The 62,219-nt window shown below is 43.9% G+C and overlaps 1 protein-coding gene across 1 annotated transcript; it reads right to left on the reverse strand.

Moving 5' to 3' along the window:
- Positions 1–25,564: 25,564 nt before the first annotated feature.
- Positions 25,565–60,274, reverse strand: CDK15 (cyclin dependent kinase 15). The gene is made up of 12 exons (XM_009958206.1): positions 60,209–60,274; positions 59,962–60,056; positions 59,333–59,412; positions 55,657–55,751; positions 54,800–54,862; positions 52,689–52,812; positions 51,967–52,087; positions 45,592–45,685; positions 40,699–40,762; positions 33,633–33,681; positions 30,863–31,002; positions 25,565–25,674 (listed from the first exon to the last, which is right to left on the reverse strand). Exons 1-12 carry the CDS (start codon positions 60,272–60,274, stop codon positions 25,565–25,567), a joined length of 1,101 nt encoding a protein of 366 aa, XP_009956508.1.
- Between the last annotated feature and the right edge of the window lie 1,945 nt (positions 60,275–62,219).

A 62,219-nucleotide genomic window follows, 5' to 3' on the forward strand; every position in this document is an offset into this window, starting at 1 on the left:
ATACTGTGTTCAGTTCTGGGCTGTATCACAACAGAAAGGTATGGGTAAATCTGAGAGGATTCAGAGAGAGGCATCAAGATGTACTGTAGGACTGGAGAGGCTGAGTGGTGAGGAAAGAAAAAAATAAATAAATGCAACATAGATAACAAGGAGCCTGAGAAAACAAGATTACATGGGTCCGTCTGCTTGCCAGGTGTGAGTTCCACAAGGGAGGGGAGTAATTCAAATGGCTGTAACAGGCTATAACCAGGAATAATAAGATAAAATTATAAAACAGGATTGACACTAATATTAGGTCATTCCTCCCCAGAGTACCCCACAGTCTCCTCTGGGGAAAGGGAGAGGGAAGTGCTTTCGCATGGCATACCCAGCTGGAGAAAACATCCTTGGCCCTGATCCCTTCCATGGTAAGGTTTTGGGTTTCCCTGCTCTGTTTTTCACCTCTCTGTTATGATAGATATTGATAGCCTTGCCCAGACCACTTCTTTTCTCCTTGTTCCACTTAGATCCTTAATGTACAAGTTCAGGCTGTGTTGGGAAGGCTCTTGCTTCAGCTGATCTCTCTCCCTCTATTGAGAAGCAGTGGTGCTGGAAAAGGTTAGCAATGGAGGGGAATGTGGGTAGGTGACTGCCATTAGCAGTCTGTTGGGAGAAAGTTGCCAGCAGTAGGGAAATAATGGTGTGTTGTGCATGTGATCCTTTGCCCTTTTGGCTGATGAAGGAGCCTCAATCAGTCCTGCCCCTCTGGGTAGTGGATGGGAGTGTACACTAGGCCCTCTGTTAATAGCTGGGAAGAAATTCAAGCAGTCAGCACCACCTCCAACACAGGCAGCTCCTCAGTCCGTGGAATTAGGCGTGAGTTTCTCTACTGTAATGAGCTTGTTTTTCCATGATATTGCTGTAACAAGCTGTAATGAACAAAGAGCTGCAGGATACAGAGTGAGTGGGTGATAGAATGGCAGATGAAATTCCATGTTGATAAACATAGAAGTAATGTGGGGAAAAACAATGATAAGTGGAAGTATACATACGTTAGCTATTACCACCCAGAAGGGAGATTTGGAGCCAACCTGGGGAGGAAAACTGTGCAGCATCAGTCAAACTGGAGGTGGGGGGAGGGAATGGTTGGGAAAGCAACTGGCAGCAAAACAGAAAACATCATTATACTGCTGTATAAATCCATGGTGCATATGTGTCTTGAATGCTGCATGCAGTCTTGGTCCCCCAGAGAGGATGTAGTGGAATGAGAAAAATTGCAACAGTGCTGGCAGGAGTCCTGCGTGACAGGGGGCTGTGGCTCGGAGTGAGAGGCAGGGACAGAGCTGGGAGCAGCCACAGGGTGAGATTTTGAAGAGCCATGGGTCAGGAGTGACAAACATAGAGGCAACAGGTGTGAAATGACTCCCTTACAAAGGAAGACTAACCAAGCTCTTCAGCTTGGAAAGGTGACAGCTTAGGGGGTTACGCTAGAGATCCATCAAGTCATGATGTGCACAGAGACTTGAGTAAAGAATGATTATTCACTATTTATCACAGCGTAGGAGCTAGTGGGCAGGAAACAAAGTTATCAGGCCAAAGTTTTAAAGGAACATGAAAAGAAATGCTTTTTCATCAGTACACAGCCAAACGTGGAACTCATTGCCACAGGGCATAAGTCAGTGACATGATTACAGATGAGTTCAAGGGTTTGGAAAAGGCATGAAAGTAAAGTCTAAAAAGGGATGCTAAACTCAGGGATGCAGATGCAACCTTCAGCTCAGGAAATTTCTATGCTCCAGATTGCAGGAAATTGGGAGCATCTCCATCCTGTTCCTCTCCTGTGTTTTGCTCTAAGCCACCACATTGGCTACTGCCAGATAGGATGCAGAAGATGGGCTTTAAGTCCAAAACAGGCATGGCAGAGGCTGCATTACAGGCCTAGCTGTGGCTAGATCAGTGCAGATTCCATGTCCTCCAGGACAAAAGGCCACACTTAGCAATTAATGTACTCGTTCTTGTGACTGATGCTTTTTTATCACAGTCCTACTCCAGGGAACAGTTAGCTGTTCAGAAGCATGTGAGATTAATTCCTAACAAGAATTGTCCAACCATTTCCTTTATGGGAGCAGCCACAAGAAGACAGACCTTTGTTCTGCATCACTGACTGCTTTAGGTCATCCCCAGAGATGGATTTAAAGCAAAACCTCTTGAACCCTCTTGAACTTTAAGGAATCTCATTCCTGGATTTTCCATCTGGCTCAAAAGTTCCACAAGGGGCTGAGATTCAAACACCTCTGAACTGAGGGGAAGTCCGGAGCCAGATCCACAGCTGTAGCTTGAGGCCATCATGAGCTTTTCATGTCAGCTTTCTTTGAGAGTACCGTCTCCATTCTGCACAGTGCAGATGGGCCACAGGCCATGCGGCAGATAGAGCAAGAGGGATTCCTCTCACACACCACTCACACAGAAAATTTACCTTCAGGTAAACTACGTTAAGAAGACTTCATTATATCAGACAGCTGTTTACTCTGCTGAAGAGTGTGAGGCCTTCTTTTCTGCTTTTCCAGGACTTTCATCTTCCCTCTCTTTCAGGAAGAGTAAGTGTAATAAGATTTAATGCTCTGCTATGTAATTGTCATGAAGTTTATATCCCATGATTCCTGTTTGTGAGCAGAAATAAATTAAGCACCTGGATAAGCCCTCTCTCTCTCCCCTCTCCGGAGCACCCAATGTGATGAGAAAACTGCTGAGAAACAACCGCAATTAATGATGGGGTCATATTTAGTTCAGCACTATCGGCTGGTTAATTGGCTGATTCCATTACAATTCCCCTTATCTGTGTGCCAACATAGCTTCTAACAAGCTGCTTGCTGGGTAATTAATCCTGTCCAGGGTTTAGATCCTGAAGCTGGGTCTGCTTTAAGGGAGTGTGCCATTACAAAGTGCTTCCTCTGCTAGCAGGGCTGCTTCTCTCAGAGCTCCTTGCAGAGCCCTACTGTGGATCTATCTGGCAGAGGGGACACGCAGAGACATTGCTTTCCTGGAGAAAAGCCGGTCTTTGGTTTTGTGACAAGAATCTCTATCCTATACTGGGTTTCCTCCTTGTGCTTGATGCTGCTTGACAGATAAGTAGTGAGGCAGTGCCTTAAGAAGTTGACTGTACCCCTCCCCATGCAGATCATTTTAAGATATAATGATCTCTGCTTAAAAATTTAAATAATAAGTTTAGAAAGGAGCAAACAGACATCTGATCAACAGAAAGAAAGAGCAAGAGGAAAATGAAGATGGAGAATCATTCTCCAGCTGGACACTGGCTTGGTGGGAAGGGTTCATGCACAGGGAAGAGTAGACACTAGCAGAGTCAGCAAACAAGCAGCTGTCAGGGAGGTCTGTCACTTCTGTCACTGTTGTGCCTCCTGCCATAGGCTATCCAGGTGGGCTTTTGGGGGTGAGGTGTACCCTTGTTTGTCCTGGTGAATGGACAAGATGGAAGCGCAGATTTTGTGTACTCTGATCTAAAAAAAGTCCTTTCAGGTGTCTCAGATAAGCTGTAACTGAGGAAGCATTCACCTCAGCCTTCCCCAGGCGGTGATGTGCTGGGATGTGTGCCAGACAGCCAACAGGAGATATTCACAAGGTGTTTAAGGCAAGAAAATTGAAACGTGGTGGAAGTGAATGTGTGGAAACATTCAGTTGTGTAGTCTCTATCTACTGATTTCTCATGTAAATACTTATAAATGAGCATATGGAAAGTAGGTTACTTTGGAATAACATCCTTAGGAGCAGAGATGTTGGAGATGCACATGGGGAAGGCATAATGTCAGGATTAGCAGGGATGCATCAGGGGTGTAAGCAATTGGATGCTTTGAGCTGCGGAAAAAGGGGAGAAGTGCTTGTATTTTTAGCACCCATTCTCAATCTGCTCTCATTTTTAAGAGGAAATCGGTTACCTCCAGCTTTCCTCATGGAAAACTTTCTTGTATCAGGTGCTCTCAGTCCTTGCGTTAACTTGCATCAGTCAGATGTGAATGTAGCCCTGCAGTTGTTAACAGTCACCCCAATAAATGTTTTTTACATCTGAAAGTTGGAAAAGAAAGATGGTCTCAGAGCTAGCAAGATCTAAATCAAATAGTCCTTAATGAGATTAATCTTGAGGTATTATAACCTCAGAGCCCATTTGCAGCTTGGCCAGTGCAGGAACACCATGCTCCTCATGAGCTCAGCGAACTCTGATGTGAGTTCTCTCAGCTGAGCTGGGTTTTGCTTCAGCCAACAGCCTGGTGGGCTTGAAATGTGCAGGGCAGGTACCTGGTCTGAAGCAGACTTCAGAGCAGAAAGAAAAGACACCTACCTCCTAGCCAAACAGGACATGAAAGTCTTTGTGAGTCGGGTTACCTGGACCACCAGGAGACAGTAGGGACCTGACACAACGTCGTAATTGTGGAAGTCTGTTGTACTGTACATCCATACACAAAAATCCTCATTATCAATCGTTTCATAAATCAAATTTCGGTGTTGGTTTGCAAACTTTTCTGCACCTATCAATTCAGGTAGATGAAACAAACACACAAGAGACGTGATAAAGGAGAGATATTGGTGATGAGAAGGGATTGCCTTAAAAAGTGGTAAAAGAGTGGTTCCTCTGGAGGAGCTGGGGAAGGCTTTGTGGCTTGAAAGTGGGTGACTGTGCTGAGGTGGGGAGATCAGCATGATAAAGACAGAAGAGCTGAAAGGACACAAAGGGAGCTAGGGAGCAGGAAAGGGAAAACACTGTACAGGGGCATGGGGTCAGCAGTTGAAGTATTGAACAGGAAGGACAGATGGAGGGGAGAGAGGGAAGCTGTGACACTTGTAATAAAGCAGAGGAAGGCAACTTTACTAGTGAGGTTTGGGTGAACCAGAAAGTGGGGAGAGATGAGATTACATGGCTTTAGTGAAAGGAAGAGGTGGACATGCCTGTTCAGTTCATTCTGCTCACAATCAGTAGCTGAGAAATCACTATTCCTTAACAGCATAAGCAACCCTTCATTAAGAGAGCAAGAGTTGTGAAGGAAAGAGGATGCCTTCAGACACTTGTGATCAAGAGAAGTAGTGCCTACTGCACTACTTCTTCCTATGGGGCTACCGGGAGGCAGGACAGTTGATCAAAGAGTTAGATGTTTTTTTCTCTGTAGTCGTCGGTGTCAGAAAGGAAAGGTGTTAGAAATTTCATAGCCCACACTCTGCCAGCGTAGGTTATCATTTTGTTTCTGGTTCCTGACTGACAAGCAGGAATGCCGGAATGTGACACACTGTCTACCTTTGAAAAGTGTGCCCATTTGACAAGTCTGCTTTTGGCCTGGAGAGCTGCTCCCTCGTTTTCCTGTCCTGCTGCAGTTTAGCTAACCAGCTCTCAGCACACCTTCCTCTTTTGGTGACAGAGAGCTCTGGACACCCACAGCTGTCTGAGGCAGCCCAACCCCACAGCGTGAGGCTCCCAACCCCACAGCAAGGAGGGACTGTCCCACTAGAACTTTGCCAGGTTGCTGCACCTTCATTTGTGCTGGCTAACAGTGCCTGCACATTGATTTTCACCAGTAATAGTGCATTAAGGGGATTCTTGCATTTCTGGCTGTACAGCTATGCCACTTGGCAGATTCAGTTATAGCTGCATTGAGGATATTCCCATTTCATATAGCTTTGAAACTCAGAATTTGTGGGGGCTGAACACTTTTGAAGCAAATTTTCTGAGGAAGTCAAGAGGCACTTCAACATGTCAAAGAACAGACTGGGACTATTGATGTATTTGGTGCCATGTTTTCAAACTGCTGCCTGCTAGGAGCCACATCCATCTGTCTTCTGTTTTTTCTTCCTCCAGAAGTACATACTAAGTACTATCTGATTTACTTAGAAAGAATGAAACAACCACTGTTCAAAGGAAAATCTAATGCAATTCAGGTCATCCTAACTTCAGTGGGTAAGACACCTGAAGGCTTTGACATTATTATGGAAAATATTAGAATTGGTGAAGCTTTAAACACAGCATTTAGAACCTTGGGAAGTTGTTCAGCCTGAGTGGGAATAGGGTTGATGCAGGAAAATCCTGAGAGTATCAAGACAGATGTTAGGAGGTGGTGGTTGTTGTTGTTGTTATTATTATTATTATTAAAACCAGGATGCCTTCACAAAGGTACCAATGAGAAATCATGTTGGTTTTCCTGTACAACTGCATTGCCCACAAGCATCTTGAATATCAAATGCAATCTGTCGAAATCTATAGTCCTGATGTCCTGCCAAAAGGGAATATATGTATATCCTACACAATTTATTTTTTTTTTCTTCAGGACCCCAGTGTTGGCCAATGCGATTCTCCTTGAGAGGCAAGAATTTTAAAGGGACAGGCCCACATATTTCTGATACCATCCATGGAAACAACGATTTCTAACAGACCAGCGCTCAAATCTATTATTTGTATCTGTGAATACATTGTGGCTTCTGTTTGTTTGTTAGGGTTTTTTTTTGTTTGTTTTTTAGTGAACTTAGCTAACAAGCAGTTTCTGTTGATCTGCTTATGCTGTGGAAGGTCTGACTTCTGTAGTGTTGCCTGTACATTGTAAATGATGTGCACACTTTTTAACCAATTACTGTGCTGCCTTGTGAGAGTCTGAGAAATTCCTGACTATCTCAGATGGGATCATTCGTTCTGTGGAGTGCAGCACATAAGTCCTGTCAGCAGGAAGATGCATCAGACCTCTTCTGCTTGCCTTTTTCCATGGGTTTGCTCTGTGCATCTCTTTTGAGACAGTCTAAGTATGCTGTTTATGGATGTGATTTTTTGCTACCGAAACAGTAACGCTGTCACTAGTCCTACTTAGATATGCTGATACTAATAAGCCTTGCATTGGTAAAACCATATTTTCCTCCAATAAGGAAGGTTTTGTCAAAATTAGGGTGCTTTTTAACAGTTTTCAGGCAAGGAAGGAGGAAGGGATGGAAGAGATGTTGCTTTAGCTACACTGGTCTAGTTAAAGTAGCACCATTTTTGTGTGTAGACAAGAGCATAGGAAATGTGCAGGTCTTAGTCTGGGGGACAGGACTTTAAAGCAGTCATTGAAGTCTAGTGTCAGTTTTCAAGGCTGAAGAATATTATTTTATTTAGGCTTCCAAACCAGCCATGCTCCAGGAATGCACTTAGGTTGTTTTTAAAGCAAACATGAAATCAATAGCCTGGTGTTCTGCTCTGCTATTTCTTGCCAGAGCCTAAGGACCACACATGGGTTTTCCCTCCTCTTCGTCACACTGCCAGGCATGTTCTTGGATAACGGCGGGCAGTTCTTGTGGATGAATGCAGAGAGGTTCCAAATGGCCAAACACTCATCGGACATCTGGGCAGTTTTTGCTGCAAAGTATTTTCCATCAGGCTTCCCTCCAGATATTGCTGTGAAAGGACCAACTCACACCAGCCTGTCACATTTTATCCAGCCTCTGACTTCAGTGGGAGTTCTATCTGAGTAAAGCTCAAGTAGGAGCCTGTCAGCTTACCTCACCATTTATAATGTTCCTGGTGGAACTGAGGGCTGTGGTTTTCATTTTGTCCCTGGCAAATACCAGCCCAGAGAGCAATGGAACACTGTGCCTTCCTGCATATCACTGCAGTGGTGGGTCTGAGCTCACACTTGCCTGGACCAGGTGCAAGAAAATAACTTACTTGCCCCCATCCTGTGCTGGTAACATGGGCTTCACCTAGAGTAGCAGATTCTGAAAGCTCGTCCATGAAGGATCCACTGCAGCTGGGTACCCACTCATGACTCGAAGCAGCCGCCATCCTCAAAAGGTAAATAACAACCTCTGGCCAGCTACTGACCTCTCTTGAACCAGTGACCCGGAGGCAAATGCTCCTTCGGCTGTTGGCAGCTCCCTAGAGCCAGGCTAGCTCCTCTCCTGCAGGGCTTGAAGCTGAACGGTGTGGTACGAAGGCAGGTCTCCAGTTAAAAGTGAAAACACACATTAGCAAAGAGGAGAGAAACAGGCTGAAATTGGAAGTGACCGTTTAGTGTTTGATGTTATTCAGAGGAGCCTGTTCTTCATTTAGGACATTAATAGTTGTAACAGAAGCTGTAATATTTCAACAACAGTGGTGATTAGGAGCAAAGAGGCAGCTAATCTCCATCTAAAAAGAGCTAACTAGCCCGTCCTTTAGCCCCCACCATACTGTTACATTTAAATACCATGAATATTCACTGCTTGGCACCCAGCTGGCAGCTGAGCTGTTTTGACACAAAAACCTTCAAACTCAAAGAGTTTTTAATCAGTCTGCAAGAGAGAGAAGAAGAAAGTGAGAGAAAGAAATAGGAACAGAGAAAATGAATCAATGATTTCACCAGCGAGGGAGGTACCCAATCCAGTTAACCCCTTCCCTTCTCTGCAGCCACAAGTGCTGTCTCTCTGCAGCTCTGCAGCCCTCTCCCAGGCTGCAGGGGATGGAGAAGGGGCATCCCATCCCTCCTGGGTGCTGCATCCCACCCTGGAGCCCCATACCCCCAGGCATTACCTTCTGCCTGAGTGCCCATTCCCTCTGGCTGCCCCGTTTCCTCTGGCAGCCCCATTCATCCTGGCTGCCCCAGCCCACCCCGATGCAGATTGCATCCAGTCTACTGCAATGCTTTGACATGTAAAAATGACTTGTTTAAATTTTATAAATGTGTTTAAATTGGTGGAGTGATTTTATGCTGGATCCATGCATCATGTTGTATGGCTGTGGCATTTTTCATCTAATACTGGGAACCACAAAGTCAGATTTATTTTATAATCAAACTGCAGCCTAAGTCTCGAAACTTTGTGGCCCAGACTGCAGACCTTAATCACATGTGGGGAATCTATATTCGCACCTCAGCTGACTGCGTGTTCAGGCCACAGCAGGGACTTTTCTAACCTACTGTGTCTTCAGTGAGTCTGTTGTGGGCTTAAACTACACATAAGGTTGTCTCATCTGCCTTCAGGGTCTTTAAAACTGAGATGCACCTCAAAAGCCAATGTCCTGGTTCCCTTAAGGAAAACCCATGGAGAAGCCTGGGACTAATTTAGGCAGATTATTATGGTCACTGGAAAGGATATTGGTATCCAGGAGGGGTTTAAATGATGTGGTATTGTGCAGACCTTGAGAGGCAGGCCAGCTCTGCAGATGGAAATCAGAAGGTAGTTGCCGGAAATGCAGGCCAGTGAGCAAAAGAAGTAGTTAGCACTGGAGGAGCAAAGTGGGTAGCTGCATCCTATTGGCAGTGTAACAGAAAATCTGGTGGGTGAATAAAAAAGAGCAGGGTTAGAGAGGAGCTTGAAGTCCCTACTACAAGAGCTTGAAGGCCCTGCTACAAGGTGTCATGGAAAAGGTGCCACAGGGGGGAGACTGAGAGAGAGCAATGTGGCAGCAGTGCTGTGGGAGTCAGATCTGCACTACTCTGATCTCTGGACTGGAGGTGGAGCATTATGGATGTCAGAGAAAGACCACAAGGAGAAATTAATGTAACCAAAATGGGAGATGAGAGTTTGGGAGCAGGTTTTTCCTGTGTGGGTTCCCCAAATCCGAAGCTAGCCTAAGATTTATTAGGAGTTACTGAAGCTGTGGTGACTTTTACTGAATACAGTCTAGGACTCCTTTGGGAGAAAGAAGTAGAGAGATTTGAGTTCCATATTTCATTAGTGCTCTCAAGATCCTCTGATGCTCTCCAGACTCAAGAGATCTCACCTAGCACTTTAAAATTTACAGGCATGCACACAATAGCCAAATGTGCATTGTAATCTATTCCCAGGCAGCAGCCAAAGTGGGTTTTGCATAGATAGGTACTTACTCTATTCAAGTTGATAATTATTTTGAATGGAATACTCCCCATGAAGTATGCCTGGAACGGCATCAAACCCTATGGGCTGTGGGAGGCACATCTGTCAGCTATACTCCGGGATGTATTCTGGAAAGGCTCACAGCTGGATAGGAGGATCCATTTTCCTATATACTTAAATGAGAAAATAGCATGCACTTTTCTTCAGTCTCTTCTTGTCAACATCTGGCCACTACTTACAATGAATTTGCACAGTTGCTATGAACTATATCTGGGCATGTTTCCTTCACCTGTGGACAACTGTGGGAATCTAATCATCCAGTACAAAAACAAGGTATTCCAGCTAATATGTGTCTCAGAGACACTGAGGACATGGATTTAGAATGTTTTAGAGGAGGTGGGTCAAAAGTATTTTACTCAACATTCACCTACATCTTTGTGTTGCCTGACTCCGTTATATTTACATATAGTTAACACGTTCTGTATTAGGTAAGGAAAATCTAGGCTAAGCAGCAGATACCAGAGGTGTGGAACCACCAACACTAACTCACCTGAGTCTGCTCTCTCCCTGGTATGTTGCAAGGGGAGCATGGTCCTGCTGTAGTGGTGCTTTGGGGGTGGGAGTCTCAGATTAGACATAAACCAGAAGTTGTGGCCATTTGTGGTCATTAAAATTCCATGACACCTTTTGGTACTGAAGCAATTGGTGCTAAAACTAGCCCACTTTCAATACAAGGCAGACAAGCCTCATGCAGCCCAGTGAGAGGCTGCCTCGTGAGGTTTGCCAGTGTGTTTTCAGCCTGGGGTGGAGCATGGGGCAGAGCCCTACGCTGTCTGCCCAAAAGTCACTAATCCCAGAGCCAGGAGCAGAGTAGCTACATCCCTGCGACCAGAAAACATGCTGAGAAGGAAAGAGCTAAGTATGGAGTGTGCAGCATGCTAATCACACAGTTCTGTTGTTCCTGTGACTGGATTTACTCTCACTCAATGGTGCTGGATGGTAGCACATACATAGACAAGTCTATTTGCAGGAGATAGAATCATAGAATAGTTTGTGTTGGAAGGAACCTTTAAAAGTTATCTAAATTTAAATTTTTGGGGATCTTGAGGATCCTTGGAGCAAGCTGCACTGTGAGATGTAGACTGACACTCCAAGGCTATTCTGTGGGGTCTCAAGCTCTTGTTGTAGGTTGGATCACATCTCTGTGGAGAAATCTGAACTTGGGGTGAAAGTAAAGGCCCTACAGAAAATGAAGTCTAAACTACCATGTAGAGGGATAGAAAGGGGTTGTGGTGGTGGGGACTTTTACTGACCGACAGCTTACACACCCTGGTCCTTGCTCTCATCCCTGAGTCACCCTGCTGTGCAGTGACCCAGAGCAGGAACCAATCCAGCTGAAAAATAAACTTTTTTTTTTTTCCTCAGGTTGTTTTTTATCTGGATCAGTTCTCTGGTCTCATTTGCCATGTGCTACACAGACAGCATGCTGGCATAGCTGATTGTGCAGGGGATGGGCAAGGAAGCAGTGGGGAGTGGAAATGGAGCAGGATTGTTTAAACTGATGTAAGCAACGTTGTTGTCAAAAATGCAACCATAGCCTGATACCAGAGCTTGCCCAGAGTGCTCTCCTTGGTGTCAGGGCTGGCCTGAAGTTTGCACAGAAGGGAGTAGGAGGACAAATGCCTTTCTCAAAAAAGCTGCAGTAGTTCTCGAGTAATCAGGGCAAATCATCCCAAAATGATGCTACTGGGGCTCAGCAGTTGATGCATAAGGATGCTGGAACCTTGTGAAACTTACTGGTGTGGCATCCTGATACTGAAAAACAACAGTGGCACTTTATGTCTTGGTTCCTTCCTGTCTATCCTAACCCTCTTGCAGAATTGTTTTTTCTCTATCTTTCTCTGAGAGCATAAAAAAAAATCTAGCAATTCCCTTTGCTCCTTCCTTGGCACATCCTGTGTGCCAGGGAGCTTGCTCAATACTCCTGATATTGCTCTCTGTTAGGAAGCTGTCTGTCTGCACCCTAAGGGAAGAGCTGCTTGGTCTGTTGTCTTCAGTGGAATCCCCACAGCACTGTCCTGCACCAGCCATTGCCCAGGGAGCGAGAGCAGCCACCCTGGATGCTGCACACCCTTTCTGTCAATGGCTGCTGTATTTCATCTCTGTGCTGCTGCTTCCCAGGCAGCATGTGATCCTCTGCGGTATGCTCTGGCTTCTATAGGGAATGGGTTAACACTATAAAATGGTCTTTTTATGGAACCTCTTGGCAACGCAGAAAACTTTCCCATTGCCAGAGTGTTCTTTTTATTCAACAATTTGTTCCCAGAACAACCCATTTAACCAGATTTTCTCTATTAAGGGGCTTCAGCCGCATTTGTTGTTTTTTGAGCTTATTCGATGTGCTGTAAACTGCAAAAATGTCCTACAATAGATTTGTCTGAGGGAACTGAAGTGTGTACTGCTGTGACTCTGCCTGCTGTGGGAGCTCCTTGAAAGCCAGATGTCACATTCAAAGAGTAATCTGTGTTTACAAACACATGGCCACACATACTCAACACTTTCAGCAGCCACCAAAATAAATTCAAATCTTGCAGTTTTGCTTCTCTACCCACCTGCCCTGCACCCCGCCAGAGCAAGAGAAGAAAGTTGCCAGAACTTGGACAGGATCACCTCTTTTATTTAGATGAGGAAAAAACCCCACTACTGTTTGCAGAGGGCTGAATTTAACTTCCCAACTGGGGCCTCTCATCTGTAAGTTCTTGCAGACAGAAAAACACCAACTGCTAGCAAGATAATCCAATTTCCCTTCTCTCGCACTCTGAGGAAGACTGCCTACCCCCCACGCCATGCTGGGTTTCAGTCTGGCAGAACTTCTCCCAACCACTGTACTCCCGGCAAGATCCATATCAAAGCTTCAGCCCCCCAGGGTTCATTAGAAGGCATTTATTTCTGCATATTCCGGGGGGGGGACGGGACGGGACGGGGGCGGAGTGGAGGAGGCAGATAACTTTATTCACAATGCAAATAGGCTGCCCTTACTTTCAACCCTTCCTTCAAACCGGGAGACATTAAAAAAACATGAGCTCTTCTAAAATAATAAATACATTAATTCTGCTGGACGTTATATTGCTGGTGCCTCCAGAAAAGTGCCCTGGCACAATTTGATAGGAAAAGCCAGTGCAATCTGTTAACTATGCTCTTTTGCTTGCTCCCTGAAATGCATTTAAAAGTTCAGTCGAGTGGGCTGAACCAGTATTAGAGCAGTTGGCTCGTTTAAGACAGATTGTTAGCAGGTAGTTTTGCACAACAAGACTAAGATGCTTCAAGGAATGAGGGAAAGTCAACCCAATTCTCTCTGCAAATTTGAAGCGCTAGTCTGTGATTTACTAATGGGGAGCAGTGAGTGATTAAGTTCATCACAACACAGCATCCTGCTCCCCTAGTCCAGAGGGAACCAGCTATTAATAAATCAGAACCCAGTGCTAAGCTACAGGGATAAAAGGATCTACATTAATATGAAAAATATTAATATCTGGAAGAGCAGATTATCATCTAAATGGGTTAGAGTGAGATAGCACCATTGTTTAGAAGAAATGCCTTGCTTCAAATCTCATTAGAGCTGTAATCACACTAGCAATGGAAGATATCTTCAGACCCTTGAAACCATTTCAGATGCTTGGTAAATGTGGTGATCATGCTGGGGGGTTCAAACATCTGCCCAAGGCTTGCCTTTCCTTGCAGTGTCAGATGGAGGATCCGCCTGAAGGAAGCAGAGACCCCAGGTACAACTGAAGAGGATGTTACAGCTGTTCCTTCTGAAGGGTGCGTGGCTTGCAGAAGCACTCCACTCCTCACTGAAACAGGCATTGCCCAGACACCCACGACTGGAGATGAGCTTCTCTGCTCCACTTCCCTCCTAAACTTCAGCCAGAGCCACAAAGGAAGTGGGTGGAAGTCTGTGAGATGAGGCTATATACTCCCTTGCTCCCTCTCTCCCTCCCTCGTGAAAACTGAAGGGAACTCTGCATAGCAGTGCCTGCTGTGAAGGGGCAGAACAAGAGGGGATCATATTCAGGGGATGTTTCCTCCGAGGCCAGGGCCCCAGGGTAGCTCCTTCGGGGACATCTCCACAGTTGCCTCAGGCACTTTCTGGCATGGAGTATCCAGCTCTCACTGCTCACAGCACACTTCCCCCCGGGCCTGGCCGTTTTTTCCTCACTTGCGCTAAATCGAGCAGAATCTGCCCCAGCAGGGGCTGTGGCGCAGTCTGGCACATACAGGTAGCTCCCTGTGAAAACACCGGACAGCTAGCGACCTGTATGCCTTCCTTCATCACACACAGATGATAACGGTCCTTTCTCTCCTGGCTGGACGGCTGCTTTGCTGGGTTTCTCTCTGTCACCTTCAACGGTTTATGGTTCTCAGATTGCCTCCTCACTCAGCCCCTGAGGCAGCCTCGCTTTTCTGCTGGCAGGAGCCTCAAGCGTGGTGCCAAGCTTGGGGCCTCACAGCTATCTCCAAGCTTGCCTCCCAGCTCTTTCTGCACAAGATCCACAGTGGGATACTCAGCATCCCTGCTCCCAGGTCTCTTGCAGACAGCCTTCTTTCAACTGAATTAAATCTTTCAGGTCTGTCCATCTGAATGGCTTCTGAGAGGTTTTTGTACAGAACAGACAGCTAATCACAGGAGAAGCCTTCAGCACCTACCCAGCAAAGCATGGTGTGGTTTGTCTTGCAGCTTTCACCAACTGCACAGCTCACCAGCATCAGCATGGTGACTGCTTACTTGCCTAGGAGGACACCTGTGCAACAGCATTGTGTTTAGTTCACAAGAATTGTTCCCAGACTTCATAGTGGGGATGGCAGTACTGTCACATGGTGATAAACTCAAGAGCCTCGTTCAGTGGCGTAAAAGCTTTTCATCCTTTTTATTTGAAATCCAGTCAAAATGTCAAATGGCCTGAGATTTCAGTAGCAGAGAAGGTTCTGCAAAGAAAATGCAACAACCATTCCTGATGAGAACGTCAAAGCCAAAGTCAGACTGTGTTGCTCAGAGCAGTTATTTTTCTTTGGCACCTGTGGCACTTCCAGCCTTAGTCACCAAACTAAACTTTTCAGCACATCCTTCAGGGAGGCGTCCAGTTAGGCCAGCGGTCTAGCTCATGCTTGCTTCATCACAAACCCAGAAAGACCTGTATATCATAACTAGAGACGTTACAAACAAACTATGGCCCAACTGCCTAGGGGAGGCTGGCGAGTAGAGTCTAATCTACTCAAGATAAGAAGGACCTTTCGTAACACATGGTTGTGATTTTCACAAATATTGAGACTATTCTTGCATTAATGATAAAGTGGATTAAACGTGCCCCATTTTCCTAGATAATGCCCTTCTGGAGTTTCACTGGGACCAAAGTGGATCTGGCATTTAAACGAAAGAAATCCCTGTTTAGTGTGTGGGAGTCTCTGGAGAGGCCACAGATCTGCATTGCAGCTGTGAAATACAGCATCTCCTCTGTTGCTTATCAGAGATCTATGCTTCTCCTGGGAAAATTTTGCCCAAAGGATTCAGCCCTTGCCAAATTTTCAACTGGATTTTGTTTGTTTATTTTAAATTTCTTTTTAAACATCTGAAACCAACAAACTTAAAAAATGCTCTGAATCTATCAGCTTGAGTTAATCCCTTAAAATAAAATAATAAAAAAATTAATTCCTCCAGGCTGCTAACTTTTATTTGTAAGACTTAGTCTAAAATGGATTTAAATGACTGAAATTCTAAGCCCTGAAAAAACGGAGTTTAAATTAGAAGAATCAGTATTTTTCTTCTCTCTTGTGGTATTGTACCTGTTCATGGCATCTGATCCACCTGAATTTTAAAAATTATTTATATCAAACATGCATGTGTGTGAAATGCTGCTCTTCTGACGTTTGTGCTCACTTTGCAATGACAGGGAACGCAGATACCTGAGGAGCGAGTCACCCAGAGCCAGCTCTGCCTCATTGCCTCTGCAGTCAGTCCTCCAGAAGAGCTTTACCCATGTCTGTGCTCTCCTCCTCCTTCATGTCTGTACTCATTTATCATGCAAAACAAAAACAGGGCAGGGATGGAGCCAGATATTTTAGGTCCAGAACAACCTCTAATTTTTTCTGAGGTTTCTACTATGCTGAAAGGCAAAATTTTGATATGATGCTACATGGGCCCTGGAGGTGGTGTCTGGCTACGAATGCAGCTACATCTCTCTCAGCTTCAGGGGTGCTCTAAGCAAGTGAGGGGGCTGGCCTCTATAAATAGTGTGTACTAATCCATACTCCAGTTTATGGAGAGGGATGGTAGAAAACACACAGCTGCAGTCTATTCAGGGAATTTGTTACTCTTATACTCTTGGGGAACAGCTCTGCTTACTTCATAGACATCTGTTTGTTGGAAATATCAGTTCAATAACAACTTTCTCAGCCTCAGTATCTTAGCAGTAGAGGCATTACAGTTGAGGATGATGTGACCTTTCCAGTCCTAATGCAGGGTCGTTCTCCCCAGTACAGAGGTGTAGGTCCACATGTTTTTCTCATAGCTACACAATACATAGACATCTGCAGCACGTGAAACACTTGGGTGTCAACAATCAAAATAAAGCCCCCAAAGTGAAACCTCAAAAAAGTACACTCTCTAAGGACCCCCAGTCCTCTGGATAAGACTCATATTCAATTCTAGAGATGGTAGATGGAGGTCTTCCAGTATATCTCAGCAATAAATATGTTCATTCTGGAAATAGCTTCAACTCCATATTTTGAATGAAATTGTTTTCCTCTGGAGACAGCTAATGGTTAGACATCTGTAGGTATTGGTCCCATGTCATCATCTGGGATCCTGCTGAACGGTGGTAGCGCACAGAGCTGTCCAATGTAATGTATGGCCAAGACTGGAGAATCCCAAGTTTCTGCCTGTTTCTGGTGACTATCCAGGAAATAAGGTGTTCACAGAGGAGGATGGTGAAGGGGAACAACTCTCTAACATAAAGTGGATTCTGATGTTTCTATTTGTATCCAAGCTATTGCAGAGTATACAGTAGCTATTGTCTTTGCTAGCTGTCTCATTACCCTGGAAAAGACTCTGGGGTATTAAATAGAGAACAGTCAATCCCACTATCAGCAAATAGCCCTCTAGGAAACAAATACAGTAAAAGAGTTATACTTGTCTTAGCAGGTGTTGCTTGTTGATATAATCTCAAATTCAGAGGCTATTGCATTTGAAGACCTTTCCTGGAACTATTCAGAGAATATGCATGTGATGGGGTTAAATGGGTGGAATATGATTTGGCTTTAAAAGACCTGGCTCTTTAACAGTACATATCTCTAAAAAAAAATATATTTCATCTTATGACCATCTGGATCAACATCTTGCTATGATACAGCAGCATCACATTACTCTACATCTTGAAGGCAATGCTAAATTCAGACCCTGGCTGACCCTGAAGACTCAGGATGTTGATGTGCTGTTCAGGGCCAGCTTGCTGTAGAGGAAAGCAAAATTCAGGGCTGGATCCAGACCTAGAGTCTCCATTCTCCTGCTGCTGGGAGCACTAGTTTTGCCCTACTTGTTTGACTGGGAATGAATGGGACTGGTCTGTTTTTCTTCCAGACTGTCTTATTATAAACTTCACCATGTACTGTCCTTTCCCCTGCCTTATCTCCCCGTCTCCTTCAAGGGCAATGCTGGAATGCAAGAAGGGTGCTTTTGCTAGGAGCTGTTCTGAGCTGAGAGGACAGGCAAAAATGACCCTTTCTCCTGCTTGGTGTTTCAAACAGCTTCTGCCTGCGGGGAAGGGATGTATTGAGAATGTGTGAGAGAAAACACTGAAAAGGGAGAAAAGGCACAAAAAGGGAGGGAAAAAAATGTACAGCAAGGAAGCTAGAGACAAACTTCAAGTTGTGGATTATTTCTCACCCAGGCTCTAATTAGGAAGCCTCTTATGGGACTGTGAAGCTGTCAGGCTGCCAAATGTCAGCATGTTTATCGGAGATCAGGCAAGTCTCCTGTCTGCAGCAGCTACAGTTTGGTGCCATGATCCTCCTGGGTCCTTCCAGCGTGTGTGACTCACACTCAGCACTGGCACCTCTGGAGGCTTTGAGGCTCAGTGGAGGGCTTTTCATTCCCCTGTAAGAATCCCAAACGAAATCTTTTCCTGGGATTTGTCCTCTTCATTCTGGTTCTGCACAGAGAGGGTTAACCATAGGGTGCAGAGTGGCTTCGGCAATATGTGACTCAGATTCCCAGGGAAATCCCCAGCTTATCTGATGGAGCCTGTTAGTCTGCTAATTGAATAAGCTCCTATTAAAACTGCAATGTTTTTTAATGACTGCTAACAAAGGGCCAGCTTCTGATTTGATCTTTTTGCTTGGGATCATTTTTGCTGATGGTCCAGCCCTGCCCCTAATTGCAGCTGTGTGGGGCAGGAGGCAGGCAGTGGCCTCCCCAGCTCCACCCGCCTCCACAGAGCCCTGCGTCACTCAAGAGTGTGGAGCTGAAACCAAAGCACCAGCTCTAGGTCTTTCCTGGTGCAAATGAGATACCAACTGGGCACTGAAACTTCGATTTAATGAGCCAAGACTTCACGAAGTGTAATAGGCAGGAAGCTTGTAATGGGGATCATTAGGCAGAGGGAGAAGGCTGCAGTGCAGCCAGCAGAGGAAAGTGTTGGTTGGGAGACTACCAAGGACTCCATGAAACATAATTGCTGCAAATATCTAATACACAATCCAAGCCATCCTCTGAGTAATTAACTTTCCAAGTGTTGAAATCAGGTTGATTTGTTGATTCTGCATATAAGATGTTGTCTATGTCTGCATAGGAAAAATGCTGTGTATGCCTCTGCATATGCACATTCAAACCTTAATTTTAATTAAAATTATGTGCATTATATCTGTATCTCTTGTTCTCTATGGGAATTGACTTTGAGAAGGTATTTGCCTAATAGGAAAAGAAAAAAATGTGGTTAGCATTTAGAGTGAACTTATTTGGGTTCCAGGGTACTTCCGAAGGAGACCGTAAGAGCTCTGGTTTCAGCCAGGCCTTAGCCATCCCAGAATGGGCTTGAGTTCTCTGGCATGACCCGGTGACCACATTTGCCTTCCTTGTCTCACCTGAAACTCCCAGTGGGTTCTCCAGGACTATGGGTCATCAGAGCCATGAAAAGTTTTCTAATATAATGATAAGGAGACTTTAAAAATGTTTTTTCTTTTTAGCTGGGAATGAGATCTGGCCACCTTCACACCCACATGTCTCCACACCCACTCAGTTCCTTTGTGTGTCCCTTTTGTTTTTCTGCTAGGAAGGTTTCTATTAAAATGCAGGAGCTTCTTTTAGAAGGTACCATGTATTCACATTGACACTGAGCCACTGCTTTATAAGTTCCATAAACAATCCATAAGTGGTGGGTTTTTTTCCCCACAATAACAATAGCAAAGTGTCAAAAATCTCAAGCTCCTGTTATCAGAGGCAGAGTGTAAAACCCATTTCTCAGCCTGTTTTCTATTCCCCGCTCCTGAGTTGTCAGATGCTGTGACATGGCTCCATCACGCCATGACTAGCGGTCCCAACAAACAGAAAATGACTTCCAACTGGCAAACATGCTGTTTACTTTCCAGAAAAATTGCACTTTCCCATCTGACAGCTGATCAAGGGATCTCCTGCTGCTGTCAGCATGAAGAAGTGTTTAAACACAGGGATGGAAGTTTAAACATTTTCTCATTATCACAGAATAAAAAAAAATTAAAAAATAATAAAAAAATAAAGGCATTGAGACTCTCCGACCACCTGCTGTGCCAGTAATGAAGCAGTGTCACATGACCAGTCGGTGAGGACTTTTATCTTTGCCCCAATATCATTACTGAAGTGACACCTGTCACATGACCCACATCAGGGCTTTCATCTGGGCTCCCCAAATGCAGTTGTGGCTTGTGAAGGGGATTTTTCTGGTGCTTTTTCCTCCCCTTTAAAAAGCATTGCCCGCTTGCGCCATTACAGACAGGGGTCTGCAAGTATGGAAGCCCTTGGATTTTTTCTCGGGGATATGTAATTTGGCCAACAAACTGTCTCTGGGCTGAAGTAAAACAGAAACTTGGCCTGGGAAAGGAGTTACTTAATTTACTTCAAGATGTTTTTAAAGCAAATATTTAAGTCTGCTGTTAAACTCTCTTTACGTAAAAGAGGATGTTAAAAGATTTCTCCAAAATCTCAGATTTGTTTTTAATTTTTTATCAGGTGGTGAGAAAAAACAGTTTGATGACCCTCGAGCACAATGATCTTCATTTACTTCATAAACTCTCATCTGCTTTACCAAGGCGTCCTAGCCCTGCCAAGAGAAAGTTTTCCGGAAAAAAAAGGAAAGGTCAGTCCTGCACCTCTCTGCCAATGTCTGGGATTTTTTGTGAGGTCTTCAACAGCAAACACCTAGATTTGAGACGGGCCCACACACATGACAGCAGTATTGAGCACTTACTTACCAGTACCTATTCAGTTATTACCTCAAAAGAGAACATCAAACATCCAGATGTGACAGGGTATGACCACCCACACGAACTAGATGTGAGCAGGTTGGAGATAGAGAATCGGAACTTCATGAGTTTTTCCTGCTCCTCCTTTCCCACTCCACACTCAGCCATGCATGAAGTTTAGTACTTCTCTGACCCCTTCATAATCTGATGCAGCTCACTAAAGCAATGAAAAACTAACTCAGCAAAAGAGGTAATAGTTTTCCATCTGTTTAGTGAGTTAAATCAGCTCATCAAGGGCTTCGAAAAGTGCCAGAGAGTGAAAGACTGTGAAGTTTGAAGCAGGGAGGGAAATGGGGGAAGCAAGACCGCCTTTTTGGATGGCACTAACTTGGTATATATGAATTCAGATGTGTTTCTTGTTACCTACTCTTCCTGACTCACTACAACACTACATCCGTTTTCCCTGAAAGGTTCTGCAGCTGAGATTGTGCAGGCCAGGGGATGGAAAATCTACTGACATCAGTACTTCTGATGTAAACAATACTCCAGTTAGTTTGGCAGAGGAGTGGTTCTGGGGCAATTTCTCTCTCTGATCTGTTATTTTTAGGGCATTTGGCCTCCAATGTTGAGTTAATGAACAGAAGAGTGCTGGGGTGCACCACATCCTTTTGCCAGGGTCTTCCTGGCTTTCCATCCCTTCAGATACAGAGCTAGAAGGTATCATTTGACCCTTTGGCAATTTAGCATAAGAGCTTTGGCCATTATGGTGTAGCAGCTGTGCAAAAGAGTTGTGCAAAGTCATTCTCTCTGCTGCTCCAGGGCAGAAGAAATTTACAACTGATCTTCTGGATAGACATCATGAGGAAAGTGATTCAGTTCCCATCATTAGATCCCTCACTGCCCATGCATAACAGATCCTTTCATTTAACATATCTTGAGCATTTAGTGGCTGGAATTAGGAGCAGACATCCAGCCATAACCATCCCATGGCAAGCATTAGAGATCCTACTACTTCACTGCTTTTAGTCCAGCCACCTCCAAGAGTGCAAAAGGGGTGCAGAACACCCCTGTCCCAACTTGGGCATCATCTACAGCTGCTCTGAACATGCGTATGACAGTGCAGCATAACTCAGGAGTGGAGAGCTATCTTCTACCTACGCAGCCAGCCATTCACCCTAGAAAAGCTTCTTATTTGTACCAGTTCTTAGAAGCTTTTGCAATGCAACAGCCAGTGCCAGTGTGCTTAAGAACTATTTGTTTTCTCCTAAAAAGATTCCAAGTGCCCTTCTCTCCATAAATAAACCTGCACATGGGAAGCTGACACAGAGGTACATGCCTAAGTAGAACTCTATAGGATACTCTAGTCTGATCTTGCTTATACTGCTGTGAGGTCACTGTAATATTTATTATTCCAGATTCATCGCAGAGCAAATGAAAGGCAGAAGGTCCTAATATTGACAAATTTCTGTTCAGTATTGCAAAGGGATGTCAGGTATTCACACTCACTTTGAGAGTGTGTGCTGTTTGGGGTCCACGTAATCTAGAGGTGGAAACACTTTTGGGACATAGCTTGCCTTTTCATCAAGACAAAGAACTTTAAGGACTGTCACATAGCATAAGGAATACCTCTTGTCCTCTTAACTGAGCAGATAGTCTGCAGATAGTCTGCGCGCTCTTTTATGTAGCTAATCTATACATTCCTGCAGTTATGTCTATAGCAAGGGCAAAGGGGAACATAAACAGTTGTGCTGCTTCCTGCCCAGATCGGCAGTGTTTGGTTAGCAAACAAGGGACTGGGGTAGGGCTGGAGATGCAGCTCCCTTACACTAATATGTAACCTTCCAGCTCTTTCAATAGCTGCCACCCATTTCTCTGGTGTTTCTCCATAGCTCCATGACTGGTTTTGTTCCAATGCCTCAATGCTCTGCATAATTCTTGCTCAGAGAAGTTCTCCCAGTCATGCCAGTGACACTACTCAGATGAATAAGTAGTATTCAAGGTTTGCATGCCTGCACCTTAATGATTTATCTGTCTTCCTTTTCTTCCCAGATCTGCTGTGAGATTACACCAAGGTTTCTGGTTTCTGATGTCCCAGAGCTGAGAAAAGGTATTGCAGATACCTGAAACCAAGTGGACTAGTGCATGAACACAGTAAGTTACTTGCATTACCGAATCTTCCAGGAAGAATTCTATGAGAAATTTCACAGTGACTGTAGTTGGGAAAGAGCTCTCTGATTGCCCCATCTATCCTGATCACCATTCACCTCAGATTAGCTTTCCTTCTCATAGTCTTTCAGCAGCCCTGAGATCACGGAGATTAAAACACCCTGGTAAGTCATTAATGAGCCTGGACTCTCTGCAACAGCTGGACCAAAAATGGCCCGTGTTCGGCTGCATCTTAATTCTTTGCCATCTCCCCTCTGCTCATCAACACCTGCACGAATTTGTGACCCAGTATAAGAAGACCCCTGTATCCAGCTCTAAGCAACCAGCCTGCAATGCGCATGTCTAATGCTCTGCTGGTGTGGAACCAGTATGCTGGTAATCCTGTTAGTAATGGCAGAAGCTCCCTCTAGGAAATTATAACAAATAGTCTTAAACAATTCCTTTTGTTGACAACTTTATCCAAGAAACCATCTTCCCTGGAGACTTCACCCAACTTTTGACTAATCCCCTCCTTCCCTTAGGAGCTCTTTTGTTGAAGGAGATTGTAGGCAAACCCCAGGAATGACAGGTCTCTGTAAGCCTTGGATCAGCCTCTACATTCTTTCAATTGTCAGTCCCCATCTGTCCTGTTTGTACATCGATCTTCTGGTCCAGGGACCTCTCTATTAAGTGACACATGGCTGAGTTTATTCTGCAAGTCCAGTGTCCAGACTGTGCTGTTACATCTTCGTTGCCAAGTCAATCTTTCTGACATTGCTTTCTGAAAAACAAAAGGCAAGACATCTGCACAATTTCATTCTCTTCTACTGAAAGGTGATTTTTTAAAATACATGCACATCCCCTGACCAAACTTTGCCCTTGTTTTATACTCTCAAAGATTTTGCTTCATTACATCAATATCAAGAGTTATTTCAAAGGTCCTTGGTGTAATGGAGGGTAGAATCTGCCTCTGTTGCAAAGGAATTCTGTTAGGATAAAAATCCATGGCCTAAGTCCTGAATCAAAAGGAAAAATAAATCCTAATTACAAATATTTGCGGGGCTAGTGACTTCAGTTACTTTGCTTGTTAACAGTTAGTTTAAAACAAGCTCTAATTTTCCTGTAGATTCAACTACACTTAGCTAGTACAGTAGCATGTAGAGAGGCACCGCATTATTTATCTGCATTTTGAGAGGTAGCATGAGAACAGAAGCAGATTCCAATGATCCATATGTTCCTCCTCAGCAGGTAGAGGGAAAGAGGTGGAATAGGGTAGAAAATGGATGGAGTGCTGGCATGGAGTGTGTATCACCCTGGGATAGACACCTGGCAGTATCTCTCCCTTTCTTGAAACCAGAAGGAGAACAAGGAGGAGCCTGTGATGTTTTATCCCTTACTGCGTCGCTCAGGGCCCATGGATTCATGATTGAGTCTGGTATGTTTAGTTTTTTGGTTCTGTCTATTTTTGTAACTTAACTCAGGTTGGCCAATGAAGGAAGGCTGGCCAGTTTCATTATGTTCCCAGGAAATTCCATTCTCTCATGTGCCAGCATGAGGCTGTTGTGCTTTAGATGCCTATCTATCTCTGATTAGATTTGAAAAAGCATACAGAACCCCCTGCTTTCCATTGGTAGTCTATTAAAATGACAAAAATAATTACTGTTTCATTTTAACCTTGCTTGCATGTCTGAATCCATAGGCCTTTTTTAAAAAGAGTATTAATAATACAAACACCGTCACTTATAGAATGTTTTCCTGTAATGAAGTGCAGAAGAAAACTTGAGTTGACATTTAAGCTTGTTTAGTATATTTTGTAAGCAGCTTAAAAAAAGGGACACAATCACTTCGAGGCCAGGTTAATATTAAAAAAAAAAAAAAAGAGAATGTTTAAAAGTATCTCCTACTATTTTCACGGTTTCACTATTTTAAATTATGTATTTGTTAAATACTCTCAAAATCAGTTAAAACTGGCCAAATCCAAGCTCATTGAACACTGAAGCATGAGTGCCTTCCTCAAGTACGTTGTCCCAGTAGCTTTAGTGGAACTGACAACAGCTTTTTCAGCAGGATTAGTTCCTCGCTGATCACAGAGAGGGAACAGCCACCCTGTCTGCACTTAGCTGAGCAGGTCAGCAGCGAATGCATTCAGGCTGCCTCCAAAATGCAATCTGGTCACAGGGCTGGCAGTGTCAGGTTCTTCTCGAAAGCACTCAAGGCTGTCCTGTCTGCCTGCTGTTGTCTGCATTAACAAGGGCAGATGGGGTAGAGAGAAGCTGTGAGACCAGGCACTGAGTGCTGGGACCTGATCCTGTAGCAGGTACATGCCATCTACATGAATTTGAAAGCACAGACGGGTAGCTGAGGTTTGCCCTGCTATCACAGCTAGGTTGCCTCTTAGCTTGGCAGACAATAAGACGGTCAAACTAATTTGGCCTCAAAATCAGTTTCCAGGTGTGCCTTGCAAGCACAGACTCAGCCAGTGACACCGACTGGACACATGCTGTTAACAAACGCACAAAGTAAAGAAAGAGACAGGATATAATAAAAAGATATTTTTCCAGTAATTTCTTTCAATAGCACTGGTCTTCTGTAACAAAAAGGAGATGAAAAATGTTGATGCTGAAGCATCATTTTGAGGTGTGTCATATTAAAAAATGTGATTGATTAAAACCAAGGATGTTATGAGCTAAGGAGACTTTGCCTAGCTCTGCTCAGGTTCCATTGTGTGTGAAATCAAAACAAGCAAGCTATAAAATGTGAACCCCATCGACAAGGACAAAGGCGAATGAAGCAATTTGGTCAGTTTAAGCAATGGGGAAATGAAGCAATATTTTGACTGGGGAGGCATCAGGGGAAAGGGCATTGTTCTGAGGCTTGGGGATACAACGAAGCAAACCCAAACCTCCCACAGTACCACTGAGCATTGTGCACTGGGGGCCATTGGCTTGCTGATCTCTTCTCTTTGAACATGAGATTCCCCACTTTGTCCTCAGCCCGGATGTGGTCATCCAGCCCTGGGTATCAGTTCTGTTTTCCCACCTTCAATATACAAAGGGATTAATGTGCTAAGGATGATGGCAGCAGCTTTGACAGTGGCAACTACATTCTTACCCAAGAATTAGTCAATCATCCCTGCTTTCTACCAAAACTTGCTTGAACCTCCTGAGAGATGGCCTTTTCGGTAAGAAACAAACAGGTCACAGATTTCAGGTTGCAGTGTCACTCCTGGAACTGTCAGCACTGATTGTCCTGTGGAAGAATCAGGTTAAAGAGAAAGCTGCAAAATGGTCCTTTTCCCTCACTCTGCTACATTCCTAATGCTCTCCTGTGACATGAGCCACAATACAAACTAATTCAGGATCCTATTTCTCACAGCTCCATTCCTTCTGATTTTTTTTGGAAAACTATTTCTTTAATCTAGGCACCCTTCTCTAGAAATCTCATCTACGGTTTCTTTTCTTTTTTCTTTTTCTTGGAGCAACCAGCAAAATACTATTTGGTAGAACAGTGGTAGGAATGCAACCCGCTAATCAAAAGGATTCAAATGGATCTACGCACTGCCAAGCTCTCTCCTTCCCACCCAGTGGAGGAAGAAAAAAAGAAAAAGAAAAAAGAGATAGAGCGAAGGCACGGAGCTTCTCTCCTTCAGCAATCTCACAAATGCAAAACCTTCCACTCCAGTGACTCCTCATTAACTTACCAAATCTGACAGTCTAATTATCGTAGCTGCTTCACGCTTAGAATAAATAAATACTAAAGTGGGTGTTTAAAGAAATTGAGCAGTGAAATTCAGTCATCTAGACAGTCAATAGAGAGAGAGTTTATTTTAAATTTTTATATTCTTATGTATTTATATCATTTTAGGAAAGATAATGAGATAGTTGTCTTTCAGGCTAATTGAGTTCCTAGGCTCGTGGTTGCTTGCTGTCACAATCTCAAACTTAGCTTTAACTTTTGTACCTTAGAAATCTGATCACTACATCCCCATTTGCTCTTTTCTGCTGATAACTGGGTGAAGGCAGAAGTGCACCTGAGGATGGAAAACGACTACATGGGAGTTCCAGTCTGGATGTCTTTCACAGCAAACAAGACAACTAAATGTTCTCAGATTTGCATTTAAGAGTGTTAAAGGGAAAATGGAAGTTAAAGAAACCTCAGATATAACTTACAATTTGGCAAAATAGAGAAAAACATCTGCTAACCTCTGATGCAATAGCGTCTGCCTCCATGAAGGGTATTAACAGCACTCCCCCCCAAGAGCAGTTCAACTCCCTGAACAATAAGACCTTTATAGAGATTCTCTGGCCTGAGATCAATGGGAATCAGAGCATTTGATCCATGTCTGTAGGACTTTGTTTCCACAAGTCATGTGGGCCAAACTTTGTGCCAGTTGTGCTTTTGCAAGAGCATGAGCTGGGGAGGGAGCAAAGGAAACCTTCCTTCTTTTCCTGTCTTCCCCTTCACCCTGTGCTTCTAAGCAAGGCCCAGCACCTGCCAGCATGATGTCTGCTCCAGGCCAGCACCCAGGGAAGGGCTTAAGCAGGGCAACATCTCCAGAGGCCTGTGCCCTTGGCACACATCTGCTGTAATGTTGCAATGGCTTTTTCCTAGGGTGGTGGCTTAATGACAGAATAGAAAACCTCAGTATCCTGTCAGTATTTACACAAGCAGACTTTCCACCACTGTGGAGATTAGGCCAGGTGAAGTGAGGGTGGGAACTTCACTTTCTAGGTGTCAGTATCTGATTTGCAGTGAAGGATATCCATTTGCTGTATACAGAGGTGACAAAGCACAGAGGTAAAAAAATGTGACTGTATAAACCTTTTAGCTATGTAGAAGAACCTAGGGAATCGAGCCAACCCAAACAAGATGTCCATGAAAGCCAGTTCTTCTTTATATGTGCCCTGTGATAACATCTACCAGTGGTGGCTAATCCTAACAGTAAACGGTTTCGGAGGGAATGGCTTGCAGCCTTAACCTCCTCATTGCCTACGCTTGCTTTGCATTAGTTTAGATGCAACAGGCATTAAAATGACAGTGCTCTGTCAACATCAAGCCTCCCTCCTCCTCCTTGTCTCTGAAAAGCTGAATAGTGGGCTGTTGCGGGAGAAACGGTGCAGTGTCATCACCACCTAGCACACTGGTTTTGGATTGCTGGGGGGAGGTAACAACCGGAGACCAGCCATACCCAAAAGGAGCAAGTCCCTCCTAGTCAAAGCCAGGATCACCTCCACACAACATGCAATCCTCCTCACAGAGAACAAATTGGACTTGATGACTAACTTCTATGCTGATGGTATGCCCAGGGTCGAATGTCTCCTGAACTCTGAGAAAGGTCTATACTGAGCCTGGACATCAGTCCCGTGGGGATAGGATCTAAGGTGCCAGCTCAGGCCTCCCTGGCCTGTATGTCTGGGTTGTTTGGCCAGAGCTCTTCTTGCAGTATGTTTTCTTGGGAGCGCACTGGTGCTAATCCCAAATCCCACTGCTTACCCGCCCTGCTTGCGACCCCACGAAGGCAAAAGAGAGGGAAAATAAACTAAATCTATAACTAAGAATAATAAGCTGCAATTGTTACTGTGTCTGGCCTGTCTGACAGCAGAGTGAGATACCTTCTCAGAAGACCCTTTGCACTTCAGGACTGATACTGAGTTGAGATCACAGCTCATGCTTTCTTGATTCAAGGATCTCATCGTTCTTCCAGGAGTGATTAATTGGACAGAAAACATTTTGCTTTAGCAGGTGGCAAAGGGTTAGACTGAAGTTTTATGAGAAATGCGTTAGTGCAGGGCTGCACCTCACAAAGATAATTGTCTCAGGATCGGCTTAGCCCAGAAAAAGGACAGCAAATGCTCCAGTTTTAGAAAAGGTCATCACTGCCACCCCTTAGGCTACTAGCCACAGTGGAAGGAAGCTGGAGAATCCCCTGCTCCTCTCCTCTGTTGCTATATCCAGAGGTGCTGGTGGCATGTGTAGAATGACATGAGCGGGGTTTGAACCTGGGCCTTACCAGCCCTTTCTAGCACTAGAGGTGCAGGAGTGAGCAGCTGTAGGAGAGGCCCATCTGTGGACCAGCCCCTCGCAGGAGACAGAGGGTCTTCCTCTCTTATAGCGTGGGCTACTCTTTTTTTCTAGCACTTTGCATCCAGATAAGTATAAGCAACAGCAACCTGTTCCCCTCTGCAGGAGCTGACCGCCAGGAAGCAGAGAGCCCCGTGCTCTCTCTGCCCCTTCCTATGGGCAGCAGCCATCCTCTAGCCGTTAGCATTCCCCTCAGTAATCAGACACATGCTATTTGGAGGGGTACTTATCGTCGACACACTGATTTCCCCAATTATTTTTTCCCAAGAACTGACCCTTGAAAAACATACTCTAGCTTCCAGCTTGTCATAGCAACTTATAAAAATGACAGTTATGGATACAATTATTTCATAAAAAAAGAAAATAATTTCTTACGGGAACCTTTTATGTTTTCAAATGTTGTTTCCCTCTTACTCTCTCACACACCTTGGGATCAACCCCCTCCTCTTTTCACCTTTCATCTCCACCTCATTCTTTGCCCTTCTGCTTTAACTTTCTCCTTCAGAGGATGGGGACTAATAGCCAGCATCCTCCAGAAGAAAGCGGGAACAGCATATATTTAAAATGTGCACTGTGTTATCATACCAACAAGAATTTTAAAATGATACAGTTAAATTCCAAAATAGTGTGATGCCAAAGTGACACAAGAGAACAAATGTCTTACATGATTATGGCAATAGGGATGGCTACATGGGAAATTATTCAGACTTGCCTACTAATTTTTACAGGCTTAATGAGTCACTCATTAATATGGTCTTGCATGATCATACTGTACTTGTTTCAGCCCTGTGCACTTTGATTCTGTTCCCAACACATTCGTTGCTATGATAACGGCATGCGGTTTCCTGTCCACAAGGTACTTCTCACCGCAATATGGGGGATAATAAATATGGGACAGTGCATAAACTCAGGTGAAATGAATCTATCCCCTCTCTGGCAGCATGTCAGAGAGATTGACACATTATGCCAATCTGTTTTCTCATTCCTTCTATTTCTCCTCACTCTCTCCCTTTCTCTCACACTGTCTGTCTCTGTACCTGTTTTTTTTTCTCTCTCTCTCTCTCTCTGCACTGACACTTTCATCTTCTCCCTTGGGGATTGGAGATGTCACTGCGGGAAGTGCTTGTCCGCCTCTCCGGCAGCAGCAGAGCCCTGTGGCTTTGACAAACCTCATTTAATTGGGAGGAAGCCAGGAGGGTTTGAAAGAGCTGAAACATCCACGAAACTCCTTTTATCAGGCATAATTTAAACTCTGCATGGAAAAAACCCTATATGTATAAAGAAAAGTCAACTTCCCTCCTGCTGTGCATGCTCCCCTCCTACCCCCCCGGCACAGGCAGGCTCCTGCGAGATTCCATCTTTTCATTTTTCTAAAAGTGTCAAAGTAGATTTGTGCTCTGTGGCTGGGTGAACAGAAAAGGAATGCAGATGTCTCTCACTCATGCACATACACACAGAGAGCACCTTCTGAAGGGCAGCGGTTTGGGAGAGATGCTAGCTGGCTGCTCCTTCACTTGGGATGTGTCGCAGGAGCCAGAAATTAGGTTTTCAAATAGCTTGACAACACAGTCCAAGAAGGCTTCTTCTTAATTGCCCCATCTTAAAAAAAAACACCGAACTACACTAGTGTAGTGTAGGTGCCCAGGAGGCAATGGGGAATGCAAGGGCTCTCTGGCCTGTTGCCCAAAATGAGCAAGCTTTTCCTAGTGAGGAACAGAACCTGTAGCTTGAGAGACCCCGTATTTATTGTCAGCTCAGGGCAGGAGAGATAGCTCTGTGTGTATGCAGCTGTGCTCTTAAGAGAAGGGAGCAAGGGAAAAAGAAAATAAAGCAGGTAAAACTGAGGGAGAACTGGTGCAACAGGGTACAAGGAACAGCTGTTTTCTCTGAACATCAAAAGGCAGCAGGAGGAGTGGTCCAAGCGAATTGGGGCTAGCACATCATGCTGAGCAGCTGGGAATTCAGGACATCAGGAGGGACTAGCATGTGAGTTACACTGAATACATAGTGTGAGCCAGGCCGAGGGAAAGCTCCAGGCCTCTGGGGTTACAGACCAAGGGAGAAAACCTGTCAAAGCATATACACCTCCGCTTTGTAAATGTACCATGGTGGCAGCCCACCCAGGTCCCCTTCTAATATTAACGCTGTGGTCAAGCGGAAGAAAACAGAAAAACAAGCTATCAAATTTGCAATGGGATGTAAACTTTGAGCATACGGGAGTGGGGAGGGAGGGAGGGCAGGCAGAAAAGACATGTTTGGGTGAATGGCAGAGACTTTCAAAGTACAGAAGAAACTCATAATAAATAGCATGTGCAGTACCTCTTTCTTGGTGAGATAAAATCATGAGTTAACTTACCACTAGGAACCTGATAGATCTGAGGAGGCAGAGGGCTGAAAAAGCTATGAAGAAGTGCATCTTGCGCAGAGATCCGGCCTCGAGGGAAGGCTGTAAGCATCCTGGAGGCCAAATCCTCTGCTGCTGGCACCCTGCTCAGCCTAGGAAAACAGGAAAAAAAATAGCATAGGAGATGAGCACAAGCCAGAAAGATGGAACCAGAATTTGACCCAAGCCTTCTCAGAGCTTGAGGCAGAGATAGTGGAGGGACACAGGGGAGCTGGATAAACCCACCCCAGCTACATAGCTTTGCAGGATATTTGCTTTTCCATGTGAGTTTGGTTATGTTGGAGTGTATGCATCCAGGATTTCAGCTCAAACTCATGTTTTCAGAGGAATTTTGAAAATAAATTGTTATTTTCTATAAAGAAGGTTGTCAGTAAAAGGGAAAATGTTGCTGGGGAGACTATATTTTACATGTCATAACTGGAATATCAAAGGTTGATGTTATCAGTTTACAGTGACAACGCAAGTGCACAAAATAACCTGACTGGCCTACTGAGCAGACCAGAGGACAAAACTAAAAAACTACAGAAAATACCATTTCCACTTTTCCTACACTAGTACCAGTAGTACAGCTCATTGTAAAATGTGTTGGGGATTCACAGAGATGAATCTGTTTCTCAGGATGAGTGCTTAAAATAGATGTAATACACACATGCTTCATGCCCAGCAAATACCAATGCCAAGAGGCTGCTTTCTAGAGGAGCACACAGCTGGGGACAAGGAAGTGAAAGAGAGAAAACAAACCAACAAGGAAGCAAATAAAAATAGTAATTTAGTTTTACAGCTTTTACTTTGTTTGTTTGTTCTGATCATGTTTCAGCATCAGGAGGCCCATCAGAGCATGGCTTGTTGTGCTTCCTCCCTCGCCCCCACTGGTGCTTCCCCTCCAAGTGGCATCAGGCACTGCGATCCCCCTGCCCCTGCATGCCCCCTCCCTACAGGGGACATTTGACATGCTAACTTCTTTGGATTGAGGAGATAAAATGTAAAAAAAATAAGGGAAAAACACAGAGAGAGAGAGAGGGAGATATCCTGAGAAACAGATTTATAAAAGGTGTCTGGCCTCACTGTGGTACGTAACTGCTGAATTCTTACCTCCAGCAAAACGGTTCAACCCCTGCTGCCTTGGGGTGCAGGGATGGGACAAGGAGCCAAAGCATCCAGCCTGAGGCCACTTGCTAGAGCTGCACCACAGGCTGCCCCTGCCATGGCAGGGTCTTACTGGAGACCCTCTGCCCCCTTGATCCCTGCTGCTGCAGGCTCCCACACTGGGCAGCAACATGGTTCAGTGCTTCCCACCATGGCTCAGGCTTCCTGATGGTGGCCAAGCTCTGCACAGAGCTCCTCTTTGATTTCTTAATTGGGCATGAAGAGTCATGGCTGAGTGGTCCGTATGAAGCAGCTCTTTCCTTCTCAAGAGCCAAGCACACCAAGGCAGCCATTCGGCCATACCAGTGTAAGGAACTCTGTAAGGCAGAGTTGGAGCTGGCCCACATACAGCCCAGAGCTCTGCCACAGAGGCGCTGGGCCGACCCATCGGTATGGGGCTGTAATGAGGCCTGTGAAGGGATTACGGCCAAAAAGCAGAAGTGCAATACAGCAGAGTTGCAAGGAATATAGTTACTTCTTTGTTCAGACTGAGAGAGGATTTGTTCTGTTCCAGGACCTGTGTTACCAGGGTTTGGGACATGCTGAGCTTTGTTTCTGAAGATGTGCATGCCAATTGCTGGCATTTCAGCAACCTGTGCTTTGCTGAAAACTTCAGCGTGTTTGTTCAGCCATTCAGAACAGCAGCAGGGAAACCCAGCTCTGAAGGGCAGCACTCTTCTCTCCAAGTAGGGCTGGATCCTAAGCAATGAGCTGAACAGATAATAAACAGCAGTGATGAAAAATAGGGTTATGTCCTCAAAGAATACTTGATTCTTGACTTGTTCCTGAACACAATCATGAGGACAAGTCCTGTCTAATCTCTTCCTACATATCTCACATATCTCTAAAGCCTGTTGTGTGCCTCAAAATCAGTATAGGGCGGGGAATTGATTTTAATGACTCTCTGACCTAGGTTAGGGCACTTTACCTGATTATAAATTTCTTTCACTGATACATGTATACGTTATGTATGTGTGTGTGTACATATATATATGCTTGGAAAATACTCCCTTCTCTTGGCACACTAGGGAGTGATTGGGTGGTGTTGGTGTGCCTGGTCAAGCTGAGGTATGTAACCACAGCCCTAGTCTCATTGCTTTTGGATACTGAAGAATGTGATTTTTCCCCTCCTAACTAATCACAAGATTATTTCATTGTCTCGTGAAAATGCTGTCCTAGCACGTCTTCCTTACCACTGTTGAGCAATGTTCCTACAGTCTGTTTCCAGAAAACTGGGACAGTGCAAAGTCTGTCTTCAGTCTGGGCAAGAGGGCCTGGGAAAGTACAACCTTCTGAATTGAACTGTGCCCCGCAAAAAGCTGCTCATAATGTCATTGAATCACTGCTTATCTGAGAATAATCACTACTCCTCTGAGAATAATAAACCCACAATGTGCCTACCTCTACTGCTATCTCTCGAAATCAGTTGCTTAACTGATGTTAGATCTGCTTGTTACTACAGAGCCATCTCGCTCTTCCTGAGCTTGCCAAAAGAGCTCATTTCAAGTTAAATGATTGCATAAAGAAACAAATAAACCCAGAGGCGATTTTGACATTGCCGTTATAGGTAGCTTACCTGTCACAGATGACTCGGAGTCTCTGAGGTCTCCTAGAAGCAACCAGTTCTAGAAAGTGTAATATGCAATCCCAGGATTAAATGAAAATCAAGCCAAAACCCATTCTTTGAGCCCTTACAAGAAACATGTGCTGAGAATTTCAAAGGGCCCTATAGAATCTGTCATCTTAGTATTTATAAATATACATTATTCCTATAGGACTTGAGTACCAGCATTGATGTTAATAAGGCTGTTCCAGTTCTGTAACCCTTTCCTTTCATACATCTGTGAATATAGGCCTTGGGCCTCCTTCTGTTACAGTGCGAGTCTTAGGTTTTACTTCAATAAAAGCAGTATCAGTCCCTAAAGCTTTCACACAAAGGAAGCAGAAAGAGTTTGCAGGCCTGAATCCCCAGCAATTGTCTTGGCTTACCAAGGGGCTGCTGAGCTTCTTGTATTGCCCTGTGGGCACATAGGGCTCTTCTGCATGGATCTGGCAGAAAGACTGGGGATGGAGCAAAGGCACTTGGGTCCCACTCTCTTCTTGTCACTTACTGACTCAAACATCTCTACCAGACTCAAACTTTGCACAGTTTGCATTTTTGGGAAGGCTGTGTTGTTGCCATTTTTCAAGGACATATTTCTAAACATTGTGGAAAATGTAGAGGAATACATTCCTCAAATGTTTTCTTACAAAGCATGATTTTTCTCAGGCTTAGATATGAATCAATGGCTTAAGACTGGAAGGTTTCCCCTTGGAGCTGACCAACAGAGACATTTTCTTGCACCAGGAAGGCTGTAATTTCTACCCAGCTACATTTTCCTGAGCACCATTTCTGACTGCAGCAATGAACGGTACTCTAGCCATGGAAAGGAGAGCAGGAAGGGTGGTGTAGACGTCTCTTCCAGCACAACTTGGACAAGCATTCCCCACAGCAGCGAGATCACCAGGAGGCAAGTGCTGCTGGTCTGTTGCCAGTAGACTAGGAGCTCAGCAGGGGCTTCTGCTGCACTGTCCGAGAGGACCTGCCCTCCCTTCCTGCCTGGAAGCACCAGCCGCATCATTCAGGGACAGAAGCTGCTGGCTGCAGGCAAAGTGGGAGTCACCCCTGCCTTTGCCTGCGTGGCCATTTCCAGAGTGCCAGGCCCAAGGGCTCGGTCACTCAGTGTCTGACTTGATGCACAGACAATTTGAAAAAGTGCAAATGACTGAACTTTCAGCACTTAACCTTTCCAGCAACAACCTTTCACCATTAAGCCAGGCAAGCAGTTTGTGAAACCTGTCTATCACAGGGTAAGTAACAGTTCACAATTGAAGTGTTCTCCTGCACCCAAATACTAAGGTAATTGCTAAAGCAGTAAATGGCAATATAACCTGGGACAGGATTCATGACTGTTTAGGTGCCAGAGCACTGGAATTATTGCCAATATATAGAAGTTATATATTAGTATCTTGAACAGTCCCTTCCCAAATCAGTAACTGAAGTTAACTCTGGCAGAACATTCCTCTTGGATCACTAATAACATTTCTCTAGTTTCTCTGGAGCCTCTTTCCTTCATTTTGCCCCCTCAACTGTAATAAAAGTGTAGAAATAAATTGTCCATATTGAGTAGAGATGTAAACTATGCAGGCAGAATAGAAGAAAAACAATTTTAAAAATGGTTTGGAAAGGCATAAGAATTTTTTATACGAGGTAGAAATTTTTACCTGTTGACAGAGCTAGCCAAAAACTTTCAGATGTTGTAACTTTCTGCCAGAAAATTTTGATTTATGAGATGGAAACATTCCATGACAATATATCAATTTCCTTTAATATTTAATAAAAATGTCAAGATGACTTAAATATTGTACCTTAACTCTACTGCAATCTTTTAACATTAATATTCTTTAATGAGTTTGACATAGAAGTTGAAAAATGCACATTCAGTTGATAACAGCAGGGCAAAATGCTTCAATAATATCTAAGTGAAATGTCCCTTTGTTTTTGTGGAGTGCATTTTCAGGATTAACATTCCAAAGAGGAAATAGGATTTTCTTTACATTAGAGATAGAAATACCAGCTTGCTTACTGGGAATTGGGAGGAATACCTGAATTATAATCTTTGCTGTCTTGAGCAAGCCTATTGACTTAAATTTATCATTTATATAACATAGAGATTAATAATTATCTACAAGGGGTAGTGTAAGAGCCAGTGAGCCAACTACTGCTGTCCCTGTCCAAACATATCTCTCAGTGGAGAATTCTGCTTGAGTGAGGACTGCCAAACTTGCCACTTTGAGTATACAGAGCTTTGATTATAAATGGAAGATATGGGTAAGAAAACAGTGTGTCTCTGCTCAAGGAATTAATGCAGTTAACTAATCCACTTTAAATCAGTTCAGATTAATCTCCTGACTGGCCCCTTATAGGCAAACCCTTAGAGAATGCTGAGGCCCCATTGTGTCGAGCAGGGTAAGAACAGAGCAGTAAATATTTTCCCTACTGTAAGATTAAGACCAATCTAAACCAATTGTAAAACAATGTAAGCAGCTACTCCTTAAAGGGAAGACATAAAGAATATTTGGATGCCATTCCAAAAAGTGGATGAACTACTGATTTAATCCTCTTTCAATGATGATATAGACATAAAATGATGGGATTCTGTAGGGCTGATTGATTGGCTTTTTTAGCAATAGGAGTAGATCTGAAAGGAAGTGCTTGGGTTTGTTATTTTCTATCCATATGCAAGGCAGTGTGTGCTAATGAGGAAATACCTTTCTCTGTGAAAACCCAGGTGGAAGTGGCTAATGAACTGATAATGAGGCACACAAGCCAGAGGACAAAAGTTAAACTTTCCTAATTGATGAAGAGCGAGAAAGAGGATGTCAAGTGCTGCTGGATGAAGGTGCTGGGGTTGCAGGCTCACAGAGAAAACTTCTCTCATTAGCAAAGTCTCCGTGGTTGCAGGACAGAAGTAGAGCTCTGTCTGTGTGGCAGGCTGGAATCTGCAGTCTGTGCCCAGTGCCAGACAGATAGGAAGTTTCCTTACAGCCTGGCCAGCATATATTGCGCATTAGTTACAGTGCTGCTCTTCCCTTTGGGATCAAAGCCACACGCAGTTTATTATGACAATAAAATTTTCATCGTTTTAGAATTCAGTTTCCAACCATCCCATTTGTTAAATGAAGCATCAGCATAAAAAGTGAGATAAAAAAGAAAAGAAAAGAAAAAAAAAAAAAAGGACTCGGAGTGCAGACTTCATCTGCATTTTCAAAACGCATTTTAAGTTTGCGTTTCAGAGCTTACTGCTTGTTGCTTCCATCTGCTGGTGACATTTTGGAAACGCAACGGATACAAAAATCTGTACTCGGGAGCAGAAGTTGACTCTGGAAAGCTTCTAAATCTCATTCAGCGTAGCAACGCCTGCACATATGTGAAAAACTAGGCTTAACTTAAAAGGCATTGCTGCAACTGAAAAAGCCCAGTGTAAAGCCTGGGTCTCCTAAGTGAGATGGTACTACCTGGCATAGGAAACTTCACTAAGTCAGCCTGTGTGATAAATCAAGGAGTAAAGCTCACTGATAGCCAGTTCATCATGTTATAAACAAATAAGCACTGTTGCCCACTCTTTGGAATCCAAACATCAGAAAAAGGAAACAAACCCCAACTCAGTACATTGGGCGCTCCAGTATTCCCAGTTTGGCAAAAGCACTAGCTTAATGTCATGGGCTGTGATTCCTAATCCTTTCCTGCCCTTGACCCCTGCTGTCTAGATTCAAACTTGTAACCATTAATGGGGCTGGATCAAAACACTGGCCTTCTGGTGTCACCAATGGTGTTTAGAGGGGATTTAAACTCCCTGCTTTTCAGTGCAGTGAAATGAACACAGCAGTAGATTAATGCAAGGATTTGAGCTCACACAGCATGAGAGCTTTCAAAAATAGTGTTAACAGAGCTACAACTGCCTCTTTCAGGGGAAGCAAAATGAGGGGAACAGAACAAATGAACAAACACAGGGAAAAGCCTTGTCGCTATGGGCAGGGCTCCTAAGCCTGGAAAGCCAGGGAGAGGGCCAGGGAGAATGTGCTGAGACATGGGCAGGAGCTCTCCTAAGCCTTCATGTTCTGCAGGAAATGGTTCTCAAGCCAGGGATGGGGTAAAACCATCTTTCAGGCCCCAGGTGCGTGTAATTCCCTACCCCAAGTGTTTCTCCTGCAGAGAGGGGGTGAGCTGTAGGGCTGGCCAAGGAAGAGTTCTCACCCATCCTTCCTCTTCACGTGGGGTCAGGCAGAGGTTGAGATTTTGGCAAACTGTAGGCAATGGGCATGAGGCCCATTTCTGAACTTCTTTGTGCAAGAAGGCGCAGCGGCGTAGGGTGGTCAAATATTCCTTTGCACATTTCATCCCTTGCCAGTTGCCCATAGAGGGGGCAGAGGAGCTGCTCTTCCTCCAGCTGCCCTGCATGGCTCACAGACCCCACAGCCCATGCCATATCTCCTCTTCAGACTCTGCAGCAGGATGTGCTCAAGCCCACAGTAGTGACAGAAAAACATCTAAAGGTTTCCAGCTTTCATTTCAAAGATTCCTACTAAACCCACCTGGCCCAGGAACCCTTCCAGTAACAACCTCAGTCTGGGGCTGAGCCTACACTGCTAAATCCAGTGGGAGTTTTGCCATAAACTTCAATGAGAATAGGATCACACTTCAGTGCTTTGTTTTGCCCGTGTTCGTTCCTTGCCTCGGGCAGGAACCTGTTTGTTTGTTTGCTGCCTGCGCTCACTGCGAACATCAATAGGACTAGCTAAAAGCATTCAAGCCATCGGATTTGGGGAAACGCTCCAAAGTTTGTTTGCTTATCTGAACCATTCCAGGCACTCAGATTTGCAGGCTGGAAATAACCTCAAGAGAGAAGTTTCTCAGAGCAGACTGCACAGCTTCCACTTGGTCTGAGCGTGTCCTTGGGGGGTAAACAGCACTTGTGCTTCAGGGCAGAGAGGGGAAGTGCACATGAGCATGTGAATGGCAAATAGCTTTAAACAAAGAGACTTCTTACCAGCAGGCCCATCAAAAACTGACTTGATTTAGTTCATGACTAGGGCAAATAGTCCAACCTTATATGACTAACCTGCTTCTATCCAGACTGGTTTGTATAATCCAGGTATGAGCTAAGTGCTTGGTTCCCGTACATGGCTGGAACAGCTCGGAGCCCTTTAGGCAGGCTCTGAGGAGGGGAAAGGGATGCTGCCTCTTCAGCTGACACAGCTATTTCCCCAAACAATGGCTCAGCACCCCTCTCCCATGTGTTTCCTAGCATGGTGGGATGCTCCCACAAGAAGGTTTCCTCTAACTCCTGCATTTCTGTCTGCTCCAGCCACAAAAGGCACCAGCATCACAGCACAGGCCAATTCTGTCCCACTGAAGTCAATTAGGGCATTTTTTTATCAAGCCTGAAAGCAACACAGGATTGAAAATTGCTTATGATAACTAGACTTGTCTTTACCAGAGCTATTTCCATGCTGCCTAGGTGCCTGTTGTCTCCCTCCCAGCCATGCCACTGGCACCCTCCACAGCAGCAGAGGACAGCACTGCTACACAGATACAATAGAGCTGAGCAGGAGTCACCACTTAGGGCAGTTTTGGGCACTCACACATTCTTTGTTGTTGTACAGTTTATTTGCTAGCGTAGCCTTAATGCTTGCACTTTTAGATGGTCCCTCTATATAGCATCGGGATACCTAATCATCATCGCTGAGAATTTTTGGCCTTGTATAAGCAGATTACTGGCACAAAAAATATTCTTTGTGATCAGTTTGTCCCACACACAAGCATTTTTTTCCTCACAGACTACCCTTCCCAACTTGTAGACTACCCAGTCAGGCCTTCAACAACTTAGAGAAGAAACTGTTTCCTCCAGCTGTCTGCTCTGTGCTTGCCCCCTATCCAAATTAAACTTGCTGTGGACAGCGACACATTCCCATTTCACGCTGGTTTGATTAATGTGTCTCAGCTAATTGTGTGAAGGATTCCAGTCCTTTCGATTGTGAGACCAGGTTATTGTTCAGCCAGTCCCAGCTACCATGTGAAAATGGGGGCTGTTTAGTGTTCATGCACCAGAATCAAAGGAGGGGCATCTTGGACTGGGTCACAGAGCAACACCCACTTCTTTGAAAAGATGTTACTATGCTCTACTAAACCTGTAAACCTCTTGCTCAAAGCACGTCTTCTCCCTCCTCCTCTCCCCCCTGCTCTTTTTTCCCCCTTCCAGATAGACAGGCTCCCCCCACCACTCTCTTAGGGTACAAGTGAGAGAGAATGGCTAGATTGTAGATGGGTGGATTTCACATTCTAGGGTTTTTAATATTTCACTTTTATATTTCTCTTACAGAACAATCCTGCTGAGAGGCTGAGAATCAGTGCTCATCATTTCCCCCTTACTGACACTTGAATATATTTTCCCAAGAGAAAACATTAAACAAAAAGAGGAGAGAAAGGGAGAGAGAGAGAGAGGGAGAGTGACTGAGCTAGCTTTTCAAAGCGTACTTCTCAACCTGCCCACATCAAAATAAGAAACAACTGGCCCTTTGAAGTCCAGGACACAGACTTCTCTACCAGCCCGTGTGGAAATAAAAGAAGCTAGCTTTATAAATCACACAGATTTCTCACCTTGCCTACATCAAAATCAGGGACAATGACCTTTAAAACTGAGGTTTAAAGGCCCTCAAACCAATCTCCATAAAATAAGGAGAGTTCAGATAAACTGTGTCTCCAGTATCTGTCAGCTTTTCCAGTCTAAACCAGGAGACATTGGTCCTTTGCACTGAGGAGTGGAGACTAACTACATTGTTAGCACTTGCAGCAATGAAATCTTCCATCAGCCTAACATATACCCAGCGTTCAGTGAGGCAACTTTGCCATGCATGTACCTTTACCTGTATACTAGGCCAATCCCAGTATTGTTGTAGGTCCTACAACACTATCATTAAATAGCTTAAGGGATTTAGTAACACTGAAGCACAGGATTTTTCATAATGGGAATTACTGACCCAAAAATTGAATGGCTAGTGGCTCAGAGAAAAAGACGGCATTCTTGTGAGTTAAATCCTACCTGGGTTATAGTTGGGGAGCTTGGAAAGTCCTGGCCAGGTGTCCTCAGTTGGAAATCCCAATACCTGTGCAAAACAAGAAAGACAGTGAGAAGAGCAATAACCTCTGTCTGCCAGCACTCTGCCTTGGTGTGGAGTTGGAGGAATTGGTCTCGATGGAGAGAGTCTGGCCACTACTGTAAATGAGCACAAATTCACGCTGCCCTGGCTGGTGCTGGATAGAGGACACTGACATTTTAGCACTTGATTTTATAGCAGAAAGGGTCCTGCTGAGATTGAATGTTGTTGCTGCTGGGAACACCAGTGAAGGCATATGCAGCTTCACTGCCACATGCCACTCCTGCATGTGTTTGCCCAGAGGTCACATTTTTGAGCCCCTTTTACCATTGAAGGTGTCCTCCTGTGCCAGAGCTGCACTGGGGACTTATTCTGCCCACTGGCATGGGCAGCAGCCGATAGGCTCAGCAGCAGCACAGACTGTGAGCTGTGATAGAAACCCGTGCTGTTCTGAGGTGAAAAAGAAAAGCTGGCAGACAGGTCTACTGGCAGGTTCTAGAAAGCAGTCTGGTGTCTCATCCTGAAGGGTCCAGAGCTTCAGCAGTGTCTTTGGTCTTTACTGTGAATTGTGGGCTTCAGAAGTAGGTCCTCACTGAGCAAAGACTGGGCCAGTAAAGCCTCCTCCAACCTCATTTTAGTTGCTGAAATGTGTGAGATCAAGCATATCTGGATTCCTGTGCCAGTTGTTTAGTGTTATTATTACTTACCACATGCAAAGTGCCTTGTGCCTATTGCTAAGGATGAGTTGCACTAAAGAGGTAAAGCCACATATTTAAGAAGAGTTCACAGCATGTGATAGGGTATTATAAATCAGTACTGCTAACTCCAAGCATTCAAAGCTTATCATCCAGAAAACCCCTAAAATTATCAGATTTCCTTAAAAAATTGTGAAATTTTAACATTAAAAATGTCAGGGTTTTTTATTCACTTTCTCTTCTCCAGCATTAGATTTGTCTCATATTAGTTACACTTTGCATATGACAGACAATTCCTTTTCCTTAAAGTGAAAGCTGAGATATATGATATGGGGAACTTGGCCTCACAAAAACTTGTGATAAGATTGCAAGAAAACAGGCGTCAGTAAAAAAAAAACACATTAAAGAAAGAAGAAATATAAAGCTTGGTTGTTGCAGTTGTTACACATCTGGTAGCTGATTGCTTTTCTCACTCACAGCTGAGAAACAGTGGTGAGGACAATTACAGCTACCTGGAAAAGACAGCCACAAGCAGGGGCTGCATCTCGCAGCTGGCACATATTAGCATGGTGGTCTGTGGGGAGAAGCAATCTAAGGTGGCTTGCTGTGGCCCATGTTTCAGAACTGGTTATGGACTCAGCCTGCCATAGCAAAGATGAAGGAGTAGGACCCTTGTCTCTGCTCACCTGTAAAATCAGTCTTGGAAGCTTCAAATTTCCCCAAAGAGAAGGTGTCTTGCAGCATCCAGTCATGTGAAGATATTGGAAGGTGCCTTTCACCAAAGGTAATTTGACAGCTCTGGATGAGGATGCATTCTTGATTGGTGTGTGTGTCATGTAAGTAGGGCAGGTCTGCCCAAAGACAGCTCAGTGTGCACAGGAAAGAGGGTTGTAATCTGAACCTAAATCCAGAAATTGTTCTCTTTTGCTACCCTCTTAGCTTTCCAGGAAGCCATAGCAAAACCTCTAAAACATTCTGCATTGAAAATCCAGGAGTGTGTCCTGAAGTGCCATCCCTGCATTCATCTGGGCCCCCATTCTTCAACGTTTCTTGTGAGCCATCGGGCATCAGTCCTAAAGGCATCAGAGTGAGCTTGGGAAGTTCAGTACACAGTAAAATCATACTCTCCCGGGTCAGCTCAGCACTCTGCCTCTTTGGTGAAGAGTTTTAGAGATCAGTTATTTGTGTATGCTTGTACTTTGCTACATGAGGTTTTCAGCAAACGCTTAAATTCTGCTGAGTTGAGGTGTGAAAGCATTCAGAGCACCAGTCACTGAATGCCATATGAATATGGATTTATATTTATCTTTTCTAAGTCTTTTCTTTACAAAAGTTGCTACTCCAACTCATGAATTTGGATCTGGTTTTGAATTGTCAAGGTAATGGGGCAGGTGATTTTTTTTGTTTCTTTTCTTCCCCCCTCATTCCCAGACCTTTAATGAGATCCTTGCCAAATCAGACAAGGATTTGTATTTATGTAATTGAAATTCATTGTACTCTGGGGATTGTTTTATTTGTTGTGTACACCCTAAATGTAGCTGTTAACTCTCTGATCCATGCCATCAGACAAAGCAAAACAGCTTCTCCATAGTTGTTACTCTGCTGTGCTTCCCCAGGCAGGCATTTTTTTGTTTGATGAAAGGTCTTGGTGCAGTTCAGCTCAGTCCACTTTGGAAGAGGCATAGTTTCAGCCAGAAACATATTTACAATGCCGGTATTTCAGCAAGTGCTTTCAGTTGGTATAAATCAGTGTCCTCTGCCTTCTAACTGCTTGCTTCTTCTGTGATGAACCAGCTGAATGAATCAACCTAGCTGATTTTGCTTAGTTTTGTTCGGAAGTTATATTTTATGTTTTATGTAGAGAATCCTTGTAGTCATTCGTTTGGTACTTGTCACGTGTTTGGCTCAGCCACAGGAGCACGTTGGTGGCATGCTGCAGCCTAACCCAGCCCACATGAAGTCCTTCTTGGCACAATGTTAATCAATAAGATGGAGTTTTTGGATTCAAAACCTATGCCTGATCTCTTGAAATTTGAATTATGGATCTTAAGATTGTCAGGTTTGCTTACTCTCGATATCATGAGAGAGCTGGAGACTGTAGTGTGCATTCACTCAGGCCATACTTCCATAACTAGCAATACCAGCCTAAGTAGCTCCTTCCTCTTCATCGCCTTCCCATTTGGTCCTGCTCCTGTGTCATCCCTTCATGTGTACTACTGGTAATTAGTGCTAATGTTTGTGCAGCCAGATGATGAACTGGGTAAATAAATTGTTCTCATTTAGAGTAACCCAGGGAGAAAACCAAGTCATAGGTTCCCCAGTTCATGTAGTCCCCACATATGAGAGGTGACACAGGAGCAAGAATGAGCAGCCAGGGATAGAGATGGGGGATGGAGACTGCTCAAGGTGGCATTTGCCTCTAGAAGAAAGGTTGGTGAAATGACAGTCAGTCCTGATGATTGAACAGGACAAACACATTTCACAGAATTTTCCAGCCATATATCTATACAGTGTTCGAACTAACAGTCATATGTGGAGATAAGCATGCTAGGTGATATAGACTCATGCACACAAACGCACACTGTCTCTAAACCAGTGCAGGGTGCCTCTATTATTAGTACATGAAAGGAACTGACTATTAGAAAACAGTAGGAATCCTCATTCTGAACCTCACACTTGGCAAAATATCTCAGGTTAGGCATCGAAAGCCTCTAAGGAGCTTTGAAATCTTGGCCTAACACAAAGCCTCATTCCAGGCTGTATAATAACATAAAACCTTCTGTGAAAGGCACTAATTATTTTGTGGCTCTTAAAGCTTCCTCATGATTTTTAAATAAGTTTTTTTTGCCTTCTATAGCACAAATCCTATTAATCACGGTATTAGTTATAATACCAGCAAAATGATGATAGGGCTATAACCCCCCAACTGCAAAACCACAGGGAATGTATCCAGAGATTTCAGAGCCATAAGTGGAAGGATACCCTTCATTCACACTCTGGGAAACTGGTCCCTGCCCTGGCTTTGAACCCTGTTAATTGGCCAAGCATGGATATTTTTTTTTCCTCAATAATTCTTTTTTTTTTTTTTTTTTCCCCACTCTCTATGAAAGAGAAATTCAGTATCTATTTAAATGGACCGAACTCAAGTCTAAGAACTGGACCCACTTGTCTGAATTTTTATCACATTCTAGCTAAAAGCAGAGAGGAAAACCCTACCAGGCAGGAGTGTTTCTGGATGAAGTGATTAAGAAGGAAAAATCTGACGTACACAGACTTGAGACTATAAAGTCCTTTCCCACCACTTTCCAAGTTTCAGTTTTCTGTACTTTCTCCTTTGAAAACCCACGTTTGGGAATTACTCTATGCAGAAGAGAAAATCCCTGGCAGGAGATGTGAAAGGGCAGACACCTACAGCAAAACCCCGTAGGAATCTATAGGTTGACCTTCCTGTCAAGTCAGTAACAGGGTCAGCAATGAGCAGTCAGGAACACAGAGAATCCACTAGTGCCAGTAACTGCCTCAAGTCTACCAAGCCACACTAAGGACATGGCTCTGTGCTTCAGTTCCCCCAGCAGAAAAAAATGGCTTAAGAGGCTCCTGAATACGTCTGCTCTCACCTACTGCTGCCTTCATAAAATAATTTCACACTTTCCATTATGCCAAAGCAGTCTCTAGGGCTGCAATGTAAACTGGATGATACAAAATGCTCCAAGTTAAAATGAAGAAGGATCTCTGAAAAACTTCAGGGTCTTACCATTTTCAAGGTAGTTTAAGAGCAGTATTAGAGCTCCTTTGTGAGAATATGGTGTGCTGTATCCTACAGTAAGTAAAGGATTTAATAAGAAGGAATAGAATTTGCAGTACCTGCACACCTTTTATGCCTTCTTCAATTTGATGTCACTTTAATTGGCTTTAAATTTTTGATGAGATGACAAACATCAAAGGAACGTAATTTGATTTACTTCTGTGTCTGTAAGAAAGTTGCCAAATATAAAATGGTTTACGAAGTCTGCTATGAACCTGGCAGATTGGACCAAATTATTTCTGCTATTCACAGGACCTATGCTTAGGACTTCAAAATTAAGTAGGGGGCTGGAACAACAGATTCTTTTTCTCTTCCATTTCAGCGTATGTTTTACTCACCGCACAGATCTTCATCAGCTGTTCGTGAGTATCAGAAGTTCCTGCAAATATTGGCTGGCCCTGGATCATTTCAGCAAATATACATCCTGCACTCCTGCAAGAAACCCAAGGTATTAACTCATTCACATGCATGACATATACAATGATTGTTGGGATGGGCAGGGGAGAGTGGGAGAGAGATAATTGTTGGAATGGAAATTTAGAAATCCCGATTTGTAAATGCAGAAATCCCGATATAAGCTGTAAACCCTATATATATTGCCACTCAAGTCTGAAAAATACCAGTCCAATGTATAGGTATTGTATACCCACCTCGTGTCATAGAATCATAGAATGGATTGGATTGGAAGGGACCTCTAAAGGTCATCTAGTCCAACCCCCTACAACAAGGAGGGACATCTCTAACCAGGTCAGGTTGTGTGTGTGTGTGAAGCAAGGCAGGACATGGGGGTGTCTGTGTGTATGTAAATAAACGCAGGCTTCAGTGAAAACTGATATACCTCTACAGTATGGTGGCAGGCAGGCTGTAGCATTATAAAAAACTACCAACTGTGGGAAATCAGGAAGGTTTCCTTTGGGAAGGGCCATCTTACACATCCCTGGTCTTGCAGCATTGTTCTAAGTACTTGCAACTGGCCTTGAAAGTTGTATGCAGTACATACATTAATCTCATCTAAATCCTACAGATCGAAAGACTTGAATTAAAAAGCTGACAAGTAAAATAGGACGGGAGCAGACCAGAGATACGTCACATTCACACCCCTCCAGGATTTTAGAAAAAAATAAAGCAGTCAAAGTTCCATACAAGTCTGTTCTCATCTCCTTTTTCTCTTCAGCACCATCCACTAAAAAAAACTCCAACCCTTCATCAGCAAGACAAGACAGGTGATATCCTTAGAAAAGAAACCTGCTATGCACCATCTTTTTTTCAAGTACCAAACAATTTGTTTCAGGTCTCTTTCAATTTATCCTGTTACAAAACCACCTATAAAAGATGGTCATGGCAGAAGCCTGTGCAATATGAGGTTGTTTTCCATGAGATAAAGGTGCAAAATTGGAGTGATAACAGTAGGAAAGATAAACAGGGAACTACTACACAGTAGTTGAAGGATACATTAGATGCACAAAGAACACAGAGGCACTAACCACTAGAGCAATTTTACCTTCAGAATCAATTAGCTCTTCACTGGAAAACTGAAGGCAAGATTTCATAGCATAAAGATCACAGTGACAACAGCAAGTTAAACTATTCTTATTCTTATGCCATCCCCTGCTCTGTGCCAAAGCAAACCAGACAACTTAAAAAAAACCCAACACAACACCACCGAACCCTGCAAAAGTGCTTAATTTTACTAAGGTGGATTGGTCCTGCTGGCAATAATGATGAGATAGTTGTGATCACGGTAGATTTAACTATTTGCATGTATTTCAATCTGTTATAGTATGGCATGAAACTCTGCTTGCTTACTTTTTAATCTTTTTCCTCCAAACTTTTCCTGGTTTTCCTTTCCTTTCACTAAGCCCCATCCCCACTTTTCAGGTTTCAGTCTCAATCTTCTTTGGGTATAGCAAATTGGAGTCCTTTAACTTCCAATGTTGAAAACGCAGCTTTTTCTAACAGGCTCTGAAACTATTATTTTCACTTGCTGAGCTACAACTAGTAGTCTCTTCTGGTAACACAGCAGTACAGGTGACTCCTTGCACCTTGTTTTTGCAATACTGTAGATGCTTTTCCCACCGGTCTGTAGTCAGTTGAAAGCCTAACATGCAACTCATCTGTGGTATTAATTTTGGTCATCTTTGTGCATCAGGTGATGCCAAGCCTGTTTGCAGATCCATATTTGGTGCTGTTTTCACAAACATCTCTGCTGCACTTTCCCTTAGCTTCCCGTACCTTAATCTTCCAACTTGTAAGCTTAGCTCCTTACTTGTCTAATATACTCTTACAGGGTCCAGGCATCATGAAACTTAACCCACAGCTTTTGCAACATAATTTTTTTTGTGTGTTTCATAGCACTACCACATCACTAGATAATATTTTGAAGCCCACAGATTGATTCTACTGAGATCAGTGTCACACCAACCCTCTGTTTTCACAGCTGATGTATATCCCCAAATGGCTCACCCTATTTTGCAACCACAGGGGCTGCTGTAATCCACCGATTCCATTACACAAGTTTAACTGTATATGGTCAAAGCAATTTAGGTACTCTTGATTTGTAGGGAGAATCAGCTCTATGTGGTTTTGGAGCAAATGATCCCCATGTTCACCCACAGCTTGTGTTCTGATATCCTAGCTACAAATGGCCATCAGATTGGCAAGAGCAGAAACTTTGTGTGGATTCATTACAGCCCCCAAATGAGACAGATGCAGCTAAGCCTTCTACAGAGATCCTTTCTAATGAACAGTGCTGGCTGTGTTGTTTCCTAAATTGAATTTAAGACACTGAGGATTTGGGGACAGAGCTGAAGGTAAGTACACAGCAGTCACTATGGAAAAGGGGCTAGTAACAGTGAAAGTGTCCTATAAATGTCGTCCTTGTGACCTAACTGCTCTGCTGCAAAGGTCTAAGGGAACAGAGTTTATGGCAGACAGAAAACCAGATCTGCTATGGTTTCTGTTATTGCTGAGAAGGCTTGAAATCCAGACAGAGCAATAAATAGAAGTAAGAACTAGAAAGCTGGGTTTTTTCCTAGATTCAGCTAGCATTTGCTAAGAATTACTCATGAGCAAAGAGTTCAAAAATTCAAATCTAGTGAAACAGTCTTTTCACTAATAGGCAAGCTATCAGTTTGAGGAGAGGAGCAACTTGTGGGTTGTTACAAATGTACCTTCTGGTGGAGCTCTCTTTTGTATTCCTGGTTTATTCCCATTATCTCTGGAAGCCTTTAAACCTCAGTGTGTCTAATAAAGACAAAACTAACAGAGGAACCACAACTGCTGGAAAGGTAGGGCTTTTTGTTTCCTGTAATGAGACTCAGCTGACCAGCTGCCTTTAACGCCTGCTTGATACTGTATTGATTCATCAGTGGCAATTATGGCTGTTTCTATCTCTGTGTGTTTCCAGAAGAAATATGCTTTTCTTTACCAAAAAAAAAAAAAAAAGCCTAGAAGTAACTAGAACAACTGATGTATGAGCACCCTCCTCTTTTCCCAGGTATTTTTGTCTCATTGTTACAGCAGGACTTTGGAAACTAGTGCTAGTCATCATACTAGCCTTTCAGTAGAGGCCTCAACTTTTCTTCTGAGATACGGGATTTACAGTTACTGCTCTGACAGCATTATGAGGATCCTTCTGTTAATGAGGATGACTGAAAAACATTAACTTTAAAGTATTTTTAAAGAATTAGACAGTGTTGTTTGGTTTTTCCCCTTTTCCTTCTTACCCCTCTGATATTCATTTCTGAGGTTTTACCCCTTCAAGTCTACAGTCCCATATATTTGCCTTGGGAAGAGCTAGGGCAGAGGGAGGGGTCTTTCGGGAAGAGGCCTAGACATGATGTTTCAGCATGTGCCAGATATGCACGCCAATCAAGCAGTGACTGCTAAAGTAATAGGAGAGGTATAACTGGTCATAGGGATATTTAATGAGCATAAACAGAGCTGGTTCAGACAGCACAGCTGCATCTGCGTGCAGTTCCTGGGGCAGGTTTGAACACTGCACTTACTCCTTAGCCTGCAGTTCTGCGTCACACAGTGGAGAGACGACTTCATCAGGATTAAGATCTAAGATATCTCTGCGGCATCCCAGTTCCCTCTCCACAGTTTTTCTGGCATTGGGAGGTTGCAATTTTATATTTAACCAGAAATACATCCTTTCTCTTGTTCCTCACCAATCATGGTCTGTACAGTGGAACCCTTAGCCTATATCTCCTAGTTTGGCATAGCAGGGCAATGAGAACCAGGATGGGGAGAAGTCTGTAGTGGGCCTGGCAGGTCCACATTAAATGGCTGCACGGGAACTCCTATTCTACATGAATCTACCTTGGAAGATTCCTGTGATTTTTTTTTTTTTTTTTTTTTTTTTTTTTTTTTTGGTGTGGAAGATAATATAAGGAAAGCCTAACTGAAAAAAAGACATGACTTAAGGCACTCATGAGGTTAGCAGCTACTAGTGCAGCATGTGCATAAAGTACTTGGTGTTTAAAAAAAAAAAAAAAAGTCTTTCTGATATGCAGTGTAATCTCCCTGAAACGTTAGTCTCTGTGAAATCCCTTAATTGAATCTTGTAAAGTCCTGAAGAGATAGTGAGAGAGAGAGAGAAAAAAAGATACAGAGAGATTAAAGCAGCTTTTCTAGTTAGTCCAAGAGCGAGTGAGTCTCCTTCTACATCTTTCTTCACATATTCAAGGCCTCATTCACTTCTCATGTGCCTCCCACTGACAGTATTGCTGCTCAAGCACACTATGCATGAATTGCCATAATGTTTTATTTTGTTATAATTGGTTTCTTTAAACCAAGGCTTTAACACCCACTGTCTCATGCCATTACTAAGGGCATTCTGACCTGCCTTCATGTAAATTGCAGCATCCAAAAGGCATAGGTTTTTTTTTTCCTTTCTTCCCAATAGACAAGTAACATCTGTGTGAATTCACATTATTTCCTAATAGACAAAAAATGAACTTAAATGCAGGGTACATCAAGATAATAAATGACTCTTGTTAGAGGAAGTTACTGAATAGAGCTCACTGAAGTACTCTCTATTCTCTCAGCATGATATCGTTCTTTAGGGCAAACACTGTGAATGTTGTTATTATAAGGAGGTTATATAACAAAGGTGCTTACAGTGTGAATGTAGTTCCGTGGGACTGAGAGCACTGTGCTGTTAGAGCTGGTCAGAGTGCTGGATGGGATCTTTGTATACCACTGCTACGTTGCTATTCATTACACTAAAGCAGAGTTATGTAGCGGTGATGTTGGTTTTACACAGGCAGAAATGCCAGGCTTTCTGTGCATAGCCAGGGCTTTGGACAGGGGTCAACTTTCAGGAAAGAAAACACAGGCTTATACCAGCATCTGCCTAATATAAACCCTCCAATCTGCTAGGCAAGCATCTTCAAACTCAGCGGACATTCCTGGGAGACTGTCTGGAGGGAAGAGGTGACAAGTAGTGGGGGAGAGAAGACAGGACTATTTAGACTGGCTTAGCAGCTGGAAGCCATTAGAATTTAGCAAGGTTTTCCCCCTTGGAGAAATCTTTAAGCAATTAAATTAGCAGCAGGCCTAGGGAAATGAACAAACTAAAAACTCCTGTTGTACTGAACTGCCCTCCGGACTTAGGCCATTGGAGTCTTTGATAAGCTGCAGATCTCTGGAGGGGGATACAGCCTGAGAAGACGTGGAGCTTTGCTGTTTGTAAACTTACCCAGCTGCCTTGCATATTCTTCAGCCTGCTGTGCTCCCACCCTTTCCCAGCCTTTGACTCTGCAGAGCAGTTAAGAAAAGCCCTGGTGTGACAGGCACAGGCAGAAAATTAACTGGTCTGAAGAAAGAGTGAAGCAGCAATGCTATCTACAGATGTAAAATTGCCCAGAATAAGGATGGTCTCCTGCAACTTCATAAGCTGCATGTTGGCCATGAGTCAGTCAGGACTGTGTTGCTGGAAGCAGGCTCAGGCTGGTGCAGAAGTGAGCCAGAAGGCGGATGAACCCTAGGGTCTAGCTACCCATCCAGGACCAGTGGAATGCCTGTGAAGCCTTCATCCTGTCCTGCTTTCTGCCTGCTCTCAAGACCTCTCTCCCTTCCTGTGATTCCCAGCCACATAAAATTTTGGGATAGAGCTCATAAGGTAACAAGGATTTAACTGAACACAGCCCTTCTCCTGTATGAAAAGCAGAGTGCATCTGAGACATGTTCTTTGAGAAAACGGACAAAGTATCACAGAAATAATTAAAATCTCAGACACCTTTCTATCTCCAGACCCATTCAAAAACCCTTTAATGCCATGTTTTGTTACCAAGGCCAAAGTCATTGTTGGTGCAGTTGTGGATCTATTGTTTCTTCACAAAGCCATTGCCGTAGACAGCTACCGCTGACTCAGCCACCACATAGACACAAAATAAGTGCATTAAGCAAAGGCGTTCTGTTGCAAGACCTGAAAATGCTTCATAAATGTTACCAAATGAGATATACATATCTCATAAATATTATCAGATGAGGTTTATATAAATCCATAGCTGAGATGTAATTACATCATTCCCAAAAACTTCAATGAATTCAGAAGCACAAAACTCCCCACTACTCACACATTTTCTGCTCACAGGCGTTAATTCCTCTACTTACGACTGTATCTGTTCTAACTTGGTTGACTTAATTTAATTCAGATAAAGAAGATTTTTCCCAGGGGACGCAGATGCTTTGAAATGGGTCAGTACCAGATATCTAGATCAGAAGAATAATCTGTAGCTCCAAGCAGCACATCAGGAGGACGGTACCAGAGTGTCACCACTTCAGAGGAGTATGTTTGTCTGGGGATGGACTTGGCACAAGCAAGGCCTGAAGAATTTAAAAACCCAAACAAATAAAGAAACAAAACCAACAAAAATACCCCAAACCTGCTATGTTAGGACAGTCCTTCTACCTGTACAACAGAAAGATAAGAATAATTTGAAACAGGACATTATTTTCTCCTGGATCTTTAAACAGAAGCAACCCTAAAGCAGTTTACAAGCAATTGACAAAGAAAGTGTCTGGAATATACCTCTGGGGCAGATAAGATCAGATCAAGCAATATGCTGTGTTTTGCAGGTGTTTAACATTTGTGACTGCAGCAGCCATCCCAAACCAACGCCAAGAAAGCATTTTGGTTCAGCACATTGCGGTAGACTCTACACGTTACATTATTTTCTGAAGAGAGAGAGGTTGATTCTCAATTGTCTTAAAACAGTTTTGTGTGGTAGTAATTGCTCTGACTTAAACGAGGTTACTCCCTGCACCTATAATGGCAAGAAAGGCTGGACTGACCACAGAAATAGTTTCCTGAAGTTCAGTAAGAGGTTTTGCTTTTATGCCTTAATTGGCTGTGGATACAGATCTATACGCATCCTAAAGGTTTGGTCTGAGCAGATAGATTAGCAGTATCCAAACTGTGACTCACCAAAGTCAGCTAATTTGAGCTCACCAAGGCAACTGATGAGCAAGTTCTGGGGTTTCAGATCACGGTGAAGAATGTGTTGATGGTGGATGTAAGCCAGGCCACGCAAAAGCTGGAACATGAAAAGCTAGAAAAAGTCAGCAAAAAACCTGAAATTATTTTGTGTGACGTTGCATTAATACATGAACTCTGAACTTCAGGAGAACTCCTAGAACAAAGCAGAGACAAAGCAATCAGGAAACCAGTAAAAATCCCAAAAATGAGTAGAGCTGGCTGAGGAAGAGAAAACTGCGGTGGGGTATGATTGCTCTGCAGCTTTCTGAGGTTTTCGGGGCAGAATATTTGGCCATGAGGGCAGTTATATTGCAGTCCCTAAGCGCACATTCACATTTTTGAAATTTAACTTTTCTTTAGAAATGGACTGCTGATTGCAGGAGCAAGTGTAACTTTCCAAAACACAGACCCAGATTTCAGAACAGCAGATATTCTGATTTTAGTGTTCAAGACAAAGACATACAGCCAAGCAAAATGAAGGTTTAAGGAGCTGGAAGTTTTGCCCATAAGAGCCAGCTGACACCAGCAGAGGGAGTTCTGCAGCCTCTGTACACACCACCCCTTCCCAGTATAAGCTGGACCAGTGAACTGACTTACTTCACAATGTGAACTGTTATCTTCGAGCTGGGAGAAAACACAAGGACCTGATTTGAACAGGTGTAGCAAATAAGATATGATGAATGAGGCAAGCAAGCAAGAAAGAAATATCTAACTCCCGCCACCATGGCAGTGTAAATAAGCCTGGAGTAAAATAAGTTGGGGTGAAATAAGGTACGAAATTGGACAGTAGATAGAAACAAAACACAGCAAAAGTAATTAGACTTCACCAGAGAAAAGATATTTTTCACCCAAAGCTTAAACTGAAGAGGAGGAAAAACAGTGACACCCATAGGTCATTTTTGTACCAGAAAAGTGTCCCTATAATAGTCTGCATACTTGCATCATATTCAATAGGAATCACTTGGAGAAAAACAAACAACATTTGACAGAAAAAATGAAGCAAGCTAGATGATCCTCCTAAAGGAGCAGCAGTTCAGTTCCTGCTGACAATGAGGATTTCGGACAGGGAAGCAGAGCAGCTGGCTAGTGTTTACTCACAGAAATGCCAGTGAGTACATGTTACAGCCATGTACTCCGTGGGCTTTACAAGACCGCTTGGTAGCAGAGCCCTTGAGATCTGTGCCAAAACTACAACACTGCATCTTGGAGATATCTGAGCATTAAGGATGTTTAAAATCTGAGGCCCCAAGAAACTTCATTAGAATTAGTGTTGCTTAACAACTATCTGGAAAAAGATGTGAACAAGGTGGCAACATTTGAAGATGACAGAAGTATTTAAATTAGCCATGATAAGAAGTGACAGTGAGGAACTTCAGAGAGATCTGACAAAGTCAGATGAATAGGCAATTTGATAAGATACAAAGTTATTGTTACAGCTGTGAGATAAATTAACTGAAGCTGCTCAGGAAAAGGACCCAGGCATTCACTGAGGACATCTGCACTGAAACCTTAAGTCAGTGTGCAGCAACAATCCCGAAAGTTAATTAAATGTGAAGATGCGTACAAAGGAGAGTAGGAGACTATTATAACATCAGTCTATAAAGTAAGGGTACATCTTCACCTGTGCTAAGGTCCAGTCAACAAACCCCAAAAAGCTGTAGTAGAAACAAAAGGGATTTAAATGACTGTAAATATGAAAATAGTTCCAGATGAGGGGAGAGTGAGATTTGAGGGGTTTTAATTAGAGAGATTAATAAGGTATTCTAAAGATAAGAGGATACAAATTTGTGCAGAGACAGATTTGCTTGCCACAAGATGTCTTTGTTCAAAAAATTGAATGTCCTCTTACAGGTTCAGAAAAAGGGAAGAGGGACTAACCGAAAAAAGGCTTTGGAGACTGAGAGGGAGGTTGTTACATCTTTATCAAAGGCAGCTTTTCTCCAAAGTGTTTGTCATAAATGGAACAAATAAATATTAGTAAGCAAGTTACAGTGACTGTACATAGTGGAAAATAACACTTCCTCACACTTTAAGGGATACAAGTCTTTTAAGGAACTCACCATAACATTGCATGAATGAAGTCCTCCAGGATGCTGGCCCATGTACTGTGCTAGATCTGTGTGCTAAATAAAAGAGAACTTGAGTCAAAGCTACTAGTGTAAAATGCTTCTACCAACAATGCTTCTTCTGTAAACAGAAAAAATATGCAACCACTACAAAGGTGTCTCTTTCACCTTGGTGAACATCTGATCTGATGCAGCACATAAGGATGTGCTTAAGTGCTGGGTCAAATCAGGGACCTGGCTGACCTGTTATCCTACCCTAGCAGTTTATGACCCGAAGCTGATAGTTAACAGAATTCATACTTGTACCAGAATTAATCATAGAGCTGCAGTTAGAAGACATAGCCCCTGTATTTTCCTTATAATTTGGTTGATAGCTATCAGCAAAAGCAGCAGAAGTAGCAAGGCTCATGTGGAGAACTTTTTTTATTCACACCCTGCCCTCCCTATGAGAGCAACCCGCAGCTTGGTCATGGTAAGCCACCAGGGTCAGTGCCAAATCTGACCCCAGCTGGGATAAGAGCTCATATCATTATTTCCTATCCTTGCTGCGGCTCAAGAACAGTACTTTTATTGTGTTGTTAAGGCAGAAATAGAGGTAAATAGTGTCTGCCGCTCTAGTGGAGACAAGATGTGGAATCATTTTTGCATACAGCTGTCGCATATACAGAAAGAAAGGAGTAAGGCTGTGTGGCTGGAAAGCATGAGATTAAGAAGGAAAATCAATCATTGCACTAAAGGATTACAACTTGTTTCTTTGTAGATGTCTCCTAATGCAGTAAATTAATTATGCAGCCACTTCCCAGTACTTCCCAGTACTAGCTTCACAGGAAGACAGATAAAGAACAACTCACCATGTACTCAAAGACAAATGTTAGTGTCTCCTTGGTCTGGATAATGTCATGAAGCAGTACAATGTTGGCATGTTTCAAACACTTGAGAAGAGAAGCTGGGGAAACACAAAAGGAAGATCAGCTTTGCTGCTGCTGCTGGAAGTAGGAGAAAGTGCACACAGCAAGGCAGTGAAAGTAAAAAACTGGGGAGAAATAGTCCAAACTTGGCAGTTCTGTAAGAAGCAAAAGCTAGTGAGTCTGGAGGAGGATGGAACAGCTCCTTAGAGAAGCAAACATCAGTGTTCCGGGCTTGGCAGAAGCCCGTCCATCTCTCAGAGGTGGGATCTTGCCTCTGTCAGAAATAGCAGTTCACAGTTCCCAGCTATCAGCTTCTCAGCTGAGGAGAAATAATTTATTCAAGACAAATGCCAAGAGGCAGGGGATAGGAGCTCCCACAGCTAGAATGCAGCAGCCACAGGCCTGTCACTGAGCTTCTCATCCTTCTCCCATCCACCTCCTGGCACGTGCCCTCAGCAGGGCCCTTAGGAGACCTCTGGGGAAAGCTGAGTTTTTATCAGCTTCCAGCTTCACAATGTCAGGGTTTAAAAATCTGCCAAAAGAAAACACTGTAGAAGCTAAGCAAAATTCTGAATTTAGCTCTGTGCTTTTAGCTTGAAGAAAGCACATTGGTTACTTTCTCCGGTTTAAAACTCAAAGAGCAAGATGATGAAGTTACTGAGTGAACAGTAACTTGTTTGTATTTATACAGCTTTGGCACATTTTGTCTTACGGCCTAACCATCTAAAAGCATCATTGCAGCTATGTGGCCCTGGTCCTTAGGTGCTGATTCGTCAAGCCTCAGCACATCTAGAGTGTGGTGACGGAGTGGGCAGCACATGGAAGAGTCTCTGCCTCCAAGTAGACCACAGAGCACTGACTGATGCTAAGAGAAAAGCAACAGCCTCCTGAGGCTTTGAGCCTTGCACTAGGTTTCTCATGATAGAGCAGGCTTCAGCTGCTCTATCACAAGAACATCATGACACACTCATGAAGGCAGCTTCTCAGCAGAAAGTCTCAAATGTAGTCTTTAGGGGGGGGAAGAGCATACACAGCCTCATCATTTGCTGCCATAGCTTTGAGACAATAGTTGCTGTAGCTCTGTACAGAGGAGGGATGCAGGGAAGTAGTGGAGCTGGGATCACTCTACCCGTAGAATCCAAGCCAGCTGTTATACCAAAACTGTGCACAGACAGAAGCCCTAAAGCTCAACAAAAACAGGGGTCCCTGACTCCAGATTTTAGTTCAGCTTCTAACATAGCAGAATAGCATCAGAACTGCTCCAGACTCACCTTTCCCTACTGATTAAAACCGAATTACCTTACTGTCAGACCATGCAGCTACAAATTTCATTCAGATAAGACATGGGCACACAATCTCTTTTCTGCTGAATTAGCTGAAGCACAGAATACAGAGCTTGGGCTGGCCGTGGGAGGCCAAATGAGTTTTGGTCCTGGATAAAAGCTGCTTTTTGTTTTTCAAATAATCTGCAAAAGTTATTTGAAGAGTTTCATGCTGGCAAAGCAAATTTATACTGGATTAGCACTTTGCCTTTTGTGACCATAACAATTTCACCTGGTTCTAAAAGCCCTACAGCCAGATACACTGTATTACACAGCTGTGGCCTAAGCATATGTCAATACTGAGACTGCTGAGCAGTAAGGGATGCCTGATTCAGCATAATTACGGGAAACAGCACAGATTTTAAATTAGTTATCGCACAGAGCTTGGTGCTGCTGCAGCTAAACTGCCTCTAGTACTGATGCCTAGTCCATTTAGCTACCACCAGTATGTTTCCAGTGCACGGCAGTATGAACCTTAAACATGCTCCACATTGCACCTAATTGCCTATGAACCCAGTAAAGATACTCTGGGTAGATCCCATCTGCTGTGGAAAGAGGTAGCTAACCTGGCTATGTATGACAGAGCTGGTGCTCCAGAGGAGCAGTACAGAGAGTCCGCACTAATATGGAGAATTCAGCACCTGTGCCTGAATCAGGCCTCTGGAAACTGCTCCTCACTTGCTTGCCTCTACAACCCCCTGCTGGGGCGTCAGGTGCTACAGCCAGAACTGAGCTTCAAACACATTTCGTCTCTGTGGGGCTTCCTGGGGTGAAGTGCGTCTTTGTCAGGGGAGTGCTGTTCCTCCAGGGTAGCAGAGAATGCACCACATTAATAAATCTTGTGCTTTGTTTGCACTACTGACTTACATTGTAAATTTGAGGTGTCAGATGCTGCAAAGCTCAGCAGTACACAAAAGACCTATTTAAAGTAGACCCTTCATAGGATCACCCTTGTTCTCTCCCATAATGAATGAAGTTAAGGCTCTCAGCCTGTCCAGTAGAGCATGTTAAAGGGGTGCTGATCTTTAGAGCATCATTAGTTCTATGTAGATAAAGCTTTTAAGGCTTATTTTACTGGTGGGCCATGAGTGTAAATGCAGAACAAAAGCACCACAGCAAATGAGTGTGTAGGAAACCGTAAGACAAGCCATTCGGTAAGTAGGCATATTTAGGTATCTCTCTGCTTTCACCCAGAATTGGACTAAGGAATTTGTAAACTTTCTTAATCTTAATTACACTGTAATAAACCTGGAGTGGGTCCACTGACCTCTCTCAGTATTCTGAGTTGGCTGGTATGAGAGTCCTTCTGTGCTAGGGCTGCTCTGTGAAAGATGGCACATCTGGTCCCTGACACTCCATCCCTGCAGTGACAAGATCAATCCTAGTTTTGAACTGCAGCAAGAAGAAAAAACCAAAGTATATGTGACCTTTTACATTGATAGCTCTCACTAATACCAGACGACAGACTGGCACAGAGGTTGCATATTTCTGTGTAGGGAAGAAACCAATTATGATCCTCTTGGGACTGTAGGGCAGATAAAAATAGAAGCCTTAATCAACGAGGCAGTTTGTGAACGTGGACTGTAGGGACATGTAAATACATTCAGCCAAAATCAAGCGCTTAAACAAAAGTATTTCTTTCTCAAAGAAATTGAGAAAGCTGCAGACATTTTACCCAGTGCTCTACAAAGTCGACTGATAGAAAGAATTTCTCACTAGGCTGAAATGATAGATGTTATTAAACACCAGTTTTATTGAAAGTGTTTCTCTTCAGGCTGGGATATGTGATGGTCCAGATATCAGCTGCCATCACACAGGAAAGTGGCACTGTTTGGGATAACAGCAGAGACCGTGGTGCAAAGGGCACTTCCAGTCCACAACTGCCGATGCAACTGCTGTGCAGTGCTAGTGTACAGAAATGGGAGTGAGAAAGCAACTATGGAGCAGGTAACAGGCAGGAGGTGTAAGAGGGCCCCTACACTGCTGGAAAGGACACGCCCTGGCTGCAGCCAGCACTTTCCTTATCACAAGCTCAGATGCATCTGTCACGAGGGAATACAAGAGCCAGCAGGTTCCCTCTCCTTCCATCACATGCTCACCCAGCCCAGCACAAAGACCTCCTTCATGGGGGAATAAGGAAACTGAGAGTTTTGGGAGAAGGACAGCCAGCACATTGAGTAGGCAAGAAAGGACTTAGGACGACATTATATAGAGCTTTTTCAGGTTAAAACAAATGCTTTTCAAGAATGACATCCCTCGCTCTTCACCAATGTTTGAAGAAGCTCTTTATGGCTTACCTTCCCGAATGGCTGTAAAGGGCACTCCCTCCTCTGTCTCCAGACTGATCACTTTCAATGCCACCAACTGGCCATTGATCCTGTCAGGTCAGAGTGGAAGGTCACATGAAGCACCTCAGTGCTCAGCATGACAATATTAACAGTCCCCTGGGATGCCCCACACTTACCCAAGCAAAATTTCTAGGGCTCACTGCCCCACCTAGGCCAAGCTCTGAAAGGTATTGCAAACCACCTCCATCTTGTTGTCATTAGCAATGAAACAGGAGCCAGCCTGCCGGGCTAGAGTAGTGCCGTTCTGCTGGCTGGGTATTGCTAGAGCATGGCTTTGGGTGGTGTTCCCACTCTGCCCTCTCACAGTTTTCCTGTCCCCACGTGATGGCAGCATGGCCTCACCTCCAATTTTTCTGTCATGCAGGGATCCCTCATTCCAAGGAAAACCCTTCCTCCCTCCTTGCTGCAGCCAGATGATCGCCTAGCATGCTGCTGCAGAGTGAAGTGTCTTTGTGGAGCCTCCATAGTTGTAGCGGAGGAGTTCCCTGAAAAACTGGGATGGAGCTTTGCAAATATCCTGGTTAAAAGCAAACTTGGACTTCTGATTTGCAATAATGGCACCAGTGGTCTTTGCTCACCTGCTGATCCCCTTGTACACAGTCGCACAGGATCCTTCACACAGCTTCTCTAGAGGTACATAGGATGTGGCAGCTCCAAACAGAACGCCTTGTCTCTGCTTCATGAAGAAATTTGTATGTGTTTTAGATTGCTGGGTAGAACAAGAAGCTACTAGCATGTCATTCAGTAATTAAATACTGATTCATGGCTGGAACGATCATGGGATGAAATATCTGCTGTCTGGCTCTATGGATGCTGCACACTCACCCATTTGAACCTCTCAACAACATCCTGTTCCTGTAAAGGATCAGCGTAACTCCAAGGCGTCTGCATCCTGCACCTCCAACTCTGGAGGGTGTGGAGCCATGGGGGCTGCAGTGAGGGTAGAGGAAGGGATGCTCTGGTTACATCCGACAGCTGGCACAGGAAAAGGAGGCAAACTGTATCCCTGGCAAAACACCATTTTACTGATGTGATTCTTTCTCCTTGACTGTGCTGGCTTTGAGCACTTCCACGTAATTTTCATCTCCCTCCCCACCAGTCATGGATCTCCAGTACAGTTACTCAGCTCCATCTGTAAGGTGAGCAACTGTCTGTGTGTTCCTGTCTTGGTAAATGGTAGCACTCAGTCTGAGAAAGCATGGAGATAAAACCACCTTAACTGCAGAGGACACTTCTGCCAGTATCATTCTAAATGCATGTTATTCTCTCTTACCCTTGATTTATTCATCTCTAGATAGCAATCTGTTAGGGCAGGGACTAAAAACCAAATGCGGGAGTGAAATTTCAGGAAGATTAAATGTATGTCTTCTTCTCCTTAACCCCCTGCTCCCGCACCATGTTGACCCTTTCTCACGACTGTATAATTTACACAGCCTGTTAATTTGGCCCATACAGCATAACAGTGCCATAAACTACAAAACTATAAAAATAGTGGTAACGAGTAGCAGGCAGCCTGCAAACTCCTCCCGAGCAGCTACATTGGATGGGTGCCTGCATTATGATTTGACTCAAATATAACAAGGATTTGTAATCTATGGCATGCTGCCTCCTCCAGAACTGTAGGTTGTTGGCTCCCTCCCTGTTTTACAATCCCTCATTGGCATAGAGCTCGCTGGAGTGCAGTCTTCTCCCTGTTCATCACATCGAAGGCATTTATTGTCATCTAAGGCACGGAGTCCTTTTTCAGTAGCTTCACAAGCCTAAAGCTGCAAAGTTTGATGCTGTCTGGTTATAAGCAAACGTGAATGTTTTGCACTCCCACAACAAGTGGAAGAACCCAGGCTTAACCTATCTCAGTGCAGAAGTATCATGGTGTGATATTAAATACCTCTGCTGTAGACGCTGCTTCCATGCGCTGGAGGCCTTGGATATTTTGGGAGCCCCTTCTCTCTGAACAGCAGCTGCAGCATCCTGGTCTGACAGCGCTTACGCACAACATGTCTCCCATGCTGTCCTGTTTCCATTAAAATGTGTCTCTTTTTTTTTTCTTCTTTGCTCCTCCTCACCCCTCCGTCTGCAAAAACAGTTCATATGACTCGCATGAGATCTTTACCTCAAGCAGCCTTGTGATTTCTGCAGTTTTTCTTTGAAAGTCCAACATGCAGTGATCCAAATTCACCCCTGGACTAGCTCCATTGATTGCAGCTCATCTGTCACGTGCCCTCCAAAAACAGCCAACATTTTTTCATACCTAAAGATGAGAATTAAGCAACAAATCCAAATTTCTTTCAGTTAAGCAACTCTCAGTGTAGTATGTTAGGTAATGAAGTGATAGGTTTCATACAGGAACAGACCTTGACTCCCCTCCATGTCTATAGCAGTTACTATTCTATATGTCATTAGGCTTTAAGTCAAGCTATGTGAGCAACGTGGCTGAGTTGTGCTTTCTGCAGAAGCTGTACATTGACTGTCCTTGCTTTGTTCCTGCCTTTTATTCCTAGCCATGATGTGGTGGTGGCGATGTCAGCATGGGGAGCGATGAGTTGTAGCTGATAGAAAAGAGTCTTGTCCACATGTCAAAATAGCCAGAACTGATTAATCCAGCCCAAAATAGACTTCATCAATTATGTACTGAGCAGGCAACGCACAGTGGACTTACACTGGCTGTGGACAGCCAAAAAACCCCTTCTTTCAGTCCCCCATGAGCAGGGCTCGCTGTGCAGCTTCCTAGGACTAACACCCAACCCATGCTGAGAAAATGCTGGCAAGGGGGTGAGGGAGCAGGCATCCAATGGTGGAATTTTTATGCTGACTTCTTGGGTCCTTCAGTTTTCAT

The sequence above is a fragment of the Leptosomus discolor genome, chromosome 5 (assembly GCF_034619465.1).
Source record: "Leptosomus discolor isolate bLepDis1 chromosome 5, bLepDis1.hap2, whole genome shotgun sequence".
Taxonomy (NCBI): Eukaryota; Metazoa; Chordata; class Aves; order Leptosomiformes; family Leptosomidae; genus Leptosomus; species Leptosomus discolor.

Excerpts from the sequence above, each read along its gene's own strand:
- CDK15 (XM_009958206.1), bottom strand. The coding sequence starts at position 60,274 with ATGCAGACGCCTTGGAGTTACGCTGATCCTTTACAGGAACAGGATGTT. Across the intron at positions 55,752-59,332 it reads CTTTACAGCCATTCGGGAAG|CTTCTCTTCTCAAGTGTTTG; the intron begins GTAAGCCATAAA and ends GTGTTTCCCCAG. Across the intron at positions 45,686-51,966 it reads TCTTCTGATCTAGATATCTG|GAGTGCAGGATGTATATTTG; the intron begins GTACTGACCCAT and ends GGTTTCTTGCAG.